Source organism: Saccostrea cucullata, unplaced genomic scaffold, assembly GCF_032062105.1.
Source record: "Saccostrea cucullata isolate Sc308-1 unplaced genomic scaffold, CSIRO_AGI_Scuc_v1 ctg162, whole genome shotgun sequence".
Lineage (NCBI taxonomy): Eukaryota > Metazoa > Mollusca > Bivalvia > Ostreida > Ostreidae > Saccostrea > Saccostrea cuccullata.
In genome coordinates this window covers 279515-351603 of record NW_026930272.1, presented here as the reverse complement: position 1 = coordinate 351603, position 72089 = coordinate 279515, and the positions used below count along the sequence as shown (strand labels likewise).

The 72089-nt window shown below is 32.4% G+C and overlaps 4 protein-coding genes and 1 pseudogene across 8 annotated transcripts in view; 4 read left to right on the top strand and 1 right to left on the bottom strand.

Annotated features, from left to right (window-relative positions):
- The window catches only part of LOC134283525 (receptor-type tyrosine-protein phosphatase kappa-like), a 36194-nt gene extending 489 nt beyond the window's left edge, over nucleotides 1–35705 (top strand). The window contains exons 1-18 of one of the 2 annotated variants that reach the window (XM_062766040.1): nucleotides 15382–15484; nucleotides 15938–16029; nucleotides 18496–18576; nucleotides 19325–19420; nucleotides 19590–19685; nucleotides 21799–21942; nucleotides 22090–22227; nucleotides 22430–22550; nucleotides 23823–24040; nucleotides 24417–24431; nucleotides 28898–28951; nucleotides 29476–29644; nucleotides 29885–30030; nucleotides 30153–30443; nucleotides 30533–30744; nucleotides 30827–31006; nucleotides 32223–34778; nucleotides 34960–35705. In XM_062766040.1, the coding sequence (XP_062622024.1) occupies nucleotides 15966–16029; nucleotides 18496–18576; nucleotides 19325–19420; nucleotides 19590–19685; nucleotides 21799–21942; nucleotides 22090–22227; nucleotides 22430–22550; nucleotides 23823–24040; nucleotides 24417–24431; nucleotides 28898–28951; nucleotides 29476–29644; nucleotides 29885–30030; nucleotides 30153–30443; nucleotides 30533–30744; nucleotides 30827–31006; nucleotides 32223–34778; nucleotides 34960–35121 (4743 nt within the window). In that variant the 5' untranslated portion in view covers nucleotides 15382–15484; nucleotides 15938–15965 and the 3' untranslated portion in view covers nucleotides 35122–35705. Of the gene's footprint in view, nucleotides 1–15381; nucleotides 15485–15937; nucleotides 16030–18495; nucleotides 18577–19324; nucleotides 19421–19589; nucleotides 19686–21798; nucleotides 21943–22089; nucleotides 22228–22429; nucleotides 22551–23822; nucleotides 24041–24416; nucleotides 24432–28897; nucleotides 28952–29475; nucleotides 29645–29884; nucleotides 30031–30152; nucleotides 30444–30532; nucleotides 30745–30826; nucleotides 31007–32222; nucleotides 34779–34959 lie in introns of those variants that run through there. The other variant, XM_062766039.1, reaches the window with a different exon arrangement.
- Nucleotides 3570–4843, top strand: LOC134283499 (trichohyalin-like; annotated as a pseudogene).
- Nucleotides 7413–14576, bottom strand: LOC134283523 (deleted in malignant brain tumors 1 protein-like). Its single transcript, XM_062766037.1, has 9 exons — nucleotides 14261–14576; nucleotides 13758–13908; nucleotides 12672–12922; nucleotides 10758–10926; nucleotides 9800–10011; nucleotides 9401–9594; nucleotides 8780–9171; nucleotides 8171–8502; nucleotides 7413–8055 (listed from the first exon to the last, which is right to left on the bottom strand). The coding sequence occupies exons 1-9, from the start codon at nucleotides 14322–14324 to the stop codon at nucleotides 7526–7528; spliced, it is 2295 nt and encodes a 764-aa protein (XP_062622021.1). The 5' UTR covers nucleotides 14325–14576; the 3' UTR covers nucleotides 7413–7525.
- Nucleotides 35706–49185: 13480 nt separating the features above from the next.
- On the top strand, nucleotides 49186–51765 carry LOC134283498 (cannabinoid receptor 1-like). The gene is made up of 2 exons (XM_062765951.1): nucleotides 49186–49577; nucleotides 50929–51765. The coding sequence occupies exons 1-2, from the start codon at nucleotides 49201–49203 to the stop codon at nucleotides 51131–51133; spliced, it is 582 nt and encodes a 193-aa protein (XP_062621935.1). The 5' UTR covers nucleotides 49186–49200; the 3' UTR covers nucleotides 51134–51765.
- Nucleotides 51766–55953: 4188 nt separating this feature from the next.
- LOC134283522 (probable serine/threonine-protein kinase tsuA) lies at nucleotides 55954–71002 on the top strand. Of its 4 annotated transcripts, none has more exons than XM_062766033.1 (6): nucleotides 55954–56123; nucleotides 64444–64554; nucleotides 65398–66858; nucleotides 70003–70059; nucleotides 70298–70333; nucleotides 70469–71002. In XM_062766033.1, the coding sequence occupies exons 2-5, from the start codon at nucleotides 64500–64502 to the stop codon at nucleotides 70303–70305; spliced, it is 1581 nt and encodes a 526-aa protein (XP_062622017.1). In that variant the 5' UTR covers nucleotides 55954–56123; nucleotides 64444–64499; the 3' UTR covers nucleotides 70306–70333; nucleotides 70469–71002. The 4 variants fall into 4 exon arrangements, with proteins under 4 accessions (XP_062622017.1, XP_062622018.1, XP_062622020.1 ...); XM_062766034.1 differs by lacking the exon at nucleotides 55954–56123 and adding an exon at nucleotides 62287–62383; XM_062766036.1 differs by lacking the exon at nucleotides 55954–56123 and adding an exon at nucleotides 63405–63424.
- The last annotated feature ends 1087 nt before the right edge of the window (nucleotides 71003–72089 follow it).

Below are 72089 nucleotides of genomic sequence, written 5' to 3'. Positions count from 1 at the left end.
TGAATTTAAAAAAAAATAAACAAAACGAATATGCTTACATATTTGATGGATTTGTTGAGACATATTTAACGAATTCAAATCGTTTATACATTTCTGAGGAGGGAGGTACTGAGTGTAATTCGGAGTGAGATACCTTGTGTTATTATACTATGGGTTCAAAATTTATTTCCGAAACAAGTGCCTGTGCTCTAAAAACAGAGGTGGGATTAGGTGCTATGGAGGAGTGAGCATCCAATGACGATCAAACAGATCTGCTAATGCTCCTTGTCATGATCGACAAATGTATGCATTTCAGTATATTTGCATAGCTCTCTCCCACTATGAACATGTAGTCATCAACTGCATTCATAGGACTATATTTACATTCGCTGTGTTTTTCTAATAAGCCAACAGTGAAATTGATTTGAAAATCATTTTCGTGTATACTCACACGTAGAAATATACATGTAGAAACGTGCGTTACCGTGACGTCACAAAAGGGCTACAGCGACGTTAGTAAAAGTTTAACAATATAGGTCAGCGAGAAATTCAAATATTGAGTATATTTTCGGTGCTTCTAAACATGTAAAATGTAAATATAAGGAATGTTTTTAAGTTTAGTGTGAATTATTGCTGTGAGAATCACACAGACTTGCACGTAGGCATATTTTTCATGAAGCGCTAGCGCGCTTCATGAAATATGCCTACGTGACAAATCTGTGTGATTCACACACCAATAACTCACACAAAACTTAAAAACATTCCTTGAATAGACGCAACTGCTCCTTCTATGAATGCATTTTTTTTTTATCTTTTATTGATAATAATCATTATATACATTTCATATGTTTAAAAACAGTCATGACAGAGATACTGCTCTAATCACACAAGCTCTACTATATTTTTATGAAGTGTTGAGAAGTATATATATGAAATATTTCGTAAGAGGAATGAATATAAGTTTTTAATAATATTCTTTGAAAAAAAAAAAATTCAGAATATTTAAAATTGCTGATTCATATCTTTAAAAATTCAATTTTGGTCAATGTATTGAATTGTATAATAAAACTTTTTAAAATTATAGAGAACTGCCATTTTTTTATTTATTCGTATCATGCATATTTGTACAAAGAACGATAACTCTTCACACTTGGGTAATAACATTCAGAATAACTACTACATATCTATTTCAAGAATGATTTCAGCTATTAAAGATAAATAGAGAAAAAAAAAATGATATATAAGCATTCTGGAGTAATATTCATTAAAAAACCATTCTTATTTTTCATAATAGTGTTAAATTATTGATTTTTGTCAGAGGTTTTTAATAACGTTGATCGATGACGTCACAACTGCATCAAAACAAAAATTAATGACGGCGCTGCTTGTATCCAGATAACTGTGTTTGAGAGGGAAATACTTTATAAATTGTTTGTAATTTATAAGAGAAAAGGAGCATTGATCAGGTGTACTGATTTTAAAGCCGTATGTTTTTCTTTATTGAAGGCAAGAAGCCGCGTCCTAATGTAAGTCAGAATTTCCTCTGATATTCTTGAGAAAAAAAATCAAAGAATGCAAATATAAGTAATATAAAACAACGATTATTCAGTGAACATGGCATTATGAATAGCAATAGCTCTGCTGGCATATTTTCCATGATGCGCATCATGGAATATGCCAGCAGAGCAATTGCTATTCATAACGCCATGTTCACTGAATAACGTTGTTTATTTCTTAAATGAAAGTAATCGCCTAATAATTTGTGTGTAAGTATATTTAAGGTCAAGATCTAGGAAATGAAAGGTGCCTACAGATTTATCAAACTTGAGAAATAAATTCCTCTATTGATGCTTTACAAATTTAGCTTGGTCAAATAAGGTGTTACGGGGTATAATTTGTAGGAAATGTATCCAGATTGCCTACAGTCTCTCAGAAAACGGTAATTAGTATGTTTAAAACAATACCAAATTTAATATATGTATCCGGTTTACTTTTCATATGATTTCAAATTGAATGACATGAAAATATCCTATTTTCTACATAATTCTGCTAAAGCCGTAAAGTACGGGAAAAAGAAAGTTGAAATTGATTATGACGTCATAATAGATCTAGCACCAAAGAATTAATCTCAAGTGATTTACTAGATCTTGACCTTAAGGTCAAGATCTAATAATTCCAATCTTCATTTTATCTATTGATTTCCTGTGTTTTGATTGGACGAGAACACGTTCCAGAAAATTTTTACACATCGATAAATTCTTTCAATCAGAACTACTTTCTTGACTGTTGTAAAAAACAATGAAAACAGATACTTCTAGTCCGTTTTAGCTAAATTATGATTACAAGAAACTTATAAAAAATGAATAAATGAATGAAAAGGAGATAAACAGGACTGACAGACGGGAATATTATGTTTATGTCATTGTCGGATCACGAGTGTGAAATACTTTGAAACCGCTGATCATGCTGTCATTTTCTCGACGTTCCATATCAACTCTTTTGTTATCGTAATGCGATAGGGAGAAGAAACATACCTCAGACTCTTGCCTTTTCAGCATCAAGTCATATATTTACATCCTACAGATCCCATATTCTCCCTAAATCTTTGAACGAACCAGAGCAAATCAAGGACGTCGTCGGTCTTCAACTTTCGTCATGACGTCAACATGGCGAAGTCAAGGACGAATTAGGCCTATTTTGGAGAATTAATTCGCGTATTTACGATATTTGTTGACTTAAACAACATTCAATGAGTTTTTATAAATTTAATTTATAGATTGTTTTGACAAATAAAGTTGGATTTTATCAATATTCATCTTGTATACGTTTCTTTGCGGCATAAAGTATTCCTACGCCGTACAAAATAACGGATTGTATGGCGGCCTCAAAGGGAAATAACTTTAATAATTTAAAAAAATCGTAATTGGAATTATAAGAATTAAACGTTCTTTTTTCAGAATTTATCGATGTGTAAACTCTGCCTTTTTACTCACAAACTTAACATAAAAGTGCTTCGCACTTTTATTCAGTTTGTGAGCAAAAAGGCAGAGTTTACACATCGATAAATTCTGAAAAAAGAACGTTTAATCCTATAGTAAATAGAGAGGTTTAGCAAACCAACGTGTACGCGTACTTGTACGTGTAGCAGGGGATTCCCCCCGGAAGTCTGTGTATTACGTCATCATTCTTGTTAATGACGAATTTCTACACGTTTATCGAAACGTGTAAATCACCGAGTACACGTAAGTACAAACTTGTAGCTGATATTTCTTTATTTGATGTTTGTTTGAAAGAAAGATAACGAATTTTGAAAAATAGATGATATAATGCGGATGTTGGTAGAAAAAAAAACATATGTTCTCATTGAAAAAAGTATCTTATTGATTGTCAAATACACACTATCTTGTCTGTCACAACATACATATATGAATCAAGTTTATGACAAGTTCATGATACACGATATACGTTCACAAATCATCTTTTATAATTCATACAGAGACGGTTTGGTCGAAGGGGGGGGGTGCATGGCAGGGTTGTTGAAATACACAGTAATAAAAAAGTATCACTGTATTATTTTTCAGTTTCCTAACATGTCTGAGCGTAAGAAGCAAATAAGATTTTCCAAGAAGGATGATTTGTTACTTCTGAGAGAAGTTTTGGCAAAAAACCCGTTTAAAGATCGAGCTAAGTGGACTGAGGTCAGCGATGCTATTAGCAGGGGTGGATTCACGGTAGATGGCCGGAGAGTCCGAGAGAGAACCAACCTGCTGTTGGAACACCATAGAAAAAATGATGCAGAAAGCAAAAAAAAGTATAAAAACTATCGCATATTCCCAATCTGATTTTTTTCTTACTTTGCATATATACTAAATGTATATGGCTTGTGTATGGCTGGTATATTTAATACATCTAACCATATAATTTTACTAGTATAATAATCTTAGATATATTACAATGCTGCATGTTGAAAAAAAATATATCCATTATCAAGATTCTAGTCATAATCAGTGCGGTGACTTTTAAATGTTTAAAGAGGGGGGGGGGTACTAAAAAGTCAAAAGGGGTTTGGAAAAATTTAAGAATTACATATTACGTTCAAGCAGAATTTTGAACAATGTTTTTTTTTTAAAATGCAATGAATTACATTGAAGCAGATCTATGACTAGAGTTCAAATATTTATTGATTTTAAATTATATATTACATGTAAGACTATAAACCTACATGATTTTTAGATTCAGAAAAGTATCATATATTTTTTTTTAACTTAGATCAGGAGTTTCTGAAGAATATGACGAAAAAACAACATTATTAGACGACATATTGGAATTAAAAGAGGAGGAAGAGAGAATAAAAGAAAGTGAGAAAGAGAAGAAGTCTGCCGATGATCGAAAAGGAAAAGACATACGAAAACGTGCTCTTGAAAATTTAAGCAAAGGTAGGCTTTAAAAACGCTATTTTTATAATTTGTTGTAAATATTCAATTTGTGTTTATTAAGATTAAATTTAAAAAAGCATTCAAAGCGCTTAAATTTTTCCCTTGATTTTAGTGAGAGAATTGATTTTAAATTTATACATGTAAATCTATTTGGTATTTGATCCATTTAGACGAAGATCAAGGTGACCAAACTCCCAAAAAAATTTTACGAAATTTTACAACTAATATTATGGAGTATCTGCAGACAAAATCTAACCAAGAAAGCGAATATAAGAAAGAGGAACTTAAACTGAGAGGAGAAGAACTTAAACTTCAGAGGGAAAGATTTGAATTAGAAAGAGAAGAAAGAAGGGAAAGAGTGGAGACTGAAAAAAAAGGAAAAGGCTCTAATGTTGCAGCTTCTCCAGAAAGCTTTGAATCAAAAATAATTTTTGTGTATTGCAAATTTCAAATTTTAATCAATAAATATCAAAATTGAAAAACAAGATAAATAAATATCAATAAAACTTAAATCATATCCTAAGTTTGTTTTGTACATTTTTCTTTACTCTGCGTCTTAAATTTGAATGAAAATATTTCAGAACAGTCAACGATGTAAATATTCTTCAAGGGAGGGTGGATGCAGCCCGAAAAACGACCCAGTTTCGCTCCCATACAAACATGTATGACAACTGGTTAGTAAGACAGCGACTTTATAGTATTTTCCAACAGGCTGAAGATAGAGTTTGTGGTTTTTCTTGTAATCAAGAAAAGCGAACAGGCTCAACAGTTTCCCAAATCCCCACTCCACACTAATTCTTACAGCTGACATGCGCCTGTTAAAACGCGCTTGGTTAGCAGAGAGAAAGGCACCTTTGAAGGGTGGTACAATGAATGGCGTTAAGGGATATGCTGGATCCCCATAAACACAATAGGCCTCATTGTTGGGCGTTGTCATATTCCTCTGCATTTCGATTTCCACACCACTCTCTCTCAGCAAACCGGCATCGTGTCGCCTCCCTTCCACTGGGCCATAAAAATGCGCAATTATTCCATTAGGGGCCATGATACTTTGGAATTTCAAGCCATGTACTCGTTTATGGCCATTGTAAACAATTCTCTGGTTGTGCGCTGGACGACATATTGGTCGAACGGTACCATCGATGAAACCCCAGCAGTTTTCCAGAGGAGCATTTTTATCCCGAATAGCGGTAGCCATGGCTTGAAGCTCACCATGTGACAACCAGGGTCTGTCCAGTGTATCGAGAAGAAAGGCATAATTGTCGTATATGAAGTCAAGTGCTGTGTTAAATATGTTTGAAAGACACAAACATGCTCATATTTTGTTCTACCAAATAGCGGGGATAAGTCCTCGAGACGATTAGGATATGCAAGACGCCTAATTACAACGGATAACCCCTCCATTCCACTGCACGCTGTGCGATTCGCACACCGAAAAACCTCTGGGACTTCCATTACACGTCTGATCTCATTTAATCCAGCTTTATCAAAGCGAAATAAATGCTTACATTGTTGGTCTGAAATTCATATTTACTGGATTTTGTTTCCAGAAGTAATAAGTCATCATCTTCCGTAATTGCGGCCAACATCTTTAAATTTAGTGCCATTTTCGAAAGATTGTAAAATCAAAGCTTATAAGCTAACAAATGTTTATTATTATCCAATGAAAAAAACTTTTACATTCAAAAAATTACAGGAACACGTACACGTTTTAATTGCTAAACAACAAAAGTAATAACAACTTGTACGTGTAACTCTAACTTGTAATTCACACGTACAAGTACGCGTACACGTTGGTTTGCTAAACCTCTCTAATGTCTTCAGACCCACATTTTGCTACTATATCCATTATGACGTCATAATCACTTTCAACTTTCTTTTTCTCGTACTTTACGGCTCTAATAGAAATAGGTAGAAAATACGGTATTTTCTACGAATTCAATTTGAATTTACATGAAAAGTAGTCCCGATACCTATATTAGATTTGACATTATTTTAAAGAAGAGGCCATGAACTTACAAATTACCATTTTCTAAGAGACTGTAGGCAATCTGGATACATTTTCTTTTGTTGGATATGAAAAAACTCCCATATTTGTGGAGCTTTCCTCAATTTTTCATTGGAAATGACAGTTTTAAATATGATTTTTCATCGAGTTTACTTACAAATTATGCCCCGAAACACCTTATTTGACCAAGCTATAGTTATGAAGCATCATCAAAGGAATTTATTTCTTTAATTTCATAAATCTGTAGGCACCTTTCATTTACTAGATCTTGACCTTAACGAATGTTTTTCAGTTAAGGAATGAAGCTTATTTCAACTTATGTTATCCGATATAACATAACTTGGGGCAGTTTACGCTTTATAAACCGCGAAGCGTAAACTGCCTCAAGTTTTGTTATATCGGATAACATAAGTTGAAATAAGCTTCATTCCTTATAATTTAATTTCAGGGTAGACAATAAGACAATATTTCCTCCGGAAAAAGGCTTAAAATTGAGCATTATTTTAAAAGTAACGTCAAGCGGAGTAATACGTTTTTGACGTAACTCATTGTGACGTAGGGAAGTTATGTTATACAAAATGGATAAAATCAAATGACGTGTAACAACTAAAATTAAATTAATTTTGCAAACTCACACTTAACTTAAAATCATTCCTAATATTACATTTTAAATGTTTGGAAGCAGCTAAAATATACTCAATATTTGAATTTCTCGCTGCCCTATATCGTTACATTTTTACTAACGTCGTTGCAACCTCAATGTGACGTCACGTTAACGCACGTTTCTCTGTGTATATTTCTACGCGTGAGTATACACGAAAATGGTATTTAAATCAATTTCACAGTTGGCTTAGTAGAAAAACACAGCGAATGTAAAAATATATTAATGATACCAACATTTAATCATTATCGAGGGGGAAAAACACCAGACCGTTTACAATACCATACGTGCAAACCAAAAACAATGTCATATATATGTACCATTACAGTCAACAACTGCACATTTTATTACAAACAAAAAAAAATCCATAAATTAAATATGATCAAACAAAATGCAACATAAATAAATAATATCTGAAATGCCGGTATCAAACATAATAATTTACAAAAGAAGTAATGAGCTTAGTAAAATCAATTGATAGCAAACAAAATTAAAAAAGTTAAAACGCTTCTGGCAAGAGCTAGAAAGTTTATTGCTATTACCCGCTAAACCCGAAGATACTGGATAATCAGAAAACTTGTTTTTATTCACAATAGGTTTTGCTTTCTGAGTTGTTGGTGCAACTGTCACTTTCGAGATTTTTACTGAAGTGGCATAATTTGGCTTTGGTTTCGTGGTAGCTATTGGTTTCTGTGTAGTTGTTGGTGTCTGAGTTGATTTTGGTGTTGTATTAGGCGTTGGTTTTGACGTTGCTTTCTGTGTTGTTTTTGATGTTGCTTTCTGTGTAGACTTGGGTGTTGCTGTTGTCGTTGTTGTCTTTGCTGCTTTAGTTGTCCGTGCTAGTGTTGTTGGGCTGCTTCCTGCTGACTTTGTTGTCTGTGTTGTTTTGTGAGCTGTTTGTGTTGTCGGTTGAGCTTTTGATGACGTAGGCGGCTTCAAGCTACTCGTCGTAACCGGTGTTGTTATCGGACCTAAATGATAAAGTGAATATTACATAAAACAATTTTTTTTTTGCAAAGTTTGTACTTTAGAAGTAAAGCAAGAGATCTTCAACAAGTATTCAAATGATTCTACAAATAAACTTACCGGCCGTAACATTCCACTGCCTGATAATCGAGTTGTCATAATCTTTCCTATGAAAACTCATAGCTGGACTGTAGATGTTGTAGATATGCCTCGAGTAGGTCGGCCTCGTTATGGCTTCTCGTCGTCTGCGCCCCGCTGGAGCAGCAGTTGTGGCGGTCGCTGTGGAATTACAACTTCTGTCACATTCGGCGTCTTTTTCCGTCAACAAACACACGAAAGCCTTACAATGTAGAAACACTTCATCGAAATTGACAAACTTAAATGTTTGGTAGCGATATCCAAAAGACGTCGAATTTAATGGAAAGAACCCAAGTGTTGGATCAAATTGACACCTGGAAAGCATAAAGTTTTATATAAATGATAGATAATAGTTGATAGGTTTCAATTCATTATATAATTCGCAATCGCCATAGGATAAGACTTTTAATTGGATGAAAATTAATGAATTCAACACCTTAAACTTCCATAAATGTACATCAATAATTGCTGGTCTTCGTAAAGAAATGATTTTTAGAAGCTAAGCACGTCTTGGTTGCATTTTTTTATTTTAGATTTTGCTTGCATAAAAAGTGAGTAATATATTTTTTTTTTAAAAAATTCTGTACTGACTTGTTCTCAAATAGTGGGTAATTTGTGGGATCCGTTTCAGAAGTAGTTGGTGTTGCCACACAATCTGGAACAACTAGCTTGAGGTTGGAATCCACGTTTTCTAAAGTGAGTGCTACATTGAGCCATTCTCCTAAAGTCAGATTCAATGGAAAGTCAGATACAGGATTGTTAAATGAGTTATTTTTAAAGAAATCCATTCTTATGTTGAAAGTTCCCGGGGCTTTTTGTGTTACACTTTCTGTTTGTGGAAGCATCCCTTGATCTGTATCCAAATCTCGTGGAAACTCGCACGAGACCTCCACTCGGTATGTATTCACTCTATAAACATTTCCCTCAGTTGATGTGTAGTCATAACGAATCACGTTGGTGTAAACAATGTGCGTTTCGTTTGTCTGAAATTGAATATGTATGGAAGTGTACAAAACAGAGTGTTGTACATTGCACTTTGTATTTTTAACTTCATTTTCATTAGAACTAAGATTTCATGGACACAAATATTAAGTATATAGAATTTAACAAGTATACACCATAAAGTTGAATTTGAGGTTTTCTTCATAGGAAAACCCGTATTTATTTGATCAGATGTATGTGACTAAGGATGATGTTTCTTGATGATGTTACCGTAACACGGGTTCCACACTCGTCGAATGGTATACTAATGGAAACAAAGTTTGCATCAGTTGATTTGACGAGATTACAGACACCAGTGGTTTGGTTGAAAATTGTAAGAAACTTTTCTTCCAAGTTCTTATCATTCTGAAGACTGAATAAAGCCTTGATCTGTCCATTAGCACATTCCAAGGTTGGAATTGGGGCTGTAATCATAAAAAATAACTTTTTAAAGAAAAGTTTCGAACACTCCTGACTTTTCATACTAAATGACTTTTAAAGCGATGAAACTTCGAACACTCTTGACTTTCTTTATCATCGTAGTTTAATATGAATTCAAACCAATGAAAGACAAAGAACAGGATAGAGAAACAATAAGATTTGTACATAGAAGAAGGACTATTTTCTTACGAATTGGCGGTGAATTGTCCAGTATTGTACAGGCTACGCTGGCATACTCATCTCGCCCGCTGCAATCAATGGCTGCCCCAGTCGTGGAGGTACAATCTCGTATACTGTTCTCGTTACCTTGGCATTCTACGTCATCCAAAGCGTATGTGGAGCTGACGTTCTGACGGACATAGTTAATTTCAATCGGAGAACCCGCTCGAGCGTCCACGGGACTGAAATTCAAAATAAGAAAGAAATACTTAAATATAGTCCGTTCCATGGTACAGGTACCAATATTATCAAAGTTTACATTACAACTGTATACCGACCACAGGTACATGTACTTGTGGACAGGACACACCCCCCATATATACTCCCATGGTCAAAATATCCTGGTCATACCCTGATATTATAAAATAGAGTATTTCAAAATACCCAGGTATGACTTTTTTAGTAAATCGTTAAATCTATGTTATTTTCTGGATTTTTCATACGGAATACGCTGTAAATAAGTACTAGAAACAAAATTCATGACAAAAAAAGAAAAAAAAATATTTTGACCAGGGGTGTTTATAGGGGGGGGGGGTCCTGTCCACAAGTACCTGTCATACCGACATGAATAAAAGCTTTCACGTAGGAAAGAACAATAGATCATTTCTTCACATCTATCCGCTTTGATAGCAAACCACAATTAAGATGGATTGAAAGTAGACTTTAAATTGTTATATATATACTACCCAAATATTTTTAATCAACATTTTGTATATTTATTGTTGATGATTCACTTGTGCAATCGTTTGTTTCATGAATATCAATTTTAAAAACTTTTTAAAAATACAATTGCATATCAATACGTTAATTTCAGTATTTTTCATTCAAAAACTTAAAAAAAAAAAATTAGAAAAAGAATACATATACACAAAAATAAATAAATAAAAAAATCAGAGAAATGTTTTTGAAATGTACTTAATATAATTACTCAAAACAAAGCATTCTGCATATGACCTGGGCGTCGGATCTGCCCCAGCGGTCGTCACAGATAGCATTCCATTGATTGTTCAGGTAAACCTCCACGAACCCGAGTCCTCGCTGGTCTGTGGGGCCCACAATTCGCACGTCCCAATTCTGAGGGGCGGTTGGAGCAGTAGCTGTAATGAAATATAATGGCTTAAATAGAAATCAATTTAAATGTTTTTACCGGCAATGCGTACAATTTATTTGTCAGAACTTTATTTTCGCGTTACGCCCGCGAAAATACCATTCTTGCGTATGATAGCATTCCTTAAGATTAAATAGAGCAATGACCATAACTTGTCTCGTTCGCTAATGAGGAATCATAGCTGCAGAACTGTAGCTCTCCGAAAAATACATATTGACAGACCGGAGAGCTACAGTGCCACCCATTGAAATAACTGGAAATTTTAGATGATCTCAATTTCAGGCCCAGAAGGGCTACTAACAACGGTTTAAAGGAATGTTTTGTTGTGGAAACAGTGGATGAATATGTTAGGAACAAACGGTTAGTAATATTTTGACTTTTTGAGGGACGGAGAAATAAATCAAGGAACAGCGCACTTTTTTGCGCGCAATAAATGTACAGTTTTTTCAATGGGTGGCACTGCAGCTCTCCGGTCTGTCAATATAATTATATTTTTCGGAGAGTTACAGTTCTGCAGCTAGAAGAATCAATGACTATATGGCGAAAAAAAAGTGTCGCGAAAATTTAGTGATCTACAGTATCATTATGTTGTCAGACATTTGCACCTGAAAGCAGCTTTTAATTTTCGCTTTTGATTTATTTTGGTTATTTTCAAGGCTGAATAACATTAAAATAATATTATACTATGTGCATGAATTATTTCATAATGTTTTGTATGTTTTTGACTTTGAAGTTCCCTACTGTACAGTTGTAAGGATTGTCACAGTGACTATTTTGCTGTTTTTGCTTTAGTGTTTTTTTTATTTGCTTTTTTGTTTTACTTGAGGCAAGTTGTTGACCTTTTAAGTTTTTTTCTGTACAATTGTTGAGCTTATGTTTGATGTCATGTAAAGTTCTCTGTGTTGTGTTTAACTTATTGTACACTTGCTGTACAGTTGCTATAAAGATTGTGACTAGTCTGATTATCTTATTAGTTGCTGATTTTGTATCATTAATTGTACAGCTTTTGGATATGTACCTGTGATTTATTTGCTATACAATTGTTGTTTTTTAATTATATATTGATATAAATGACTTTCTTGCTGTACGATTGAGGGGTTTTTAATTTATTAACTTACTTTACATCCGCTGATTGGTGACATCTGCTGTACAGTTTTTGGACTTTGTTGGTGTACAGTTAATTTCTATAACTAACTGACTGTACAGTAGTTGGTTTTTTACTAACTGACTGTACAGTAGTTGGTTTTTGACTAACTGACTATACAATTGTTAGTTTGTAACTAACTAAGTGTACGGCTATTGGGTTTTTACTTCTTCAATTGTTAAGTTTGTGACCTACATGTACTAGCTGTACAGTTGTTAAGTTTGTGATTACTAGCTGTACAGTTGTTGGTTTGTGACGTAGTAGTTGTACAGTTGTTGGATTGTGACGTACTGGCTGTACAGCTGTTGGATTGTAACTTACTTGCTGTACAATTGTTGGTTTGTGACTGACTTGTCGTTAAGTCGTTGCAAGTTAGTGAGTTACATGTACTAGCCGTACAGTTTCTAGTTTGTGACTTACTAGCTGTACATTTGTTGTCGGTTTGTAACTTACTTGCGGTACAGTTGTTACTAGTTTGTGACTTACTTGCTGTAACATTGTTGCCAGTTTATAACTTACTTACTGTAGCATGTTTGCCATTGTTGGGTTTGTGACTTACTTGCTTTACGGTTGTTGGATTTTTTACTTACTTGCTGTACAGTTGTTAGGCTGGATGGTAGCAGGAGCGCGGGTCGTCGGTGACCCTGTTGGGGCTGCGGTCACACCTGAGGTACGGCAGTGGACCCCCACGTCCTCATTGTGACCACAGTTGGTGTTGCCCCATCCTGAAAACTGACACTGGTCTATAGATTGCTCTGTGCCGTCACAGTTTACGTCATCCATCCATATCCGGCCTGTTCCCGCGCCAAATGTCCCGTTAGTTATGGCTGTTCCTCCCTCACTTTAAAAATCATATTGAAAATTTGTATTTTATTTTATCCTTCAAATGTTGTTTTAATATAAGAAAAACTGAATCCTTTTTTGCTAATTTAGACAGCAAAATTAAAGCATCATATACCGGTATGCAGTTTTTAGGTACTTTCTCAAGTTATAATCATTTATTATCTATACTTAAAAAAATAGATTTTTATTGTGATCATTTACAATGTGTATAAGAAAAGATACATGACATATAGAAGACGTAATTGCCCTTATCATCTTTTTATTGTAAAGTACATACTATTATATGAAGGCGCTCATACTCAAAATCAATACTTGATATTAACCAAGATCAAACCATGAAGCTTTGTCATGGTTTGAACTTTTTGGTTGATATGTCATAGGGTTCCAAGAGTTAATAAATTGAATGTTAAGTTATCGATATATATAACCTTGGAATGCATAAGAGTTATATATTTTGATATATATTTAGACATAATGTACTTATATGTGTGTGTCCTATTTTTATTTTCCAAAATTTGCTTCTCCTCATAGAGCTCAATGCATTCTTCATAAATTATAAATTACTGCTCCGGTAATTATGTCTTTAAAAATTTCTTCCACCCATGGGGGGGGGGATTATAATTTGCCAGGCATGATAAACTGAGAGATTTGGAAACTTGTTTTGTGGAATGGAGTTTGTGTGATCCGAGGAAGGGGTGGAGAATTGGGTGGGGATAGGGAGGGTAGTATCATGAAAATACATGTAAAATATATAAAAAGTGAGAATTTTTTTCCTGAATATTTAGATCATTTATAATTCATAACATACAAAAAGAAAAAAAAACGATTCTTACTTGAATCCCTGCATCCTACATATAACCCCAGCGTCCGCCGTGTCAAACTGATCATCGCACACCGTCCCCCAGGTACCATTATAGAGCACCTCTACTCTACCCTGATTAGCTGTCGCCCCGGTACCACTGAATCGTACCGAAATACCCTGTCCTTTATATGTAAATAATATAAATAATTATATTAAAAAAATAGATTTGAATAATATATATAATAATAATATTTAATAATAATAATAACAGAGAGAGAGAGAGAGAGAGAGAGAGAGAGAGAGAGAGAGAGAGAGAGAGAGAGAGAGAGAGAGAGAGAGAGAGAGAGAGAGAGAGAGAGAGAGAGAGAGAGAGAGAGAGAGAGAGAGAGAACAATACAAAGTTCATATCGATCAAAAGATTAATTTTGTAATGTTGACCTGAAATGACAAAAATCAAACCAATTTTTTTATTTGTAAACAAATCATAGAACGTGTATATTCTTGTTTCCTGTATTTAGAAAATGAAATTCTTACCTGTAATCACGGGAAAAACAAGAACAAGCAAAATTAAAATCGTTCCTGGAGTCTTCATGGTCATGTGGTGACAAAATCATAAAGTCATTTGGACATCGATCGTTATTACTGAGTGCAATAAGGATGGTTAGGTCTACATTCTAAGACTGTCAACATTCACACATGCGCAGTTTATTAAACTGTAGCATTTCCAACTCCATTAAATATTTATTTTGAAGGATTTTAAATGTCCTTCTACATGTATAAAACTTCAAAATAATGTTATAAAATGTGAGATGAGTCAAAAAGGCGTCTACTTTCACATTCTAATACCTTAGTAACGGACATAAACAACATCGCGCGACATCCCGAACTTATTACCGAGCCCGATTTTAAATTGATAAAAAAAATTTGGCGACGAATCATTTTTAAGCATGACTATATAAATTTAGCTTTAACAAAATTTCTCTTTTTATATATAAATATTCACATAAATGTGTAATATTCTTGTAGAGTTTGACAATAGTTAAAATGAAAGTACGAGTCATCATCACTGACAAATAGATTTATTGTCTCCAAAAATGACTATGAATCAATGCAGTGTATTAATACCTGTGAAAAATAACAGCAATGACCATTTACAACTAAAAACACAACAATGAAAAAGCACTTCATAAAACGTTTAATTTAGTATTGAGGGAAAAATATATTATTAAAATGTTTTATTTTAAATGCGCACTTTCTATAATATACTCGCCAAATGGAAAAATATAAGCGTAATTTTTAATTGATTTCTGCTACAATGATCACAGTGGTCATGGCACTAGATATTATTTGTAATTCTGAATTTTCAGGTCGTGACTCTTCGATTCATTATCGTGCTATACCAAGATTGTCAATATCCTCAACATTGTCATTGATAACATCTTCAGATAAATTATTGATTAATCTTTAGTGAAATAATGACTGCATTCTGTGCTTTTCACACATGCGCAATGGAAATGTCAACCTTTAAATGCCCACAACACTGTAATCAATAAGTTACATAGTGGAAATATTTTCGGAGACGCAAAATTAGGAAGATTCACAAAGTCCGCAGGTAAGCACGCACCTCCGTAGCGTTGTAGATTTCCTTAGTAACGCATGTAAACAAAAGGTCGTGACAAAAATATGGCTGCCCCCGTGTGCACGTTAGAAAAAATATTTTTAAAATAATCAGTTGACTTGTTACGCAATGAAATAAAGGTAAGTGTTAGTTGTTTATTACGCAGACTATGTACTAAAGGGAAATTTTAAGTATCATCGATTTTTTTCACGGAAATGCAGCAAGAAGATGGAAAATGCATGTACAGAGTTTTAATACACATAGGTGAACAACCAAACGAGCATGTTGACACAAGTTTTCAGGCGAAAACTTGTTTACGTTCCTTGAGAAAACTTTATATTAAACCGTAAACATGGATTTTAAATCCGGCCAATTCACGCGCCAGTATTTGTGCACAGATATAGATATATAGACATTAATTTTTTCCATTTAGATTAGACGCAGAGAAAAAAAAAGATAAGAAATATACCCGTCATTAGTGCATTACTCATCAGACTGATTAAATGCCAATAATTTGAAGTGCGCAAATTAGGTTTTAAATATTTCTCGATTGTGTATAGTCCGGTATTTATACCTTATAATCTCTTTCTAAGGTCCAGTAGGTATGTCAAAGAAGAAGAAATGCCACATTCTGCCTTCCTTTTAACTTGCTTCATCATCCTAGTTGTTTTTCTGCCACATGCAGGTAATTTTTTTTTATTTTATTTCTATAAATGATCGCTTTCCTTCTTAAAGACGTTCGATCCTGATATTTAAAGTCTTAAACTTTTTTTGTCAAGTATATTTTTAGTTTCTACACACATAGCTTAATTAAAAATCAAATCAAAATATGGGGGTCAATATGCTTCTTTTGGAGCTACAGTACATTAAATATGACCTTTTTGCACTGAAATCTATGTCGTAATAAAAAATTACATCTTCAACGTTTTCCCTCTAATATTTTTATCCAAATAAAGCATGGAACAAAATAAACTATAAGTCTATTTTTAAAAAGACACTTTAAAATTGTGACAAAGAAAAAGTTTCAAACTGCTACGCATAATCAATTATTTGACCTTTCTGCACTCACAAAATGGGATTTTTCTTTAATTAAAAATTTGATAAGCAAGAAAATTATTTTAAGGTCTTAAACTTTTGCTGAATTTCAGAAGATAGGTCAAAGTTATCTTAAATATTCAGTAAAGAACATGAAAAGTGAGGGTATATGATGTAAATTTTTAGATATTACGAAAAGTTTGTCAATTTTCTTATAAAATTAGCTCAATTTTTTCCCGGACTTTCAGAATATATTTACTATATTTGTCACAATTCGTCGAAAGAATTCATGAGAAAAAATTTAATAGATATTTCAGAACACGCATAACACAATTCAATGCAAAAACAGCTTTGTGTGCAACCAGCACGGAAAAATAGGAATCTAAAATTAACAGTACTGTATAAAGTTCAAAAGGGATAAATTGATAATTTTCTTCTAAAAAACCTTCCGCCACAAAATATAGTCCCTGGCTGAACCCTACGTGAATGGAATTTAATTGCGGTTTTTTCAATGGATATAGTTTATTTTGCATTGTAGAATCTAAATTCAACGCCAAAACTTAAAAAACGATGCAGAATTTTAGAAATAAAGGTCTAGACCAAAATCGAATCAAAAGCACAGGATCGAACGTCCTTAATTCCAATTTTAATTTTTTTTTCAACTTAAAAATTGGGAAATGTTTAAAGTGGAAGAAGTTAATTTAAAGTACATTTAATAAGGAAATTTTAAAGTAGTAGATCAAAGTAGATAAAAAATGGAACCATACAAATCTAAATCTACTTTAAATTTGAAAAAAAGGAAGTTAGCTTTCTCATTTTCTTAATCCAGTTTATCCTGTTTGTGAAAACAAATGAGTTCGTATATTTCTTGCATATTGCGATCGACAAACAAAATAATGATGCCTTTTTAAAAAAAAAAATGAATAAATCAATTTGTGGGTTTCATCGTTGGTCATTTGATATGGACTCAACGAAAAGACATTTTTTTTCTTTAAAAAAATCTCATTCCCCAATTTTGATTGGTCCAAGCCCAAAATTAGTCGATTTTTAAAAATGTTTGGGTGCATTTTTCAGGCGTTATCGTTTTCACAGGAAGGGGTGTATGTAAAACAAAAAATCAAAATATTCATAGATTTTTGGCTTTTTATCATAATTCAACTCTAACAGTGAAATGTAAGCTGATTTACATTCTCCTCTTGTATGGATTGATTCAATTTGGTTTTTAAAACGTTTTTAATTTGTGAAATGAATGAATAATTAAAACACCAGGAAAATCACAGTGATTTAAAACCTCAATGAGAAAAGTTGAATAAAGAAAATTTATTTTCGATTTTTTTAGAAAACAAGTGGAAAAATCTGTATTTTATTATCACAATGTATAAATAATTTTAAATTATTAATTTTATTCAGTCAGATTTCAGTTTCCTCTAGTTCTCTTTAACTGTGTACAATGAACTCGAAAAAATTACATATCGTTTAAAAATATGTTAACAACCATTAGATTAATAACCTATTAATCACGTTATTTTTTTTATATCATTGTTTTAACCACGGAAAGAAAAAAAAAAGAATGATACAGTAAAATATTTGTCACTGAACCCTAGTTTCAGTTTATAATATTCAAAATGTGTAACTGAAAAACGAGATTCCTAATCTTCTGAGGATGACGTGTGCGGATCACAGTTCTAATTTTGATCAGCTGGGGATTCTTTAAAAATTATCAAACAATTACTACAGGCAGGTAGCATCGATCGGGGGGAGGGGTGGGCTTCTCTCCTCTACTTTTACAATTGAAATTGTTCGTTGAGACATTGAATGGCCGCTGCCCCCCCCCCCCAAAAACACTTTTTGTTGCAATATAGTCAAATAAGGGTAATGAAGTAGTGTATGAATAAAATTTGGTATTAAAAGATGTTTGACACCCCCCCCCTTCCAACCCCCAACCCCAAATAGGATTCAGGTTTAGAAATTTTTCCTTTTTTCCTTTCTTTCCTTGGAAAGCAACTTTATAATAAATGAGCTCATTATTTGTACCCCAAAGACGACGGAGTACACTGTATCTAAGACATTTAAGGTGATTTACATGTATTAATTAATATATGATTTTAATTTATAGCCTCGCAGACGTGTTTCCCCAGATGTCAAGCGTCGGAATATTGCGGAAACAGCACGGAGGGCGGAGGGCCCACCTGTCTAGGTGTGTATTCAATGTGTTTACTTACACCACAAAGCTCCGAGTAAATTCACTTATATTACCTGAATTATGAGGGGAGATTGACCAAAGTTATAAAAGTTTGTGTATTTGTGTTCACGGGGATAATACACCCAAATATGCACTGAAAATAGCCATAAAACGCCTGTTCCCTGTTTATGCACACGTTAGTCATCATAAAGTTGGTGAATTATTGAGAGGTTGTAAACATTTGAAGAGATGCCAACAAATTTTTATTCAAATAGATTTCAATAATGTATGTTCGAATGAGGATATAAAAAGAAGGAATATTTATAAGCGCGGTCGTCTTTTATTTTTTAAGTTAGTGAAAGTTTCGGTACAGATTATTCTTGTTGGATTTTTATTTTCGGTATGATTCAGTTTAATAAGCTTTTCTTGATTACATCTAATATAAAATTCAAAATAAAACAAACGTAAAAATTTCTTACAGTTTTTTGCAAAATAAAGAAACCTGATAAAACAGTGAAATTAATAATAAATAGAAGAAACAAAATCAGCATCAATTTAAAAAAAATGAAATTTAAAAAATCATTTAAAATCTCAAACAACCAAATTTTAAACTAATAGCTACAACAAATACAAACTAACAAATATAATTAATGTAACAATTATCTAACAAAATAATAAAAAAACAAACAAACAAAAATTGAATTTAAACAAAATTGTTAAACTTCAAAAATTGTAATCAAAATGAAGATGTTCTGTTTTCCAGCTTGTAATGTTGCTTGTAACGGATGTACGGGGCCCGGGCCAGACGCATGCGTCAATTGTGCTGACCAGTTCTTCAAAGCTGGCACAACATGCAGAGGTAGAAAAAAAAAATTATGTATAAATATTGTCAAGTAATTTTCATTACAACTTGTTTTATACAATCTACATAAAATAAAATGTTTTCTTGTGCATATTTTATATAACAATGCCTAAAGCATTAGAATTGATGTTTTTGTAACAAAATTATTTTTTTTTAATTTTACCAGGTTGCAATGTTGCTTGTGATCGATGTACAGGAGCTGGTCCTGAGAACTGCGACACGTGTGCAGCTGGATTTTATCCTGTAGCTGGGATATGTAGAGGTACACTTTTAAAGATAATCTTCTTTTCGAGAAAATTTAACTAATGCTCTAGACCTCCTTCCAAATATACCCATTTCATGTGAGCCATTGGGACTGTTGGACTTCAAAAAAATATATTATTAATGGTAAATTTATCATACGAGGGCTGTCCCAGAAAAACGCGAACATTTTCAATATCTCTCGTTTCACTAGGACTACAAAGTTAAAAATTGGCATACATCATGATGATATGCCTAAAAATTTCAAAGAAATATCTCTATAAATAAATATTTTTTCTCTCAATTACACGAATCTATCTTATCACCTGTCGGCGCAACATTGACGACGTCAAAACGTATCTCGTAGTGTTTGTGAATTTGTTCTGGAAAAACCGCCTCGAAAAAAGTCATTTAAGCATAAATTCGGCTCTGTTTTTTTATTTTGTTTTAGCTACCAAGTTATTTATCTTATATACTAATGTTAACAAATATTGCGGAGTTAATTCTTTTAATAACAATATCACAATTCCGATGGTCGAATTGTTTAACAGCGGTCTTTACGTAGGGCCTATGACGTTGACGTCCCGCTCTTCTTTTTTCAGTTCTTTATCTAAATGGTCTATTAATTCTCTTCTATCGGATAACCAGTCAAGTCAACCTCAAACCCCTTCAAATGGAGATAAACTTTTTTCGCATACTTATGCTTCTGCTTTTTCATCGTTAATATCCTTTTTCCTATGAAGAGGAGTCATATCCCGCTCAAAATAGTGTTGCTTGATAATTTGGTGCTCCACATTACCGCTTAATGTTACGATTTTTGACAATGTCTAATTAAAAGTGCATGGCACATATCGTCATATATTTGTCATTAATGATGTCAAATAAATGATTTTTTTAAACATGGTTACACCACATTATAGAGTATTTATGTAGTTAAATTCTTTGACATTAAATTGTCGTATAGATTGATAACAAAGAAACCTCCATTGACAATGCTATTTGTAAAAGTAAAAAAAATTGTCGTGCTCCGACCACCGATATTTAACATTCTTTAAATGCGGTTTTTATACGCATATGACATCACAGGCCTATAATACATTGTCAAAATATCAAAAAGATGATTTTCCAACAGCATGCAAAAAATTATTAGTTTTGGTTGAATAGTACATGTATTTAGAATATCCAAAAAGTTCGCGTTTTTCTGGGACAACCCTCGTACATGTACATTCGTTTGAAAAGATTTCAAATGATCCATCGAACGAGCATTCCGTTTAAAAAATAGATACGACTGCATTATTTAAATATTTCCATTTCTAATTTTTCTCTCTGTGATAACTCTTTGAAAGTTAGCGGAGTTAATTTCTTGATAATTCTATCGAAATGTAAATTAGGCAGGTCCATAGGTCAGGAGCTAAGGAGGCCTAATATGCATGCAAATCTCGTGTGCATCTGTCTCTGAGTCTGACGTTAAGGAGGCCAAATATGCATGAAAATCTCGTGCGGCTGCCGTTGTGCTTGACGTCAGTGGGCGAGGACTATTGAAATTGGGATGGGAATCCTCGTGTAATTTAAATCTATGTCTGCATTTTTAAAGTCTAAATCTACAATTTATTTCACAATGAAATGGAAATATAAGGAATCACTGTCTAGTTAGTATAGTATGCCAGGGACATCAACAATAGTGGGAAAAATGGGATAATTTATGCATAACGGGCTTCGCCCGTTATGCAAATTATTCCATGTTTCCCACTATATTGTTGATGCAGTGGCATACTATACTAACTATCACTGTCTAGTTAGTATAGTATGCCCCGGACATCAACAATAGTGGGAAACATGGGATAATTTATGCATAACGGGCTTCGCCCGTTATGCAAATTATCCCATGTTTCCCACTATATTGTTGATGCAGTGGCATACTATACTAACTAGACAGTGATTCCTTAAATATACCTATATGTAGTTTATTTTCCACATTTTCACTTCAAATACATCGTATTTAAATATTCCTTTAAATTTTCACTAAGTTATATGAATAATAAAGGAGCAATCAGTAACGATGAGTACACAACTACGAACTTCAAATTCAATATATGAAAAAAAATATATATAATTGCTTTATTTCATTTTAACAGGTTGTGAGGATGGAAAATTCGGAGTGAATTGTACGGGTACTTGTCATTGTTTAAAAGGAGTAGAAGACTGCAGAAAAACAGACGGATTCTGTAATTCCTTCATCTGTGAATGGGGCTGGTCAGGCGTGCCCTTCTGTCAAACGCGTATGTAAATTAGAGTTTAGTTTATCTAATGTAAAAATTGATTTTAATTCGCCACAAGCTAAGGCAAGAAGGAATCTGATTTATTTTGTTGATTGTTTTAAAAATATTAGCCCAAAAGTCATAATTTTTATTTTGTTACTTTTGAAGCCTGTAAACCAAATTTTTATGGTAAGAACTGCGTGTATGAATGTCACTGCCCCGTGAATGACACCTGTAGTAACATCAACGGACTCTGTTCTTCCGGAAAATGTCACCCGGAATACACCGGTTCCGGATGTCAGAAATGTAAGTCTACATCAGAATCATTTTAATCATTTTAATATCCAACTGAATTGGTATTATATTTTTGTGAAATGAAGTTCCTGCATCATTCATTGAGAAGTTTCATAGTTAAAAAAAATTAAACAGAAATTTCAAATGGATCAGAATCAAATTAAAGAATCGTAAAAATGTATATATCCTCTTGATATCCTCTGAATCTTTTCAGTGCGTCCGAAATTAAGAGACCCCCCTGAGATTAGTGACAATGTATGTGGCAATATGACCGTGACCTTCCACGAGTGGGTGAAGGACCTTGACATAGGGGATGGTCCCGTGGGAGAGTACAGGTATGTACGCTTCCAATGATAAAGTATTGAAATTCATTTAAAAAATTATTAGCTAATGTATAAACGTGAAATATTAACTAAAACTACAACATATTCGGATAGAATGCACTTTACCGGTACGGCCGCCATTTTGATTCTAGATCCGCGCGTGAGAGTGCGCGGCGTAAAAACTTAGCAACGTATCAACTATGATGGACGACGCCATTTTGTTGTGTAAGAAACTCTCGAAGCGATATCTAAATGGGTTTTCGCTTTTTTAAGCGGGGGTTTGGGGGCGGCAGCCCCCAATAAAAAATAAATAAAACAAACTTACCTTAGTCGTTAGATAAATCTGCGTTAAGACTCGGGGCCATACGTACGTGTCACTATACATGTAGAACCATTGTGTTTTTTTTTTTGATGAGTTGTAAATACGTTTTTATGGGTGATGATGGAGATAAACGTCAATTTTTAATTATAGCTACTATCCTAGTGCATTCTTGTTTTAGTAGAGATTTCCTTTATAACTGCATTCCATGTGGTCTCAATGATTGTAAAGTATCCAGTGTTTTGCAAATTGAAATAGATAAATTCTAGTTCGTAAATCCAGGATTTACTGCAGCTCTGTTTCCAGAAATCTAAGATCTGTCTCTTACGTTTCATTTTTCTTATACTGCCGATTGCTGTTTCTCGAAACAAGACCGTCCTCACTGCATGTTTACAAGTTTTGCCCCTCCACTTATTCAACATTTCCATAAACTATAATGATCACATTTATCGCTAAAATTTCCAAAAATTCTAGAATGTTGCAGTCAGTCAATTAAAAATATCCATTCATAGAAAACACAACACAAATCATCTTAAATAAGGTGCATGATGAATCACTGTTTACAATCAAATAGAGTGGAAGTCAAACTTTCTAGTTCACGTCACCTACCCTGACCAATCACAGCACTGAAATAAGTTACGTGCTAAACAACGTCACGACTTTGGAATGTGGCCGACAAAATGAAAGCCAAAGGTTTGTTTTGAAAGTGCTTTTAGTTTTAATTAATAACTTCGTTAATTAAACGAAGTTTATTAACATGAAAAATGACGAGGAATTCAAAAAAAAGGTTATTTTTGCATTTTATTGCCTTTTTAGCGAAATCGTCACGCTGACGCGTGACTCTCTTATAGAGAAAGAGCACGTGCTATTTCCATGTTATTTGGACGTACCGGTAAAGTGCAGTTGTCCCACATATTCAATGTTTCAAAATAACAATGCAGGTGATATTGAAATCATCGTTTCAGACTGGAAGTTCGTGAATTTAACTCTTCGGGTAGTTGGACTTTGGTAAAAAGTTACAGAAGTTTGCCTTCGGCCAGTATTTCGGAGACCTTTTCTGGCCTCGATGTGGATTCTCTGTATAGCTTCCGGGTCACCCTCGTTATGAGTGACGAAGATGGAAAATTAATGACAGACGTGGCTCCGGGGTTTCCGAGTCAGTTCTTCCCTACAACGTGTATAAGTAAGTTAACCGAAAAAATACGATGTTATTTTACAGAAAGGGACAAAAAAGGTTTCTAAATGTCTTTAAGGCTATTATGCGTCTCTTAAAACGTTGTTATTGTTCTTATTAATCAAAATCTGTTTTCATTACCTTTCAAAAATAGTTAAAGTTTTGTTTATCAAGAAATTCTCTGATATATGTAGAAGAGCTTGTGATTTGCTTTTCCTATAGAAAAAAGTTGCTCAAATGTAACCGATTTCCTTTAGAATTGAGAAAATTGGTAAACATCTTGTAGCCTGAATTTCATTTGAAACAAGGTTCCAGATTCGGCCGTCACAATACCTTTTATGTGAATTAAAAAGTATATAATTTCCTTTGGTCATTATTCACACAGTAGAAACTACCTCTGGTAAGTTATCCAAACACATATATACATGTACCTGTTATAAGCATGTATAGGAAGAACTTTGTACACGTCTGAAATATATATATCTACTAGTACAATGTATATAAATTGACAACATATACTAATTTATATACAATCTAATGTGACTTTCGACTCGCGGCTTATCTCTGCTTGACTAAAACACACTTTCTACATATTATGTCACAAAACTGTACTATACAATTACTTTATGATACATGTTCTCAAGAAACAGAATCAACAATTAAAGACGTACAACACACTGGGGGAGATAACTCTTGCGATTTCAATTGAACGTTTGACGTGACGTCAACTTTAACGTCCAAAATAAAGCGTCAAAATGACGAGTAAAACGATCCCGATGAATATCAATCATAAAACAAAAATGGGATATGGAGCTTGGCTGTGATTAGCGTACCATACTCAATCAATAAGTATTTTTTAAATTAACCCGATTAAACTATGTAAAAAGCGAGACATAAAATACCATCCCTTAATGTTTATTTCATTTCATTTTATATACAATAAATTGTATTCTTGATCAAAGCGCAGCATTTTTTTTATTCTGAAAATTTTATTTTACTTTGCCGAAATTCTCATTATGTACAATTGGCTATATAACATTCCGATTAATGGTCTTTATTACAATTTGTGCATTTACGATATAAATAATATTGTTTTTTTTTCTTCTTTAATTAAATAAAACAACAATAAACAAACAAAAAACTTTTTTACAATGTAAAATCGATGTTGTCCTCATACTCTTACTGATCAAAGAGGAACAACTCTGAAAATATAGGAGATGTTTATTTTCCTCCCTTTATTCACGGTTTTCCACAGAATCAGATACATTTACAGCAAGACCTGATACATCCCAGAATTGAATACTATAGACCTCCTATACGCAATGTAAGTATAGAATTGAAAAGAATTGTTCACTAGCTCCGAAATTATCTGCATTAATGAATATCCTATTGCAGCAAATCGTTTGACTTTCTAACACTGTCAACAATGCCGGTTCGCATTTCCTCGAATCAAAACAAAACGTAGCATATACCAGGTATAAGATTTTTAAAAAATATCAATGTGCAATTTGATATAAATTTAAATAGATGAAGAGTTTAATGTTTGATATTTTTGAAGTTAATGTGGACGAATACGGAATTTTCGTTTTAACTTTAGAAGCAACGACATTGAAAGAATGCGTAATATTATGAGGGGTGTACATCTATGCAAATGTCGATGTATCCCCACGGCCAAATACTGTCTCGTTTGAAATCATGACATGAAAGAAACTACAAATATTCCATTTATATCACAGGAGAGTTGAACATACACCATTTTTTAAATAAATAAAATTAAAGAAATAAAAATTAAAATTAACATATTCAAGTTCAACATAACTTGAATTCGTATCCAGGTTTCATGTGATATGGAATGCATAACGCATCCATATATGAACTAAACACTAAATTCTTTCAGTTTTTTTTTCCTGATACAAATAAAAACAGTAGTCAATATTTATTCTGCATTCATGAATTTAAAAGCTAATGCTTACCTCCGGGATTCAAATGACGAAATACTAGTATAGATCTATTTGCACTGTAAATGACGTTTCGTCAAACGCTAATGGTCTGCGACGCAAAAAAGGAAGGGATGGGGTGGTAGAGGTATTCAAAAGTTGCCTAAAAATCTACATTTAATACGCTTTACGTATGAGAACTTTTAAATTTCTAAGTTAATATATTTTTGAAGCAAAAGCAATATTCCAATTTGATTTTTAGCTCTACTGGTCAGAGACCAGAAGAGCTTATGCGATAGTAATGCGTCCGGCGTCCGTCCGTCTGTCTGTCTGTCTGTCTGTCCGTCTGTCTGTCCGTCTGTCTGTAAACAATTTTTCAAAACGCTACTCCTCCTACAATTTTAGTCTGATTTCAATATAACTTGGCACACAAGTAGACTACACTAAGATACATAGAATAGTGCATGGGTTTTTAATTTTGATGAACGGTGTTGCCATGGTTACTAAAAATAGAATTTTTTGTGAAATTCCTTTAAAACGCTACTCCTTCCACAGTTTTGGTCTGATTTCAATATAACTTGGCACACAAGTAGACTACACTAAGATACATAGAATAGTGCATCTGTTTTTGATTTCGATGAACGGTGTTGCCATGGTTACTAAAAATAGAATTTTCTGTGAAATTCCTTTAAAACGCTACTTCTTCCACAGTTTTGGTCTGATTTCAATATAACTTGGCACACAAGTAGACTACACTAAGATACATAAAATAGTGCATCGGTTTTTGATTTCGATGAACGGTGTTGCCATGGTTACTAAAAATAGAATTTTCTGTGAAATTCCTTTAAAACGCTACTCCTTCTACAGTTTTGGTCTGATTTCAATATAACTTGGCACACAAGTAGGCTACACTAAGATACATAGAATAGTGCATCGGTTTTTAATTTCGATGAACGGTGTTGCCATGGTTACTATAAATAGAATTTTCTGTGAAATTCCTTAAAAACGCTACTCCTTCTACAGTTCTAGTTTGATTTCAATATAACTTGGCACACAAGTAGACTACACTAAGATACATAGAATAATGCATCGGTTTTTAATTTCGATGAAGGATGTTGCCATGGTTACTAAAAATAGAATTTTCTGTGAAATTCCTTAAAAACGCTACTTCTTCTACAGTTTTGGTCTGATTTCAATATAACTTGGCACACAAGTAGACTATACTAAGATACATAGAATAGTGCATCGGTTTCTAATTTCGATGAAGGATGTTGCCATGGTTACTAAAAATAGAATTTTCTGTGAAATTCTTTAAAAACGCTATTCCTTCTACAGTTTTGGTCTGATTTCAGTATAACTTGGCACACAAGTAGACTACCCTAAGATACATAGAATAGTGCATCGGTTTCTAATTTCGATGAACGGTGTTGCCATGGTTACTAAAAATAGAATTTTCTGTGAAATTCCTATAAAACGCTACTCCTTCTACAGTTCTAGTTTGATTTCAAAATAAGTTGGCACACAAGTAGACTACACAAAGATACATAAAATAGTGCAATGGTTTTTGATAAGTACATACCAGTAGAGCTACAGTCTCGACAGAGACTTCTGGTTTAAAAATGTGTATTTGTAGATTCATAGTGATCGACCCCCGTCTGAAAGACGCGCGGGAACGTGATTTATTGAGAAAGGGGGAGGGGGTAATTTTCCGCTATTTAATCAAAACTGGTCGTACAAAAATTATACAAAAAATTATGAAGATTATTTTTACTACCAGCTACCTAAAGAAAGTTTTTTACCAAAATTAAACGACAGGTTTTTTCACAAAAAAATTTTGAATTTGAAAAATACACAATTTTCAAGGCTTAGATTATTCATAGTTTTTCAGTTTAAGGTCTTTAAAAATTGTTTTGATGATATTTATATCAAAAAGATGACTATGTTTTTGTGTGAAATGGTTTAAGGAATAAGTCAATGAAATTTCACATTTATATCTAACCTGGCTTTTTTGAAAATCAAGGTTTAAGAAGTTCATTGATTAAAAATTTTCTCTCCTTATAAACAGCTAAAGGGGGGTAACTTTTGGAATTTCCTTTCCAAAAACCACTCGAACGATTTTGTCCAAAATGTGCATACATGCAGTAGATATAGTCATGTACTAAATATACAAAAATAACGAAAATTAAACGACAGGATTTTTTTTGGGTAGGTGTGTTGTACATCCTTAAATAATAATAATTTTTCTTCTTCATCATATTGGTAAATACTTTTGTGCTATGAAAAGAAACTTACTTTCGTACCAAGTCCTGGAAAATGTCTGTATTTGGAATGACATTAATACAAAAATCTTTACTCTTCTTAAATAGGAGCCAGTGATTCATAACTGAAAACTGAAATAAAATTTTATTTTTAATTTGTAAAAAATAAATAAATAAATAAAAATAAATAAATGAACGAGTTGATTAACGAATTCAAAGTTAAAAAAAATAATTCAAAGTTTCTGTCGCAGAGAAGAAGAGAGCAGTGTTAAGAATCGGTTGGGTAATACCGGTACTATCTCACTTACCGCAATGCTTATAAAATTATTAAAGTTATTGTCAAATCCTTCTTGTTGAAGACTATAATCTCAGACATCTTTCTTTTCTTTGCAAATAATACCCTTCAGAACTTGCATACAGACTGGATCACTAAATAAAAACTTTTAAAAATCTTTTATACATATACATATATATGTATCATACTTAAGAGATGTTATTTTTTTTTTTACTGCTCTACACCCGACGGACGCTATACAATGGACAGATTCTGTATTTGAATGTTGAACTCACAAATATATTCACATTAAATAAAAAGACGTTTACAAATACTTATTTTTCTTCCAGTATTACAAAGTCTTACAACTGTGTTACATTTTTTGTTTATTTTTCAGTCCCTTCCACCACAACACTGAGGCCCCCGACACCTGCCCCCACACCTCCCCCAGGTGAGTTTTCTTTCCAAAAAAATATATTCTTTGTACATTTATTAATAACTTTTGGGTATGTCGATCATCCTTATTCAGTATAGAAAACACAGAAATAAATACACTTATATAAATAAAAATAATAATAAAAAAAAAAAAATCAAAGAACCAAACCAAAAAAAATAATTACAAAAAAAAACCAAAATATTAATTATAGTCATGATAAAACAAAGAAAAAAAGATAAAACATTAAAAAACCAAAGACAAAGTTATCCCTTAAAAGAGAGTAAAAATTTTATCTTAAAAATTTTGATAACTGAATAAAATGAGAAATAAAGATAAAAATTCAAATTATTAAATTGAGTTTTAGAACCGACAGCTTGTGTACATATTTTGATGAATAAATAAATGATCTACGGTTTATTTTTGTGGAAAAAATTAGCAAATATCGTCTACTATTTGAATAATTTTTAAAATACCTGTTAGTTTTGTTCAGTTCATTGATGCAAATAAGTTTGCTGTCAGTGATACTTGGCCTTTTACAGGATCATTATTCGAAAAGTTCGAAGTTATCTACAATTCGGTAAATAATGTCATTTCCGTAAACTGGGCTGGGAAAAACTTCAGTAACAACCTTGGTGACGTCACACTCACGTACGGGATAATCGGTATAGGAGACTGCAAGGACCTCAATTTGACTAATGAAATAACGAGGTAACTTAAACGAAAAATTGATAAATTCCACATTATGGATGTCATTGATCTTTTTAGATTGAATTTTCTCTCTTTCGTTTTTTTTCTCTCATAATTTTCTCAAAGAAACACCCATCGATGTAATTCAAATCAAAATTTGAGAGGTTCCACATTATAGATATTGATTTTTAGTTTGAGTTGTCTCTCTTTTGTAATTTTATTTTAAATTTCTCAAAGAAATATTTATCGAATATACTTTAGAACTGGTGGAATAGTAGGTGCGTTTACACTAAGTGGACTTTTGCCTAACCGACGCTACAATGTCAAAGCTGTCATAGAAGTGTTTGATTTTAACTCCACAGAAAATGATCGAACTATTTCTAGGAACATCACAACGCGAGATGAATGTAAGTAGACATTAAATCACTGTATTTGTAACAGATAATGTTAGAACTTCATTTTACTTCATTATTCCAAGTATCTACAAAGATTGACATGGCGTTAAAGATTTTACTATTTTGAAATTCAGTACCATGGGGAAGTATCCAAAACCCAAGAAAAACTAGCTTTAACGCCACCAGTCTGACGCTGGAGTGGGATCCTCCCGAGTGCGAACAACGAGGGGGTAAACTAGTGGGGTACCAGTATATCCTCCGTACTCTTGGAGGTGGACAGCTAGTGGACAATGGAACAGTTTTACGGCCTCGCGTGACCATAGGCGGTTTAACTCCCTATAGTAACTATACCTTCGCCGTGGCATATGAGAACAGTGTGGGGAGTGGACCCTCGATACAATTCCCAACCTTCACAGACGAAGCAGGTAGATAAAATGATAAAACAACTGTAAACGTACTTTTTTCGATTCATTTTATTGCAAAGTTTCCAGTTTTTCCTTTTAACACATTTTAGAACCTGCCGCACCAGTTATCACTACCATTACTCCGGGGGTGAACAACATTGAAGTCGCATACACAGTACCCCTCCCAAGTAACGGAATTATTCGAGAGTACGAAGTGTCATTCAGTACAACTTTCGACTTTAAGGACTTCACACACAAAACCAGTTCTGTTAACTCAGTTACCGTTAGTTCCCTCATCGCCTTCACAACCTACTACATAAAGGTTAGTTGTGTCTAAAATAAGCAGTAATGAAGAAAGAAAATCTTGAAAGTTATGATATGCAAATATTCTTTTTAACTCAAAGGTGCGTGCTAGAACTAAGCCGGGGTTATGGGGAAATTACAGTGATGTGAATCAGACTCAGACTAAACAGGCAATCCCCGGCCCTCCCACTAACCTGATTGTAAACCCTCTGAACGATACGTGTTTGAAAATAAGCTGGACTGCACCAAGCTTTCTTGGAGGAAAAATTAATAGCTACAAGGTATACCATGAGATCCATCTCTCTTGCATGCAAAAGGTCATTTTTTTAAAAAAAATAAATTTTTAATATACGAGGGTTGTTAGAAAAGTTCGCGGACACATTGAATTACAGAAAATCTATTGTGTACTGTGAAGTATGACCTATGTCTGAATAAATTCCTACATTTTGTTAATTGGTATGTAAAAAATCAGGTCCATATACTAAAATCTTGAAAATTTACAACGATTTTTAATATAAGGTCATGGGATTCACGGAGCAATCACTTGACGTAAGGCGACGTGACAACCAGATTTCAACCCGTTAAGCTTTGTCACAGTTCTAAAAAATTTTCAATTCTTCAGATTTTTCTGATCTTTTTTCTACTTTAAAATTGAATGTCTATATCAAGATAAGTTAATTTTCTACTATGATATCTTTTGTACTGATTTGGATATTACTGAGATCTTTAAAAAGTCTATGCAGTTAATCGATCAGGTATGGAAACTATGCAAAACCATATTGGCACAACGCAACGTCCATGGATGCGATAAGGGGGTATTGAAGTATCGATGGAGTTAATCCTTCAAAATATTAATCCTTCCATTTTTATAAAGCCCCAACCATTTGAAAACTTTTGTCCTTTGTATATGTAGGAAATTCCCGACAGCGATTTGAACATTTTAACTCTTTTTAGACATTTTCCTGTCTGCATACATAATTTTTACCTAGTGCAGTGCTCCATGACGTTCAATGACGTTCCGATTTTTGGCTGTGTTTTTACGCGTTGATCATTTATAAACGGCTATAAAACAGTCATATATCCTCCAATTTAGTTCAAAATTTCTCCAAGTAACGTTTCAAGAATATTTTAGCCGCAGGTAAAATATCATAATTTTTTTTGCGCTACAATTGTGCAATTTTTTATTTTAATAAAGTGTCTCTGTGATGTAAACGTGCCAAAATGTAGGATGCTCCGTGAAGCAAGTTTTATCAAAATTAAAAAGCTCTATATTTTTCAATTATCACCGGAGAGCACCAAATTCTTGTATATTTATTAGAAAAAAGGTTAAGAAAGTTTGACCGGTTTCGTGGAAATAATGCGCTCACAATAGAACTTGTCCGCGAACTTTTCTAACACCCCTCGTACTCATTAGATTATTTCCGCTATTTACTGTTTTGACGCAGTGTATATATGAAATTTCAGTTCATGAGTTTAGATTGTTTGCTGTTTCTCTAGATTGTCTGTTCAGCTTCTGACGGTAACACGATTGTTGATGAAAAGACCATAATAAAACCTATTGATGAGGGTACCTCTCATGAGCAGTGCGGTCTTTTGGTTTACACTCAGTATAAGATCGAGGTATCGGCCAGCACCACAGAAGGAACGGGTGATCCTGCGATAGGTTTTGCAAGAACCTACCAAGGAACGCCGGAGGAACCTCCGGCTCCAAGTCTGAAGAATACCACAGAATCAACTATTACTATTGAGATTTACCCATTTAAAATAGACACGGGGCCGCTCACAGCATATCTGATTAAGGTTGAAATGATATCCTCATCAGAGAGACGACGAAGGCAAAGTAACCGTGCTCCAGGATACACCACTGCAAAATTTAATGATTCTGAAATTAAAACGAGTCGTATTTTTGTTATTGGCGACAATAGAGATTATGGCGGGTTTAAAAATAAACCTTTAGAAAAGAATAAAGAGTACAAAATATACTACGAGATAGAAAGTACTGTTGGATCCAAAACGCTAACAAGCTATTCTCAAATGCCTACCTCAGCAACCACTAAATTAATCGTCACCACGGTTGCCCCTGTAGACCCGGTGATGGTTCCGGTGACGTCATCGGACAACACACCAGTGATTGTCGCCGTGGTAATTATTCTCCTGATCATCATAATAATCGCTGTAGTTTTCCTGATACTTTTCCTGCGCTCCAGGACCAATCGTTTTTCTCCACCACTGTACGATACGTTTGAAGACGAGAAGAAGGTGGAACTGACCGCTGTTGACGATTATAATGTACAAGAGCACTGGAACACCATCTATTCGCTGAGGGAGAGTCGGTACATTATTTCTGGTCGAGATCTTGTTCCAGATGATGGATACCATGGAACTATTCTCAACGGGAATATTCCAGGTAACATGACGGCTCATCCTGTTACTTTTCAACAAGAGTTCCACGAACTCCCTCACCAGCCATTGGCCTCATGGAATGACGCAGTACGAAGCAAAAACTCTAGAAAGAACAGATTTCGTCACTTGTTACCATACGACCATACAAGGGTAGTTCTTGACCCGGATGAAAACTCTAATGGTGATTTTATCAATGCTAATTTTATCAAAGGTTACAACAGGCCGCATGGCTACATTGCCGCTCAGAGTCCCTTTGACGAGGAGACCGTGCTTGACTTCTGGAGAATGTTGTTTCAGTACAATATCAAAGTAGTGGTTATGATCACGAATGTCATAGAAGATAAAATTGTGAAATGCTCCAAATACTGGCCAGACTCGGAATTGGGAAAGGTGAAATATGGTAGTTTCACCCTAGCACTTATTGATGAGAAAGAATATGCTGATTTTGTTATTAGGTCGGTTAAAATAAAAACGACACATGACGCCCATACAAAAGTCGTACATATCTTTGATTTTTGTTCTTGGCCCGACCATGGTGTGCCCGATGATACTATTCCTCTACTCGAATTTCGACATAAGGTTCGCGAGTACCATGGAAATGACAAGTCGCCTCTCGTGGTGCATTGTGGGACGGGAGTGAGTAGAACAGGAACTTTTATTGCAATTGATGCCTTAATAGAGCAATACGAGGCAGAGGGTATAATAAGCGTGTACTCATTTGTTAAAAGGATGCGAAAAGACAGAATAGCCATGGTGCGGACGGTTAAGCAGTATATTTTCATTTACGAGGCAATATTTGAAGCTCGTGTTGCAGGCGACACTCGAGCTGGCTATGATCTGAAAGAAAAATACCACACTCTAACAATGCGCAATCCGAAAACAAAACACTCATTTCTTAGGGACCAGTTCATATCTTTGCAATTGTTTACTCGAAAACCGACTCAAAAAGAGTGTTCAGACTCTCATATTCCAATGAATTATTCGAAAAATCGTTTTCCAGACGTTGTTCCTCCGAACAAACACAGACCCATCTTGAGAACTCCCGGTGGTCTAGATCGCACAAATTATATCAATGCTGTGTTCTTAGATAGTCATGAGCTGGATAATCATTTCATTGTGACACAATCTCCGCTACATACCACTGTAATAGACTTCTGGAAACTCGTATACGACCTTGGGGTCCAAACTATTGTAATGATGGAGGAGTTTACAAGCGATGATGATACTTCAGCGGAATATTGGCCAGAGGACAAGATCAAGAAATTCGAACCCTTTTTCGTGGACAACACAAACATTTGGCAGCAAGAAAACGTAACGATTCGTCACTTTAAACTCCACAGCATGTTGAAACCAAAATCAACTCCTCGTGACGTTCGACAGTTTCAATTCAATGCTTGGAGTGAAAACGATTTCATTCCTAAGTCAAAAACGATGCTCTTGGATCTCATTGACTTAGTGCGTAGTTGGCAAAGACAATCCAACGAGAACACGGCACCTATAGTAGTTCACTGCAAAGATGGTGCAACTCACAGTGGGCTTTTCTGTGCAGTGTGGACGATATGTGAAGCTATGGAAATGGACCATGACGTTGATGTGTATCATACTGTTAAGCACATGAAGAGGCGTAGGCCGCAGATCGTTGATACTCTGGTAAATACTTCAGAGACTTTTAAAATCATTGGAAACCCAATGATAATTTTCATTCAATTCTTTTGTTGTTTCTGATTTCTTTAATGTTGTCTGAAGTACATGATGTCTTCTTCCCAGTAAAGAAAAATTCAGTGTTTTCCAACTCTAAGTAAATCATATATTTTTTATTGTGATTTTGCAGGACCAGTACAGATTTTGCTACAAAGTACTGTGGGATTATATGAATCTGCGCATGCCAGGTGGAACTTTGACCAACATGATGAATCATACGAAACAAGACCGCTTATACAACGTTGGAAGTCTAAGTTTGGCTTCATATACATCACATTTAGAATATATGTAAAAAAAACTGTGGTCCAAACCATACTGTGCTATAACAGTTTCATGTGGCAGTTTACAAACGCATTTAACAATTTTCAAAATCATTCAAGCCAGTTTACATGTTGAGGTGCTGTTTTCCTATCTCTAACAAAACGTAGTGCTTCAGAATGTACAGGGATTCACACGATGTATTTGAATCATGGATATATTTTTTTCTTTCAATTTTCACTTTTGATTTTAAAGACAAAGAGATATGCAGTGATTTATGTCTGCCAAATGAGATGTGGGTTTTCTTTTCGTATTTTCTCTGAATTTTACCGACTCTTCAAAGCTCATGAATATTCATAAAATACATTTTTAGAATACACATATAAAAAACTTTTATAGCGCTTTTGAATTTATATCTAAATAGATGTATTTAAGCTGCAATAAAATTTATTCAGCTTTACAATAAATATGCACTTGATAGATTTCATAACTTGAAATAATGAATTTTTTTGTTTGCCTTGTGTGTGATATTTAATTAGTGTTGCCGTTAATTTATACATTGTATGATATTGCGAGACTGTGATAAATAAAAGCATGGGTATTTATTGTCAAATTCAATTTAAATGCATGTATTTATTTTGTTTTCATTTATTGTTTGGAGGATAGTGTATACAGAGGAATTTTCGCCCCCGTCTTATTTTCGCTCTGTTCAAAGTTTGGCGAATTTCAAACGGGGCGAATTCAGAGAACATTATTACATAACTTTTTAAATGGAACCATGACTGGGATAATTTAAAACGGGGCAAAATTGTTCGCAAGTGCAGAAGGGCGAAATAAAACGGAGGTAAAATATCCTGTATACAGTATTAATTTGTTTGATGTCATTTAGGTCATAATTAATGAACTATGCATTTACAATAAAAGCTATTTTAAAGAAAGATTAAAAGCCCGTACAACAATTTCAATGATGTGTACAAACAAATTTACTAATTTTGCATTCAAATTGAAGTTAGAAAACGAAAACTTTCAAAAAATTATAATCAAATGTTTGTATTCATTTTCTCTCTATCTGATATTCGTAAAAAAAATATGGTTTTGTGTTAAGGTCTGAATCTCTTATCCATTCGATCTGGACTTTATATGATTAAGCCATAATTAGGAAATATTTTGCTTTGATTGAAGCTAGTATAAAACAGATAAATAACGTCGAGTGGAATATAAGTTTTGCTGCTATTTTTCTGTCGTATATAGCTTGTTTAGAGTTCTGTGCTTAAAAAGTGAACCAGTTCGATATGAATAGAAACAGCAAAGTAATACTAACCATTTCCTTTTTACTGAGAAAAAGGTATATTATTTTTCACATTTGGCAATCCATATTTAATTGGAAACATAACTTGCTACTGCGATTTGAAAAACAGCAGATCCTTCAATTTTATATTGTAACCAAATGCCTTGAGTGAAAATTGAGCTCGTTTTTTGTTTATCTATGATTTCATTTCCTGGTATGTATTAATATTATGATCCATATTTGATTAAAAACTGCATAAATTAAAAAAAAAATCTATTGTCAAAACTGATATATGAAGGCACGACAAGTCTACTTTTAATGAGAAATTCTACTTTTTTGTTTAAATCAATGATACTTAGTATTTCCGATTTATGTCCTAATCTAAATATATGTTACAAATTTGATTTTTTACGGTAATCATTAAAGTGCTTTGAGGTGATTCCTATGTATTAAAAACTAGATTCGTTATATTCTTCACAAGACTGCATTTTTATGCATATTCAGGTTACATGGTAGGCTATCCAAAATAACATTTTAAACTCCCAAAAATATAATTTAAAAATACAAACATTTCATTAACTTGATAAATTCGGTATCGCACAAGTTGAATGAAACATATGGAGATAACAAAAAGTATTCTAGCTCAAAAATCAATAAAACAATACAAAATAGGAGCAGAGCAAACACGGACCTTCAAAACGTCAGAGGTGGGATCAGCTGCCATGGAGAAGTTAGCATCCCTTGCAGACCGGTCACACTGCTGTGTGCTCCTTGTCATGGTCGGGAAATGTATGAAAAGCGTCAGTCAACATTTGACTCAAAGATAATTTGTATTTGCTGACAAGGCCATTGTATCGACCATAGAACTTACGAAATTATGACTTTAAACGAGACTGGTGATAAACTTGTTTCAACACCTTGTTTGTCAATAATTTACCTCGTTTTAAAAATTGTTCATACGTAGAACATATTCTTGCGTGTCTAATCAATTGAAATACCGTATATACTCGCCTATAAGTCGGTTTTTTGGGAGTTAAATTTTTGACCAAAAGTCTATGTCCGACTTATAGGCGAGTCATAAAAAGGATTGGCATTTTTCTGGTCGGCGAAACGTAGTATTCTATAAACATGGTTATCGTTGAATAAAGTCGGATATATCATATCATTAGGTTTTATGTATTCTAAGATTAAACGTAAAGTACAAGTATTTATATACATATATTTAATACTTTTTTTATCTTAAGAATGCATTACATGTATTTATTTTTCTATGATTTAAAGTAAAATATCAACTAAATTTCTAAAAATATTGATTGAAATCAGGTTAAAAACATTAGAACATTTATTAGAAATTGTCATCTGATTCTGACAAAAAGTTGGTCCGTTATAGGCGGGTCTATCTAAATCCTAAAATAACCGAAAAAAATACAACCGACTTATAGGCGGAAGTGATTCTAGGCTTTATATACGGTATATAAATTTTGCACTTAAATATTGCTACATATGGGAAGTATAAAAAAATGGTCATCACGTTTATCAAAGAGCTTAGTTGTTAGATTAGTTTTAACGTCTTTTTCAAGTGAAATATCCAAATATGAAACAGATGTGTCAGACTCTATTGTATCTTTTATCTCAAACTCACCAATACCGTATCGACATAAGAATGGAAATTATCAGTCTTGATTGAAAAAACCTCGTCGAAAAGCCACAGTAAGTGTTTTCTTCTTTTCACGCATAAGATTTTGGACAAATTCTGCTTCATATGAAAACAAAAATAGGTCTGCAAATAACAGGGCAAAATTGGTATCCATAGGAATTCCGTTTGTTTGAAAATGGGACTTGTTTTCATTCTGTAATATATGTTTCAAAGGTTTTTTCCGATTTTTTTGGGCACCTATTCTACCCTGTATATAAATATATAAACCTAGTCCTAAAACAAAGCTTTAGGTCTCTGTCAACATATATTCTTTTCGACCTTCGAACCAGGAAAACTAGCTATAGCTATAGTGGACAAGTTGCGGTTAGCCTATAATTGGATAAAATATGGAGATAACGAACAGTAATGAAAAGTTCACTGAAACAATACAAATGTGGAGCAGAGCAAACACGGTTCTCTAAAAAAAATCAGAGGTGGTATCAGGTTTAACGATCGAAAAGTTAGTCATCACACATATTCATAAAGTTATGCTGATAGGTAACCGTAATGATCTCTTAATCAAATTTCAAAACATGAAACAGATGTGTGAGACTATGTGGTATTTTTAAGTTCATTAGGATTTATCGATATATAGATACGAAAAAAGACCAGTTAACGCCAGATTTGCTCTAAACTACGCTAATATAAATACCTAAACAATCTAAAAACTATTTTACACTTAATAAAGACGGCAAAATACATAACTTATTTAAAAATTAACATTGCCTTGTTAGTACATTAATGCCATATATTATAATTACAAAAAAAATTGTCAATAGTTGAATATTTAAATCAAATCTATTAATAAGGATGCAAGGCTGAAAAGGAAGTAGGAGCCAACAGAGCAAAATACATCCGTGTTCGTACTAGCTGCAGATCTGTAGCTCTCCGAAAAAAAAATTATTGATAGACCGGAGAGTAAACAACCCTGAAAAAACTTATTTTATTGCGAAAAAAAGCAGTTTCATCTCTTTTTTAAAACTTAATCTCAAAATATTTATGTGTTCCTAACATATGGTTACCACAACAAAACATTCCTCATAATTGTTGTTGATGGCCCTGATAATATTTTCGCTGATTTATTGATTTTGGTTTCAAAGATAATTCGGTCCAAATGCTTCGTTCAGATGTCAACTACGAATACTATGTAGGAAAGAGGAATTTTTTTAAATCTTCCATTTTTTGCAATTGAGGTAAGAATTTGGAAGAATTAATCAAGAACCGACACTTTTTTGTGCGCAATAAATTTAATTTTTTAAATTGTCGTGGATGTTTTCTTATGCTAATATATATATTGTAACAAAAGTCAGCATTTCGATACACTTTTACTGTATATAAATAAGGAATAATAAATGTCTACATGAGGATGTAAACAACCCTGATTTTTGGAAAAAGCAGTTTCATCGCTTTTTTCAATTATTACAATATTTATATTTCAGTGTGGTTACCACCTCATAACATCAAATATTGATAATATTTCGGTATTGATTTAGCTGAGAGTAAAGTAAAATTAGTGATTTAAGGAATCAAACATGGAGCACACGGCGGTTGGGACAGGTCTGCAGGGGATGGTGATTTCTCCATAGACTTGATCCCGCTTTTGATTTTTTGGAGGTCCGTGTTTGCTCCGCTCCTCTTTTGTAATGTTTACTGTGTATTGATCTTGAATACTTTTGGTTATCTCCACATTTATATATATAAAAGTATGATAATTAGGTATCTTTATAAATATAAACCAATAAACATTAGTATTTATTTGTAATTGTTAAAACAGAAAAAATGAAAGCGATGTAAAAAAAAAAAATAATCGAGAAAAAAACAAAGAATCCACGACAAAAACATTCACGACAATTCTGATGGCATTCTTTTTATATCATAGATAATTTATATTATTGTATCTATCTCCAGATAAAAAATTAAGTCGATGAAATAAAATTTCTTTGAAAATCATGGTTCACGTTATATTTCTCTGTTTCAAGTCTAGAAAATTGATATTCTTCATGCTACCCTTAATAAGGACAGCACAAAATACCTAATCAAGATGCTCAAACAGAAATAATAAACATCAAAAGTTTATCTGAGTAAGTTATATCATGAAGAATACGAAATAGTGCATTGAAAAATAGGTCCTATAACAGATGCTAGTTGATAAATGGCTTTTTCTCAAACACGAGTTCATCTTAATTTTCAAAAAAAGAAAACCCGCTCAAGAGACACGTAGATTGTTGGGGGAAAAGGGGGAACGAAATTTTAAGAAAAAGCACTGGTTGTGACCGAGAAAACAAATTTATTTCTTCTCCTATTCCATAAACACGAATTTGTACTTGGGGAATATTTTTTTTTCTCCGTGTCATTGTAATAAATTTTACCATAAACTTTACCACTTTATTATACCCCCGAAAAATTATATAGTACTTGGGAAACATTTTTTTTCCTTTAAAATATAACGAAACGAAGAAATACGAGGGTTGTCCGTAAAGTGTGTTTAATAAAAGTTGTGTCATTGGTATTTATTATTGGCATATTTCTAATCCTTTACTTAATGTGAATTGAATAATGTAGAAACTTATTCAATTTCAAATGTTTGATTACAATTATGGCTTCATAATTAGACTTGGAATGGAGACCCGGAGCACCACAAAATTTTAATTTAAAAAATATTTATAACTTTTTAAATTTCATTTGTATTTTTAAAAATTCTAGTGAAATCTGAAAGAATTTTACATTATGAGGTTGACAGAAGTTATCACGCCAAACCTGCAAAATTTGAACGTTCAAAGTTTCAAAATGTCTCAATCAGCGTTAGAACTTATTAAGAAAAATAAAAAAGAGACGTTTTCTGAATAGGTGGAGCAGTGAACAGTGATAAAATTTTGCGTTGACACCGGAAAAACACCTACAGAGACCAAAACATTCTGTAAACAATCGGAAAACATGTAAAAGAAGTCGTTCCGTATTTATGTGGCATATGTATTTTCGGACGGAATGAACAGTTTACAGGATGTGCCTGAAGGAAAACCATTATCACTTAAAAAACGAATCTGTATCATGCTATTTCAAATAAATCACACGGACAGTGGTTGGATGATTGCAGGATATGAATAAAATTTTAATGAAACCTGAACATTTTGTGCATATTTTTATGACTTTAAGAAATGTATTGAGTTAAAAACTCTGACTATGTGCCATTGTGCACCTCATTGTGTGTCTTTTTTGTACTTTTTAATTATTTGTGCTTTGTTTTTGTTGAAAACTTGCATATTTATTAAATGAAACATGAATTTAATGAAAATAACAGTTTCAAATATTTTGTCAATGTTTGTCCGTAATTATCAATGTTGTCCACGGACTTTACGGACAACCCTCGTAGTGCCATTGTGCACCTCATTTTTTACTTTTTGATCGGATGCATCTTTTGGGTTTCCCAGAGCAAAACATTGACACTGCCATTCTTTCTATAATATTGAATGGTACCCATTTCTAATCTGCAACTCTTCCTATACCACTAAATGAAACATATGGAGATAACGAACAGTATTCAAGATCAAAAGTCCACTAAACAATACAAAATAGGAGCAGAGCAAAGTCGGACCTCCAAAACATCAGAGGTTCCATGCAGGAGTGAGCATTCCCTGCCGACCGGTCACACCCGCCTTGTGCTCCTTGTCGTGACCGGGAAATAACGGGAAAATCTGTCCTCAATTCAGTGTATGAATAATGAACTAACAATTGGTATATAAAACGTCAGTCAGCATTTGACTCAATGATAAATTGTATTTGCTGACAAGGTCATTGTATCGACTATAGAACTTACAAAATGATGACTTTAAACGAGACCTCTGATATTCTTGTTTCATCAAGTTGTTTGTCAATGATATACTTCGTTTTAGAAATTGTTCATACATAGAGCATGCCCTTGCGAATCAAATCAACTGAGATATATAAACTCTATATGCAGATGATTAAGGTATATTGCTGCATAAGTAAGGGAAGTAAAAGCCATTACGTTTATCATAAAGCTTAGTTGTTAGAATACCATTTACACCTTTTTCAAGCAAAATATCCAAATATGAAACAGATGTGTTAGACTCTGTTGTATTTTTTACCTCAAGCTCACCAGGATATATCGTATCGACATAAGAATGGAAATTACCATTGTTATGGACAATAGGTCGTCGATATATCTAAATTATTTAAATATTGATTTAAAAAAGCCTCTAATTGTTTTCTTCTTTTCACGCATAAGATTTTGGACAAATTCTGCTTCATATGAATACAAAAATAGGTCTGCAAATAACGGGGTGCAATTGGTACGCATTAGAATTCGAATAGATTGTTGGAAGACCTGGTCTCCAAAACAACATTAGATATTATCAATCAGAAACTCTTTTTGATGTCAACTTCAGAGTACTAGTGTGTACAATCAGAATGTTTTTAACAAAATAATTTTGCAAATGACCAATGACGAGGTACATGTAAGTAGATTTACGAGTTCCATTTTTAATTTACTAAACAGTAGCGGTCGATGCTCTCAAAAAGCCTGGACATTAATTCATGAAAATTCGTTAAGCTGTTGAATTTGGTAAAATCTTGTAAATTTCAAATTGCCCAAAAGTTCCTTGGAATTAAAAGTATCCTCATCTGATTTACACCACTTCTTGAATACATGTATATTGTTACTCTTGAAGTCTCTCCTTCAGTACTGTTACATGTACATGTAATATCTTAGTAAGGAGTAAAGAAAGAGGCTTGGTTGAACATTTACTGGAAACTGATAGTTACATGTATCTTTGTTTGTAAGGATTTTATGAAGTTTCGAAATCTAGTATAGTAGTTGATATGGTAGTTCAAATTTATTTTGGTTCTTTGGATATTAGAAATATTCAAAAGTGACATGATTTTGAAGAATTTCTTCCTTAGAAAAGGAACTTTGAGTATGAGTTGGATTACCACTTGTAAAATTAAATCCAAGTTCTTCTGAAAGCCAATTTATATAATGAGCGTTACGAACGAAAACAATGTTGTTACATGTACCTGCTTTGTCAGCAGGGACCAGTACGTACTGATCATGAAATGTATCTCATAAAATTTAATCATACTTTCACAGAATTGATGACGAATTTTCCGTTATTTCCCCATCATGACAAAGAACATACGGCGGGTGTGATCGATCGGCAGGGGATGCTCACTCCGCCATTTCATATTATCCAATCTCTGATGTTTCGGAGGTCCTTGTTTTGATTTGCAACTATTTTGTATTGTTTACTAGACTTTTGAGCTTGAATATTATTGATCATCTCCATATATTGCATTAAAATCATATAGGAGGCGGGGTATCATTCAGTGAGCACTTCGCTCACCGTACCACTAGTTGTAGACGTTTTCAAAGTTATTTTGTTACTTTTTATGAGATTTTTCTAAAGTCAATATGAACTTTGATAATGAAATTTCTTTAAAAATTTATTTTAAGATTCATTTTCTATAAATATATAAATATTATGAATTTATTTATAAATTTCATTGCTAAAAGATAGGAAATATATGATTTTTTCCCCTAAAAATAGATTTTTGTGTCGAGTGCAGATATGCCTGATACCTATAATACACAGATCCAATGGTGTGACTCCAAGTGTATTGATAGTTATTCCCTGTGGTCTCTTATAATACATTAGTGAGAGATACCTATTGTTAATATCTTCATAGGTCGATCTGTTTTTGACGACTATTTCCTGTGGCTTTTTATAAGAATGGTATGGTGTACAAGTAAAATACCTTTACCAAGATCACGTTCTTCTGATAAACTAGTGCTAGTAAACTATGTTGTTTTCATGAAATATAATCCGTTTCTTTGCATACTTCCGGTTAATTGCCCAAGTTCAAAGTCAGTCCTTTTTGAAAAAGCTTTGACTTGAAAAAAGAAAGCATTTTGGAAAAGTATATTATCAAAGTGATCAAAAATACCAAGGTCACAGTCTACTTTCTATTCAATCGGGACAAATTAATGAAAAATGGAAAGGAATTCGGAGGTAGGAAAGAGCTGCTAGGCCTAGGAATGAAACCCTATTTCTACAAACAGTTTTTTAAAAATAATTTATTGCATTTTCCAAAAACCTTTTCTACAAAAAGAAACAAACTTTGAAACAGAGAGAGAGAGAGAGAGAGAGAGAGAGAGAGAGACGGGGTTATGAAAATAAATCTTTCAGGTCTCCAGTTTTCATCAAAAGATTTTCTTTCATTATTTTTATAATATTTTTGTAATTCATACATTGTCTACACTCAGTGCTGTTCTAAGTGAAGTAATAAGTTTATTCTAAATTAGACGTAAGTATTCCATTTCTCAACTGAATCCCTTTTCTTTTTAAAACTATTTTGCACCAAAAAATATAAAGCAAATAGTTAATGATTTTTAAAAATATGACCAGGTTTAACAATTCCATACTTATACAACACATAAATACAATGTAGGCTTTCTTTTTTGATAGAAGTTATTTTGAACATAAGCAGACATAAGGAAGTACGTAAAATAGATGAGAGACTATCCATGAAAACTGCAGTTGCATGTATCATTAAAAAGAACGCGGTATTGCCATTCTAAAAAAAATAGTAACATATATTTATATCATATGATTATCCTTATCCAACAATTAAGGTAAATGCATTAAAAAATCTTAATTATTTCTGATAACAATATCTGTAACTATAGAATATACGCACTCATATGTGACGACCTGCTTCGTAAACGTATACATGTGCTTGTAGAATACACTATATGTACCATAGGCATTGTCGTTTATTCATTTTCATTCTAAGCATGAACATTATTAACTTCATATTTAAAATTAATAAACAACAAAATGTACAAAAAATCTTTCTAACTGTCATATTGTTTCACAAATTCTGTATTTTTTCAGGTCAATTTCTATGATTCATCAAAATCAATCTGCAAAAAGACAAGGGAATTGAAAAAGATTAGGAAACTGTGTTGCATTCATCAAAGTCCCAATTCTTCTTCAGAAGATGGGTCATATTTCAATTAAAAACTCTTATTTTTCATTCAACAAAAATAAATATAAGTTTGCTCTTTTGCGTCTTACCGATTGTATTAACACAAGAAGTACCTAAGGAGTAGTAAAGTCCTATACATGCAGCTTGCTGTACATGTGTGAAGCAAAACTGTTTTTTTTTAATTCACTTTGAGGTATTTTCAGACTATTTGACAGAACCATATATGGAATACCAGGGTCGAACTAAAGTCCTCATGCTTATTACATTTACGCTGGTCCTTTATTTAATTAATTGAGCGAAATAGAAGCCAAATTGAAGACCTCTGGATAATGCACTGATTCTAGTTATACTGTGAATTTATTAAATTTCAGATATCTAGGCTAATATTATATATATAAATAAATACATGTACACGTTATTATTTTATGATAAAGCAAAAAATAAATTTCGTACATTGAAATCCTTCTTTAGTTGACCTCTTCTTACTCTTACAAAATGCATAATTAATTATAGTCAATTAAAACTGAGAAAGAAAGCATAGAAAATTAGATTAATCCATGCGGGATGCTTCTTTGCTGATTTCAAAAAGTTTGATATTAATATCATGGTATTTTCCATCGGATACCAAAGATTTTGATTTCTTTACATAGGAGTATGACTGGCAGAGCAAATAAGCTCTAATACATCAGAGGTCGGATAGGTAGCACGGAGAAATAAGCATCCCCTAACTGAATGGACACCGTATGCTTCTTGTCATCATGGTCAAATAGAAAAAATCTGAAGAAAAATCGTTGTATAAAATGTTTGAACAATTGATATGGAAAACGTCCATCATAATTCGACAAAACGATAAATTGTAGTTGCTGACAAGGTCATCGTATCGGCAAAAGAGCTTGCGAAATAATGAGTTTGGGCGAAACTGTTGATATCTTTGTTTCATCAATTTATTTGTCAATAGGTTGCATAGTTTTAAAAATTGTTCTTATATTGAGTTTGCTCTTGCGTATCGAATTAACTAGAAGACATAAACCTTATATACAGGTAATTAAAGTATATTGCTACACAAGTATGGGAAGATGACGATAGAAAAAAAATCATCACGGTCATTATTAATTATTGTTGAAAGATTACCATTAATGTCTCGTCCAAATATAAAACATATATCAGACTCCGTAGTATCTTTTACTTTTAGTTCACTTGAATATATCGACTTAAACCTTTAATTGAAACTAACTCTAATTGTGAATTGATAATATGTTTTCGGTATATTTACGTAAATGTTGAGTTGAAGGCAACAGCAAGTATTTTCATATTCTAATGTATAAACTTTTGAATAAATTCTGTTTCATATGAATACAAAAATGAGTGTTTGGTTGTAGGGAGACCTAGTCTCCATTAAACTACATAGCTATTGTCAATCAAGAACTCAAGCTTTTTTTGAAATGTTAATTTCAAAGAACTTGTCAAGTGTTTCATTCAGAATGTTTTTAACAAACAAATTTTTCAAATGACAAGGTTAGTAAACTATTTTTTATTGAAAAAGCAACTATCAAAGATGTCAAAAAGCCTTGACTTTAATTATAGTGGGGAATGACTCAGTTTTGTATAAATCGTTGAAAGGTTGTTATTTTGATATTGTTGAATTTGGTAAAATTTTTATGATTTCAAATTTTCAAAGAGCTCTTGGGGGTTTTTAAGTATCAACCTCTAATTTACATTACTTCTCGAATATATTGCCATACAATGCTACTGAAGACGTTACTCTTAAGAAATAAAATTCATAATAAAAAAATAATTGTTTCTATTTTCTTGGAGGGTCGATTTTATTTTGTTTTTATGTGGTATTAAGTAAGTTTGTTTGGTTCATTTTCGTGTTACTTCAATGTTTTCAAAAATTCTTCGAACATACATTTAAAAATACATGTACTTGTTTCAAATTCGCAAAATAATTAATTTTATCTCGCTAATTTATTAAGATTTATTACCATTGATAATTATTCATCGTATATTTTAAAAAAAAAAAAAAAAAAAGCTCATTTAGAGGAAAAGAAAAACATCATTCGATATTTTTGTCAAATAAACAAAATTTGTATTAGAATGAGAGAGTTCAATATCCACCGATATTAATTGTTAACCATATCTTTATTGTCTTAATATTAACATTTATGATTAACATTGGAGATCCCTTATCTTTGATGTGACTGATCAAAAAGTTTTTATTAAACAATATATACAATGTATAGATAGATATTTATAGAAAAGTAATCTAAGACTTACATGTAAAGATTTCATACTAACTTTTGAAATGAAATCATTAAACATAAAACAGTCAAAGATCTTTTTGGACAGTAAATACATATTTATTGTAACCAACACGTAGAAATCATAGTGAGAATCTTGAAGCTAACTTCAATCAAAATTTCATCAATTGGAACTACTAGTATTCGATGATTTTTCCGACAAGTTTAAGGGGTTTTTAGGAAAGATCCTGGATTTTGTGATTTGTCTGAATTATGTGATGAGTTTAAAACTTTTTTGTCTGTCAGGAGGAATCAGAACCCTAGTCATGCTTTGAACGCTACTTTTAATATCTGCTTCTAAAATTAGTTTCCATGATTGCAACTACAAAGCGATTTGCATGATATTTTATCTGCTTTTGTTTTTCAATTGTCAAACCACAGAACCAAAACCTATTTATGCTTTCTTATTAATTTTTCAAATTTATACAATTATTAATGTAATTGCCAATCATATATGTTAAAATACAAATTTAAATTATATCATCAGATCATATTTTTTTGTACTTCTTAATTTGCCTTGTTATATAGCCTATATAGGTTTTATATATGATTTTATGGCACCTCATACTAGCATTCATATCCGACAAATTTGGTGGAAACCTATTACAACATTTGAAATTTATTTGTCAAGAGTTCTTTTATTTACAATGACATGTGTAGGAGAATGTTGAAATATCTCGTTTCGGTGCTGTTCATAAATATAGAAAGAGAGAGATAATTCTTCCAATATTTTTCCTTTATATACATAATATGCTTACAAATTTATATGAATGATATGAATCAAATTGTGCCAGTAAATTTTAATTTGAGTAGCAACATTTAATGAATTATAAAAATAATACCACATTTATCAAATATGAAATACTGAAAAAAATATACAATTCTAAAGAATGGACAGGCATTTTTTTAAAATTGACTTGGTAATTCTAATATATTTTATTGATCAAATTAATTTCATTTCATTATTTCATTTATCAAATTAATAAAATGTGAAATAAAACAATCTCTATCTATAATTTTTTTTTGCATTTCATTGATATCTAATCGTTTAGATTTTTCTTTAGACAAATATACATGTACTCAAAACACTAAAGCTTCAGTTTAAAGAACTTTATAAAATGACCTATGCATCGCTACTTACATTTGATCACAATTTACACACCACACCCATAAACGCTCCCCTTCTTATCAAAAGATCCATATAGGTTTACCGCCTTTCAGATTTCTCAAGTTATCACGTGATACAATTTTCTGCGGTATAAATTTATTTCACAGCTGTGAAGTTGTCACTTGCTTAGTTCATGTAGCAAGCTTCATCTTTTAATGAGATCTTGTGCATGCCTCTGAGATTCCAGTGAAACGATTTTGTAAAAAAAAAATATTTTAGAATTAATGTTAATTTAATCGCTTCTTAATTTAAAAATGAATATCAATGAAGAAAATTCAACCGTACTTCCTTCCTCTTCGTCTAGCCAAGGAATTCCTACCATTCTAATTGTCTTCACCTCTCTTCAGATGCTCGTTTTTGTCGTAGCTTGCTTAGGGAACGGCATTGTTGGTATGGTTTTCAGCCGGTACATGAAGCCCATGTCTGCAACAACTAAGTTTATTCTTTGCCTGGCCGTGGCTGATTTTTGTGTGGGCATATCCTCAGGTTCTCAGATATTTTATCTGTTCTTTCGAGAACTGTCCAAAAACATGTACACTTGTCTATTACGATTTCAAATAGTATCCATGATGACTTTGGCTTCTCAACTTGCTGCCGGATTCACAACTTTTGATCGATACATTGCCATTTGTCATAATGTTCTGTACAGACGTATTATGACACCATCAGTTGTAAATTCATTGATTGCCAGTTTGTGGATATTCTCTTTCATTATAGCTGCTTTACCTTTCGTGTACTTTAATGACTGGGAGAAAGGTGTCCGATGCAGCTTTGCCTACCTTTTGCACGACTGGTTGTATCTCGTGTCTGGTGTCACTGAGTATTCCTGCATGGTTATCTCGGTCTTTCTGTATGGTCTGATTTTAAGGAAAGCTCGACAAGTGTACGCCAAATCCTTAAAGAAAGCAACGGAGGGTCCTGACAATGAACGCAACAGAAAAATTATAAAGAACATCCGCTCAGCTAAAGTGATGGGCTACGTCACTTTGGCTCTCATCGTGAGTTGGAGTCCTTACAAAGTGTATCAAATACGGTAAGAATATAATTTTGTTTTATTTTATATTTTGTCTTTTAAAATATTTCTTGGTCTTTTATAATATTGTTGATTTCTTTTAACCGAAATTTGTAGATACAGAAAAGATCATTTGTGATTGAATCGCAAAACAAAACAATCTAAGAAAAATTGAAAGACTCCATTTCACGTATAAAGATTGATGCTAACTGGCAGCAACTGCTGGAAATCGAATTTCAAAGATGACACTATTCATAATTTTGTTATCATCTTATCAAATTATGAATATCTTGCAATAATGCAATACTTTTTGTAGATGCTTCATATTTTTTTTAAAATCCAAATTAAGGGTCCTCCACACCATGTAACGTATATAGAGAAAAAAGATTTTTACTTCCGGTTTTATCTAATGTACGGATGGACGATTTGGCCTAGCACCGTTTGTAAACAATGAACACATGGCATGAACACGGAGTGACCGATGGAAAAAGATGTGGGTTTTTTTTTAAATAAAAGAACAAGAGACGTCTTGGATTATGTTACATAGTAATTCGTAAAAAATAGGTACCGGGTATGACGAGAAACGTTTAGGTTATTTATACTTTCAGGCTAATCAACCGAGTCTGTTTTGATAGTTGAAATTTCGGCACACTAATTTGTGCGTTTCAATAATACATTATCTCATTGTGTGTTTATAAATATTGATAAAATAGTGTTTGTTTCTAGCTTTCCTCTTTAACATCTGTCCAGTTCAGTGGCCACTAATTACGAAATATAGTGTGGTGTCGTATGCGGAGACTTGCCAAATTTTTTGAGTCCCGCGCAACAGGAAAGATAACTCCAAAAAGGAACTTTGATATACCAAAGATTTTGAAAATGTTTTATCTACATCAGTGCATTTAATTTTAATTCAATTTTTGATGTAATCTAATTCATTAATGTTTCTTCTCTACAAAATAGTCCTTATTGATTTTTCTCGAGATATACTTTAGAGAAAATGAGTTTTATGTACTTTTCATAAATAAGATAAATTTCTGTAAAAAATATGTTGATCGATTAAACTAAGTTTTATGGTTATTCTGTGACCCTAAAAATATACAAAAGGGTAAGACAAAACTTGTTGTGCTAGGTATGAAAACGCCTTGGGAAAAATTTCTTGAAACTTGTGAAATAATTATTTTAAAAAATCAGTATAAATTAAATTTTAATCCCTGGACAGTTTTTAAAGGTTGATATGCTTGTTAAAAGTAATGCTCAATAATATGAGAACATAAGCTTTGGGTGTGTGGAGGACCCTTAACTTTTCAGAAGAGAAAATTTCCTTTTTTTATTACTTATTTGTGTTCTAATCTTTCTTTTTTATGAATTCCAGATATGGTTTTGGTATAACCTCGGATTTTAGCTTCAACCTCTCTAGCTGGCTTGTGTTTCTTGGAATCTTCAACAGCGTGGTGAACCCTTTCATCTACGCCTACCAGCGACAAGACTTCAGAAAAGGATGCCAAAAATTGTTTGGTTGCTATGGACAGGAAAGGTTGTCCAATACATCAAACGGCGAAGAATCGAGTCGTTATTAACCCACTGATTTAAATTGATTACATTTGAGAATGAAATCCTTTGAACTAAAGTTCCGAAATCAACGAAAAAAAAATTAAATAAAATGATATGGTCTAAAAATACCTTAAGGACAGATTATACAAACAAAAAATGGATGCCTCCAGTTTGAACTAAAACGACCCCCTCACTCCTTTGCACGATCTCATAAACTCATGCAATGACTCTTTTAATATATGTAATTTTAAAAAGGACATGTATTGTGAATTCACTGAGTTTTATATTTACAATCGCTTTGTGCAATACATTCTATGTACATGTACTTCTGGTTGTTGCAGATGCATGTCTTCACTTTCATATTTAAATGACAGGGATATGACATTAATGTCTTGAGATGGATCCTAATTGGTTTTCGTAGTGCATATTCGCCGTGATATATCAATTGCGCAGTATGACACAAATTAACAAAGATCTTGATTTGTAATTCAATTTTATAGTTAACAGAAAATAAACATCAGTAGCAGACACAGGGTGATTCAGTTTCCTGTACCAATATATCATTTTAATCCGAAATGAGTGCGCAAAGGATTGTCGGTTATTCGTATTCTGTTGTCATATGTTGTCATTTTAGTCTCATTAAAGTGTACAAAGTCTAGTGTTTTTTGTTTTTTCATCAATTGATTATGTTCAGTTCATTCACTCGAAACCAGGTACGTAGTAGATAACATACTTACGGATAATAGAATGAGTTAACCATGCACATGTGAATAAAATTAAACCAGCAAGGGCACAGAAAGAGAACATGTGTTTTACAAATACAATTCTAGTAAATGTGCACGTTTTTTTTTATAGTTAAAACGTTAACATCTTGTGAAAACACATCTTCATTAGACATTCTAGTATTTGGCTTCAAAAGCTTCAAAAACTTCAAAAGTTTTGGTTCAAGAATTTTCCCACAAATTACCTAAAGCATTGCCTTCTAAATGAATTATATTGGCATCACGATCAGTATTCAGACTCAGAAGTTCTTTAAACAACACAAATTCGGAGCAGAGCAATCACAGACATTCAAAACATCAGAGGTGGGATCAGGTACATGTACCATGGAGGAGTGAGCATTCCCCGTCAGCTGGTTATATCCGCCTTGTACATTTACTACTTGTGATGATTAAGAAATAAAGAAACATTCATAAACAATTCAATGTGTGAATAATGACGGAACAATTAGTATGAAAAACATCAGTCAGCATTTGATTTTATGATGAATTGTATTTGCTAAGTCATTGTATCGACCATAGAACTAACGAAACGATGGATGGCTTTGAAAGAGACTGCTGATATTCTTGTTTCTGAATAAATCATCATCTTGTTTGTCAGTAACCAACATTTTAGAAATTTTTTTTCATATGTAGAGCATGCTCTTGCATATCGCATCAAACATGAGATACAAATTCCTTATGCAAGTCATGAAGGTATATTGCTCCATAAGTAAGGGAAGTTGACGATAGAAAAGTAGAAGTCTTCACCTTCATCATAAAGCTTGCTAGTTAGATTACCATTTATGGTTTTTTCAAGTAAAATATCCAAATATGAAACAAATTTGTCAAATTCTGTGGTATCTTTTATTAAAAGCTCATTTGGAAATACCATAACGTTATAATAATGGGAATAACCATTGTAAATTGACAATACGTCATCGATATATCCAACTAGTAAATGTCGAGTTGAAGGACACAGTAATGGTGTTTTCTTTTTTTCACGTATGAAATTTTGGACAACTTCTTCTTCATGTGAATACAAACCGGAATGTTTTTACAAAATGATTTTGCAAATGATCAGTGACAAAGAAAATACATTTACGAGTTCCATTTTTATCGAAAAAAAAAGCTGTCAATGAAATCAAAAATCCCGGAATTTATGATATTGCAGGAAATGGTTGTCGATAAAGTTGTAAGCTTTTATGTTGTTGATTGAGATAAATTTTTGTTATTTCAAATTTTCAAAAAGTTCCTTGGAATTTTTAAACATCCATATCTGATTAAGACCACTTCAGTATGTGGCTTACTGTTTTAATTGCAAATCACGTGTTTGAACATTTACCAATCGCAGGAAGCTTCATTGCTGAAGAGGCGCGAAGTTAAACAGATGGCAAATACTTCTGTCATTATTCTTCTTACAAGAAAATAGAACAATATAAAAATACAAAAAATGGGTAACCAACATAAGTTTTCAGAAAAAAAAAACATCCATGCACATCGACATGTTATCATAATTATATGTTTTACGTCTTTGTTGAGCTACAATAACCTATCAGACATTTGGCTTTTTCATCTTACTGTGTGATATTTGTAGACAAATAGTATCAATTGTATAAAGAACGAGGTAATCACAAGTTTAAATAAAATCTATATAGATTTTTTAATTAATTTTTCAATACAAATCGGAACTCTGACACAGGAATGTAAAAGCCATCCTTAACAGTGATTTGATCGTGGAAGCTATTGGTATCCCGTGTGTTGACTCAGGAGAAGAAAGGCGAGAGAACAAGAATATAAAGCCAGGGACCTTTGTAACAGGAAATTACAGTTTTATCTTTTTTCAGAGGAAGAAATGTCCAGAGAAAGAGACCATTTTCTGACTCCTTGTATTAGAGTTGGGAAGTGCTCTTTGGTTGTTTTGTTCTACATGTATAATTATGTGTTTTGTTCTACATGTAGGAAGATGTTTTACTGAAAAGTTGTAACCTTCCATTGTTTCAGATATCTGATCTTTGCGAATAAGAATTTGTTAATAGTGTAGTGTTAGTTTAATAACTTCTTGATATTTATATTTCCTAGTTCTGAGATAACTGAAGAAATGAAAAAAAAAATGCAGAAAGGACTTCTTCACACAGGCAAAGAATAAGATTGATATTTACAGAGAAAAATGCAAATTGGTGGCATCCGCCATTCTTTCAGCTATGAATTATCAAAAGTAATTTTTGCAAATAAGCCCCCTTCTAAAAGATCAGGAAAAAAACATAGACAGAGAAACAAGTGGGCTATGTTTTAAGAAGACAAAGGTTCATATTAAAATAAGAGAAGATGATAAATAAACCTGTCATATTTTTTCACACTTTTTTGTGTTAGTTGATACTTGTGTGAAAAGTTAAATGAGTTTAGAAGCTCAATATATCTTGCTCAACTTTTATTAATATAAATTTATTTTGTGAAATAATAAGAAACCAAGGAACTAAAATTTCTTAATAAACATGAAGTAGATTTATTTCCATTTTATTGATTAGAAGCGAGATAAATTATTTCTGACTAGTATGTCTGGAAAAGATGTGCTTGTATTGAATTAAATAATTAATCAGAAGTATACATGTAGTTGTCAAGAAGAGTTGAAGGCCTTGCGATACTCAAACACTTGTACGTACATTTTAGAGAATGCAGATTTTGAACGTTCAGACTATGATAAAGGTGCTCAATGCAAAGGCTTAAGTTTCTCAAATACAAGGTCAAAAGATACGAAATATTGGTAATTAAAGATGGAACATGTCTCAAAAATACACAAGTTAAATATACAAGACCTAGCATAAACCATTTTAAGTAATGACCAAGGATTAAAGTTTTTCAAAAGTAGGCGAAAGTCATAGGGTTAAAATTGATGGTAACCAAGGAATGGAATTTTAAAAAGAAATACACTAGTTAAATATGAAGACCTTATCACTACTTTTGCGTCAGTTATGACCAAGGTTCAAGTTTATAAAATATAGATCTATTCAAGAAGTCTTAACACAAAAATATACATGAAAAATGATTTTCAATTTAACTTCCTTTGAAAGAGAACAGTGGTGGATCAAAAAAAAATTTGTGTAATTTTTCCGCCGCTGACGCTTTTTTTCTAGGGGAAATCTAAATATCTAAAATAAGTTTGTTCTCCTGCATTAAAAGATGTCCACTTGTTAGGTTCGTTAATCAGTAATTATGTTACGTAAATAATTCAGTAATTAAATGTGTCTCTTAAATCACGGTAAAAAGTGTGTCTGTCGATGCTATTTTTGTCATTTGGTAGATCATAAATAATCATAATATAGATGACATCTTCTAGCCTTTAACATCTTTCTCATGTGAAATAGTACACCACTGTTACTTTTTTATTTCAAAGTTCATTACAAAGAGAGATAAAAGTTTGATATCCATATGAGCTTGAGAAACAAAATAATATTAAATTTGGTTTGATCACTTTGTTTCAATTTTTTGTAAAAGGCTAAACTAAGTGCATTTGGAAGCTCAAAATGTTTTCAAAAGTTCAAACATTTTTTTAAGTCAATTTTTTTGTCTATTTAAAATATAAATTATGTTAATTCCATGAATTTAGGAATATTTTATCTAAAATTATATGCGAGTTGAAGACATTGGGTTGTTCTTCTTTGTCTTCCTGGGGATTTCAAATTCCGGCAAAAGCATGATTGTCTTAGAGTTACAAAGACTGGACACTCTTCAGATAAAATATATCATTACTCAGATAAATAACATGACTAGTATACTTATGTTTTTAGTAATCATAACATACATGGTATGCACATAAAACACCAAAACTTCTTCACGTAGAATTCAATCAATCTTATCAATTGGTCCCTTGTCCGATTTATAGATGCTATAGATTTATAGATGCCTGTAATGGTTAATTCGACACAAGTTCTGCAGACAAGCCCGAAGCTTTGTTGCCCGAGGGAAACGTCAGACAAGACCAATTGTCGTACATAATATCACGCCATTACAACACCTTTCTGCAGTTCGCTGCATATTGATATTTGGTCTATTCCAGGGATTTTTTTACATGCTCAAACTCTATAGTTATGTTGTATTAATTACCAGGTTTTCTCGGTAAATGGAATTGGTTATATGAATCAAAAATGCGATTTACGTTCGGCGAAGCCAGAAGAGTCTTTAATAGTTGAATTGATTAATTAGGATATACGGATAATTAAGAACTGGAGAAGCGGATAAAAATTATGCAAGAATAAGGGTAAGATGTCAAATATCACGATCAAATTGTAAATTTTAATTTACCGCGTGCAGTAAATCTAAAATTTATAATATGACAACACTATCCTTACCAGTGCAACGTTATTATTATATGTGTTCACTTTTGTTGTCCTTTCATTTTGGGGATAAGAAAATGACGTTAGTTATATAATTTCATGTCAACCAATGAAGAACTGTTTTAGTTCCAACTGTTTATATAATTATAACCATTTTTCGACTTTACATTAGGCCATATAAAATTAATCTTTAGATTCTCATCCCCGCCCGCCCCTCTCAAAGTGTCCCGCCCCGATGTTTTTTATTTTGATTTTTGGGTGTTAATAAAGGTATTTTCATGTATTTTTATTCAGCAAGAATTTGGGTCAAAGTTTAAGAGTTATCTCCCGTCTGTATTAAAAGTCGCGTGTCGCTATTTATAGCAAAGGAGCCATGTGAAGAATGGAGAAAATCGGTTTAAATATGTAAGGAAAAGATAATTTGTCAGTATAGAGAAGACAGAGAAGAAAAAATAGCATAAACACATCTAGATACCATCACTGACAGGAGCAAGTATTTAGAGAGATTGTAACTAAGTAAAAATAGACGAGGAAAATGACACCTAGTCAAGTTATATATAACGATCTCCAGCTGTGTGTGATTTTGCTTTGAAAAAAAAAAACAACAATGTTGTCAACAGACTTTAGAGAAGGCCTAGATTTTTCAGTAGATTAATTATTAGAACATTTATATAGATTTTGCAAAATAAGAATTTTAAGTCACGCACACACAGTTTATCGGTATTCCCACCTCATTTTGTTCAGGGTGTGCCGTATAATGTTGTACTTGATAATTTGTTAATTAACAATAAATATTTAATTTTTAAAGCAAGAATTTTCTTTGAATATTTAAAAGAATATGAAAAGAATTAAATCTAATCATATTTGTATTAACATAATGAAAAAGAATGTGTACGAGGCATCCATGTTTTGTTGATCCTTATAATTTAATAATTGTAAAAAATAAAAAATAAAATCCGCCCACCCGCCCCAATTTTTTAGCAAATTAGGATGAGAATCTAAAGATTAATTTTACCTGGCCTTACGTATTACATCTCTTGAATTTAATCAAGTTTATAAATTTATAGTTCTTTTGTAGATAATACTCAAAGTTATGGAATTAAGTATATTTTTTTTCATTCAAATGTATAGACTGAATTGTCAACAACTTTAAAACAAATCTAGGTTACCAGAAAAAGTAACTCTTCCCTAAAGATTTATGTCTTTCCTGATTTAATAATCATCCAAAATAAATACCAGTTACCGAAAATAGCTGATATCATGTCCAACGGTCATCACATGCCAAATATTTGTTTCGCAAAATCAAAATAGTTTAGAAATATATTTCAGTTTTGAAAGCCCACCAACTCGTTTAAGATCAATGATGCGCCTACACAATTCGTGATAAATTAGCTTTGATGCAGAGTATTGAGTCATACTTTCGCGAACTCTAAGGTAATCTATTTTATATTCAGAAACTTTTATTTTATTCTTAATTTTACATACTGACACCGTTTCTTTTTATAAAAATGTGTAGAAAATGAAAAATTATCAAATTTTATTTGTAGATCTAATTTTAGCTTATAAAGTTCATCTTCTTATAGTTATCTTGTATGAAAATATAAACAAAAAATTTATTGCAAAGGAATCTTAGAAATCTTGTTTATATAAATAACGAGTAGAGTAAGAGTTTTCATGTATCAGTCTGTTGCAAAGTACTAGTACATATATATGGAAAATAAATGAAATATTTCGATAGTGATATGTAATAAAGGTTAAGAATTCATTGAAACAGTGCAAATTGGGAGCAAATCAAACACAAGGTCGGGATTCGGTGCCACGGAGACATAAGCATCCGCTGTCAATTATTATTTAACCGATCAATGCTGTGTGCTCCTTGTCATGATTACGGGAAACATAATAATCCGTAGACAATTTTGTGTATAAGCAATGGCTTAACTATAAGTATGAGAAAAAAAAACACTTCAATTTATGCCAGATTGTCTTTGCTGACAAGGTCATTGCATCGACCATTACCTTAATTCGCGAAATGAACATAGTTCATCTTCTTGCATACTGAATCAACACGAATATATACAGCAAAACTCGCTTAGTACGAACACGGATATTGCGAATTTACGGATATAGCGAAGTCATCTTGGATCCCCAACTATATAAATTTAATGAATTTCTTATACGGTTATAACGAATTACGGATATAGCGAAGTAATTTCATAGGTCCCTGTGACTTCGTTATAACCGAGTTTTGCTGTAAACTACATATGCAGGGGATAATGGTATGTTGCATGTGAAATAAGGGAAGTTGATAATTAAAAGTTATCATTACGTTTATTATTCAGCTTTGTTGTTAGGTGTAAGGTATATTTTTCTAGTAATATATCTAACTATGAATCAAATGTGTCAGAGTGCGTATTGTCTTTTATTTCGAGTTCAAAGGGTTACATATGTATATTGAATCAACGTAGAAATAGAAAGTTTAAATACTGTTAGTATTCTACTTATCAGAATGTTGAATAGCGTTCACTGCTTAAAAAAGTGTTATTTTCGTGTTTTTCAAATTAATCTTGCTTTGAATGAATAAATCATAAGTTTGCTAATAAGGGGGCTAAAATTCAATTTAGAAGGATTATCGGAAGACTAGAAGTTTACTTGATCTACAAAAAGAACATAGATATTGTCAATCAGAATCGAAACTCAGGCATCTTTTAAATATAAACTTTGTAGTACTTTCGTGTACAGTAAGAATGTTTTACCAATCAGTGATTCTGCAAACTACCAATAACAAAATGGGCCTATTTTACTTTAAGAGGTCCATTGTTATTGCAAAGAAGCTGTATATGATGTCAAAAGCCTTGACTTTAATTCATTGTGGGGAACGGTGGCTTAAAGTTTTTAAATTTTGTTCGTCTTGATGTACATGTTCTTGTATTTGATTTTTGAGGAATTTGTTAGTTAAAATTTTCTTGATTTCTTGAATCTTTAAGTATCCAAATCTGAATAACACCGCCTCATGCATACATTGTTGTACTCTGCTCTGGAGTTTCTCTTTCTCTACAGAAAGAGGCTTGGTGGACTAAACATTTACTGAAACCCACTGTATATCATTGTAAAGGCTAATTTTATGAAATTGATTAATCAATAACAAGATTAAGTAACAAGTTTCATGTAGAATTTTCCCTTACCAATCTACTTTATCTAGGCATCTTACTATCAATATATGCATTGATTTAGAAGGTAATAATAAGAAATCAGAATACAATACATGTATGTCCTAATGATGTGTATTAGCATATGCAATTTTTTTTATCACGTGCTACTTTTAAGGCCAGCATGACCATTGGCACTGTAAATTATAGAGCATTACTTCAACCGAATGTATATATATACACCTTAAGACAAAGAATGATTACGAAATGTATTTCCCAATAAGCAAGATCAACGTTCTTGGAATATTAAAGTACATTGGATGCGACAAAGTGATTTGTCACCTGAACTGTACTATACATTTTATCTCTTGAAAATTTTTCCGATAAAACTTTATATTCAATTAAATACTTGTTACCATTATCAATCTTTAATGTAGCTGTTATTTGTAAATATCAGAATGCATTTTTTCGATAGTTAAAGGTAAAGAAATATGTCTTCAAAATGCAGAGCACAGACAGAGAAAAAAAGTTCCAAATAAATCAATGCGTTTATGTTGTGAGTTTGGCTTTTGATATTGAATCTGGACAAGGACTCTTACTAGTCTTAGTTCACCATCGCAACATGTTGAAAACTTAAAGATCGATGGTATGATAATGCAATGGCGCGTTGACGATAAAACAATGGCGATATGACGATGACGCGATGGTGCACGTGGGTCAATGTGATGACGATGGTCTTATTAAACGATGGATCCATCGTCCTGGCTCCATAGTGCAATAACACCATCGCGTCTGCGCTCCATCACTTCCATATTAAGCATCGATCACTGGCACCATCGCTTCTGCGTCATCGCACCATATGTCGTCAACACTTTATCGCATTATCCAAACTACGATGGTGTGAAAGCGCGATTTTTTCAGTGAACCATACGACCTTATCCGGATTCGTTAATTTTTGGTTCTCAGTTGCAAAGTGTTTTTTATCATGTAAGATAGAGGAAAAAATAAAACATTATCCTGTGGCATGATTGTAAAATCAGAATAGAAAGTACATTTTTTTTTGTGAAAGTGCTGACCCCATTAAAATACTTTTTTGATTGATCGCTATTAATGAGCTGCACAGATAACTTGCAGTCATCAGTCAAAATGCAACAGAAGTGTTGTTATTATAATTGATGGTTTAAATGATGCCTTCTCGTATTATGTGCAAATCTTGAATGTAATATTACGTGAATTCATTGTATAAATGCTTGGTAAAATAGGTACATTTTGTAGTTCATGTGTTAACTCTGTGATTTGTTTAAAAAAAAAAAAAAAAAAACAACACATGAATCTGAATGGTGAATTATCTTCAAAATACACAACAATATAAACTGCGCCACAGTTTTCCAAGAGATATTTTTTTGGCTCTCGTAGTTTTATGAAAGGTGCAAAACGTTTAAGTATTCGGTGAAGCCAAAGGGGGCGTCTTTCTACAAGATACATGTAACAAGCAAATGTGAAGTGGATGTCCGTGTCTCAATACATTGAATTAGTTGTAATAAACAAAAGGTGCAAGACTTTTCCTGCTACAAAAACAACATGAACACAGATTGACAATCTCCAGAACCTTTTGTTGTTAGATGTTTATTTCGTAAAACAACAAGATCATGAATTCAGGTCCATGTACAGATTTGCGCTAGAATTTCTTTTTATTATTACATTTAACAAAACTATAGTTTGATAAACAGATGAATGATATTAATGTTCGATGTATTTTTTAATCACTTTCATTTTATATTTTTAAAAAAAACGCCTGAACATATCATAGAATTGGATGAATAAAATTATAAATACAAAATTGAAATTATTCATTGTCATTCGAACGATATAAAACAAACGTTATCATTTAGATTTTATGGATCATATGGGTAATTTAGGTGTCCTTTTCTTACCTGTCTCCTTAACGGCATCAATAGTACGTTGTCTGTAAAGTAATAAACATTGTTAACCTCTTGGAACCTACTGATTCAGAATTTACCTCGATCGGTTTAAAAAACTTAAACTGAGGCAAATTAATTTCAAAGGTCCTAACCACCTTGGTTTATCAAAATCACTCGAAATTAATCTTATCTTCAGAAACATTCTTCTTCACTCGTTAGCCTAGAGCAGTCAAGTCTTTATCTCCTGTTGAAGAGCGAGAAAATTTCTGAAAAGTATGGACTATTTTCTTGGTAAAGGGCCTAGGTTTCAATGTTTGGGTTAGTTCATCACAAAGTATTTATTTATTGAAAGAATATATGTCTTGAAATTTGTTTTCTTTACATTTATAAGCAATGATCCTTTAGCTAATATATGAAACTCCCCTCTCATAAAAATCAGCTTACCATTAAGTTTGGTGTGCCACTGATAATATATCAATGTAAGTATCGAATAAACATTCAGTACATGACTGTATTTTCATTCCGCACCTCATATTTGATATATTTATTTGTTATGAAGGTTCTAATCTTTTGTTGGACAAATGAGTTTGTTTACGAATAAAACAATGGGCGCCAAAGAAGAGTTGGGTCATATGAGTGATAATATTGAGATGAGGTACTCTCTCGGTACTTATACCATTGATGTCATCACATGTCATCAAGGCATTGTCTGTTTTAACCAAAAATGGGAAATTGAGTATTGATCGGCAATCACGCCATAAATAATCGATTTGTTCTTCCTAACCTATTGTCAGTATTGACATTCATTATATACCATGCCGAAATTCTACGCCATGCACCTTTATCTACAGGAGTTCACTTTTTATCAAGAGAACATCTATTATTTAGTTGTCAAAATTTTATTTTTCTCAAAACCACAAAATAGGATATACCTATGAACCTTTCTTGTCAGTTTGATAAATAGAGCGTTTTTCGGCGAAGAACAAGCGAGTTGTAACAACAGGATTTGCCCAATACTGTAAAATCATCCGAGTTTCCTGGAAACCCCATTTTTGAACTATTGACCCTTTTTGGACCGCAGCTAAATTTCCTTTTCTACAAAAAACCCTCTCAAAGGTACACGTATGTTTCATATAGATAAACTGATAAACAAAAGATTATATTTTCACCTGTAGGTGGGTTCTGTGCATTGGATGCATACCGTTCATTTCCGGATGAAATGAATCGAGGAGGGCATTGGACCAGTAATAATTGATGTCTTTAGGATGTCTTAAACTTGTCTCATTAACCAAGGATCCTGCCCTAACCTTGACGCCCATTGTGGCCACTCTAACCAAACACTATTCCGAACTTTTGACATGTGGATGCAGATTTCGATTAATCTAACGTATTGAATGGTGTAAAACAATATTGTAGTTTCGGATGATGTTTTACATAATTCAAGTTTATACAGCTCCTATTTTTTGACTTGGAATTATTTCAATACGGGAGTTTCGAGATTGTAACTCTCCTACGATAGAGGCGTGAAAAGTATCCATTTCAGCATCGAGGTGGGACAGGTTGTTTCTGTATTATGTATACAAACATGCATAAATAAATGAACGATATTTATGGTTTTTAAAATTTATTAAATGCTATAGAAAGATAATAATGTTAAGCAGTGATGCATTTGATGATTTTATCAAGCTCAACTATGCATATTTACAAATTAACTTCAAATATAGGGTACTAAAACGAAAGAAACACCGTAGTCCTTATTAAAAGTAACTGATTTTAAACAGTTTCTCTTAAAAAGTTAGTGGGTTTTTTGAAGTTATAATAAGGAAAAAATCAGTGTGTCATTTAGATTGCCGACGTGTGATGATCAGATGCATTTGTACCGTATTATTAAATATATGTTTATTGAAAAGTTATTCCACTGATATTTTCTTTTTTATTACGATTTCTTTGCTTTAAAAATTTACGCCTTTACATTAATTTGGTTATTCTCGAGTTGTAAATTACATCCTACAAGCATGTAGTTATGATAAACCAGTATATCGATGATGCAATGTATTCAATATATAAATAACTGTCCCAAAAAAAAATTCAAAACTTGCGTATTGTGTTCTGCTGGAGGTCTATAATATTTGGAACTTTTTATGCAGTGAGTTACAAGTATGTCTCAGCTGATATTTGATTTCAGTCAAATTGATTGTGAATTTGTTTTGGCAAAAGATTTTTGTAGACTTCACAAATAAAGTTTGTTATTATTACGGTTCATTAGTAGGTTGTTTTAAATTACTTTATTGATTATTACTTATTGTAAGCCAATATAAGCCATTAATTGTTTTCGAGATTCAATGAATGGTGAAACATATGATTTCATATACTAGTAAATATAAAAAAAAACTTCAAAACAGGATGACTTAAACTCTGACTATCAAGCAACTCTGTAGGATATTTAAAAATAGTTCATTTTCAAAAACATAAAAAAGGTATTGAATAATACAAATATAGAGAAAATGGAGTAATTAACTAATTCAAAATCGTATAGTATCATTAAAATCTATTTTTGTATTATTGGTAGTAGCGTTGTAACTTAAGTTCTTGATGACGTTCTGTTCATTATTCTCTAATTTATTTCTCATGTAAGTATTTTTGTCATATATTGACATACTATTAAGACTTTATCTTTATATGTAAGTGTATGTTTCTTTCTATCAGTTGTAGTTTAATATCAAAAAAGACACATAATGATTGTGAAATTTACATAATATATGACTTTATATGATAGAATATTAATTTTACAAAAACCGCAATTAATGACTCTTATTAATGCTAGATAATTAAGAAAACCTTCTTTTCCTACGTAAAGCATTAATAAAAACACATAAACGGATGTGGGTCTTTATAATGTATTTTTATTGTTTTCTTTGAGTTTTTAAACAACATAGTACACAGTACCTTATAAATAATAATATTTAGAAAATGGTTAAATTCTGATTTGTGCTTTCATTTTTTTACGTTCTGACAGCGTTTTGTTATATCTCCGTTGTAAAGGTAATTTCCGTCAATTTTTCTCCATGCTTGATTTCGTTCTTGACGACATACTTTGGATTTTAAATTACAGTGATGGTAACATTTGTTTGTTGAAACGACAGATTGTAATTTCCTGCTGTGCTTTCTATTTGCAGGGTTTACCTTTAAGACGATAGGTGCTAAGTTGTGTTCACTCCTTAATTAAGAGACAATGCATCTATTACCCTTGTGTCTGATTCTTTTAGAGGGTCTCCTTTATACGAATGGTAAGTGATTGTTTAAGTCTACTATATTGGTTGTTGTTTTCATTATGTTTATTTCAACTAAAAAAAATTATTGGATTGAGATAAGTTGCAAAACAAAGTAAAGCTAACAGAATGAGAAGGCATTTTAAAAAAAAAGTATTTATTTACCTTAATTACAAAAAAATTGAAATAGATAGATTGAGATGAAGAAAATTAAAGTGACCTTTCCGCTTGATCCAAAAAAATGGAAACACGAATTCCCATTAAAAGTATTCTATATTTGAAAAAAAAAGATGCATAAATGACTAAGAGGATGGTAAATGGTAACATGGTTTCAAAAGATCTGTAAGCAATTAATCATTTAATGAAACTAAATTGTTTATTGCAACCAAGATAACATTTAGCATTATTTAGCAAACGTAAGATTTATGATGTAATGTTTTGTAATAAGAAAGGTTAAAGGTTTTGCTCTTAAAAAATGAAGAAAATGGTAAACCATAGACTGTTTGATAATTGGTTAAAAATTTTGGTAATTAATAAAGATTTCTTTCTTTTTTCTCTCAAAATTCTTAAATATGAATTCGCTGACTTATTCAATTCTTAATGTGTTTCACCCAATGTTAAGCACCAATAAAACTGTCAAACAGAAATCAGAACATTGATTGTAACTCAGTGAATCATTGAATAATGTCCTAGACGAGGAAGTGCTATTTCAACATAATAGAGAACATTTGATCTTCTGCACATGAATTTTCCTATCGTTTTTGAATAAAAAAAATTGTCATAAATTTCCACGTCATTAAATCAAGAAAACAATGATTTTATAGACATAAGGGATAAAATATTATTTTCTTTGTTCTTTAGCGCAGTTCTTCCCTCAAAGAGATAGAAGATTTATGTTCAGAAACGATCCCTTCAGGAGGTTTGGTCCACCTCCGCCAGGGGCATTTCAAAGGTTTCCCCCTTTTCCTATGAGATCTGGTACACTGCGAAATGCAATCAACCAGCCTCGGCAGTTTTGGAATAATAATAGAAACGACAGGGCGATTCCTGGAAGACAGACGTCGGACAGAATCAATAATAATAATAATAACAGAAATACAGGTCCTTCCAACAATAGACAACCTAACGATTTAGTTAGACCTCCATTTGGTGCGGTGCAGCGAACCCCAAATTCAAATCCCCCAGACAACCGTTTACCAAATAATTTTGCACAGCAAAATCAAAATAGGTTTCTAAGACCAGTGAATAGAAACAGTCTGGATACATTGCAAAACGATTTTTCAAATTTTCAACAAATGAGAAACATTCCCCAGTTTCCAGTGGATTTATTTGCCCGAAGAAATCCACAGTCCCGTGTGTCAGGTATTTCCCCATTCAGTCAAACTCCGCCTTCATTTGGACAAAACAGGCCGGGTTCAACTCTTCCTGGTTCAACCGATAACTCGGCGGCATTATCTCGACAACAGCAGCAGCAGCAACAACAACAACAACAGCAGCAGCAACAACAACAACAACAACAACAACAAATGTTAGATTTACAACGTCAAAGATTACAGTTACAACAGTCTCTAATAAGGAGACAACAGGCATTAGAAGCGGCGCTTCAGCAACAGCAACAACAAGGACAAGCAGTTCAAAACACCCAAATAAATCAACAATCTGCATCACAGCCTGTTGTACCACCGGTGAATCTAACTCCGGTGCCCCCAGTCGTTAACCCGTGGCAAATTCCTCCTAACTCCTTACCGGTGTCATCTACAAACATCATTCGTTCACTTCCAGCTGCCCCAGGATCACCAAACACGAATGCAAATCCTGTATCACCTGGACTAGAAACAATCCAACCAGGAAGTGTTAATCTTGGTCCATCAACATCAGAGCATACTATTGATGGACATCTCACAAATCAGCAAGCTTTGGAGAGGTTTGGATCTCCACTTGCAACAGGAGGAGAAACTGGCACCTTAGCTAATGGTGAAACAATGCAACGAAACCCTGAAATTAGCCACACCCTTATCACTATTAAAGATGAAAATGGCAACGTTATTGCTGAAAGGTTATTCGAAGAAGGCACACAGGATGCAATAATTGAAGAATATATCACTCAAGTGTCTTCTAATTTTACAAACAAAGTGAATCAAGAGGCCAATGCTGGAGGACCATTTGCATCCACCGGAACCGGAAGTTCAGGAAACAATGCAGTCCCTTCAGAGCCCGTGGTTCCTGCAATTCCTCCAGTAGATCCTTTCAGTTCTACAGGAACCGGACAGGAACAGCCAAGTAGTGCAGCGGGAACGTCATCTGGGACTTCCCCAACAACCGGTAAGTAACATATACGTAAACTCGTGAAAGAATCAGTAAACGGTGATGTTCATTCTCTACATTACATTCTTGGCCTAATTATAACCTTCAAATAGATAGCTTAAGAAGGGCTATTCGTTATCTTGTTTTGTCTTTTTTTAAAGATATTTTTATTTTCGAGCTGTTCTTTGAATGATCTTTTGAATCGTTAAAGAATTGTTGTAAAAAAAAAGGCCTTACTGCTAAAATTTGGAAGCAAAAGACATAGTTGAGAATGAATCTAGATTAAGTCGATGTGGAAAAAAAATTCTAAAGATTACAAACCTATAAATGATTGAAATACCAGAAAAATATTCTTACCCGTTCACAACCAGTCGATATCATTAAATTGTTTAATTAATTGCAGGAATGACCCTCCATGAATCCTTTATATTAGGTATTTTAAGTTTACGGCGTACTATGATTCGTAAGAGAAAAAAAAATCTAAATTGAAACTTAAACATTGTGTTAAACTAAATAATAATAATAATAATAATAATAATAATAATAAAGTCATTATTGTCTAGAATTCGTTCTAAATTTATAATAATATACATATCACAAGAAAAAGAAAAGTAATCAATAAAAATGATTTACATGTATAATAAAATTGTTAATGAGCTCGTGATTTCTTTATTGTTTGCAATGCTACGCTGTAGGCAATTCAATCGAACTCGTGCCTTGATTGCAAATTAACAAATTTGTCTAAATAATAAAACGAATAACTTCATTGTTATCAATTCATGCATTTCTTTATCGAGCATATCACTGATCACTAATGGAATTGGAATGTTAATGATATAAGGTACATAATGAATCAAATCATCTAAAACGTGTATAAATGCAAAACGAATAGATGCATGTTTCTAGAATGTATTTCCTGATGCGTTGAGGGCATTTTGATGTCTTTGGAATAATTATCTGTATACTTTCTGATCTTTGTGCCATTTTATTTTTGTCGCAATGATTTACAACTATCTTCAGATCTTCCGATATTCTTGATTGATGTCCAGTGCACTGAAATTAAAATACACTTAGCTTTATATAATCAACCATAGTGAAAATCATGTGATAGGTAACATAGATGTAATCATTGTGTTCTAGAAAAAAACCTATTATTTCATTATTTTGAAATCAGGATTTTTTGGGAATGCATTTCAACAACAATGGAATCAGCGTAAGTCTGCATGAGCATGTTCATTAGTAGTTATTACAAATCCAGGTTACATAAACGTTTTACTTCAAGAAACGTTTAACCGGAAATACAAAGCAGTAGTAATCAAAGCTTGTCTTTTATGAAGAGCCTCAAAAGTCTGAAATTGACATTTTATTTTGAAATGAATTAGTTTTCCTTGAATTATTATGAATTTTTATACATGTCACATGAAATTTTAACATTTTTTTTATTCAGACTGTGTTTGTACATAAAAAATAACTGAAAAATATGTGAAACCCTTTCTGTTAGATTTTGAAACAATTTTAATTCCAGAGCGAGAATAACTTTTCTATAAAAAATCCAAATGTGTCAATGTGGTGAAATTCATCTGTATAACATAGCTCTAATTTTTTTGAGATATATGTACTGAGGAAACACGTACTTCCTTGTCAATTTTCACATATCAAGTTTAATTTAAATTCATTCGTATGATTTTTTGTTAAGAATCAATCAGTATATACAAGACTGGATATTTATTGTTGTCCTTAGTTGTTTTTGCAGTTTTCCCAGAACCTACCATGTTATCGATTCCCCAATTTCATGTTTGGGAAACAAAAGGATTGTAGCATTGTTTAATTAGTTTGGTTATAGTGTGGTTTTTCAAAGCAACTTTTTGCTACACCCTTTGTTATAGTAACTATTCGAAACGAAATACCCTCATATGAGAAAACTTACAAACGTATTTGTTTATATTCTATATACGAGGGTTGTCCCGTAAAATCGTGGACAAGTTGTCTAGTTTGAAAAATAATCATCACTGCGTTCTGAAATTTTCACCACTTTTTAGTTGATAAATTATAAATATACATAGCAAATTTCAAATAGATATATGCATAGTGTGATATTTTATATTATGTTTTCGCCCTACAATGATAACGTCAAAGTGTCTTTTTCATCTTTGCTAAACTTAAAGTAGGATAAGCCCCACTTAAATTTAGAAATTTTATTGATTTACATATGTGAGTATCTATAACCAGTAAAGAAACCAATGTGGCACACTCATGCGATCTTCTGAATATTTATTAGCAAGTTACAGACAGTATTCTTACCATCATTCAACTAAAAGAGAATCTCACATCGACGAAAACAGCGTCCTTTGCTATTACAAATGGCAGTACATCACGAAGACTTCACTAAGAAAACTTTCATTTCATTTATATACTAAAGATCTGTTTTTCATATTTTCTTTCTTCTGTATATCTCTTAAGGCGTCATAACAACATCCTAATCTATCTGAACTGCTCTCCGGTGCGCCGTAACGTCATAAAAAGTCGCCATATTACTTTCCCATTTCAAATGCTCGGGAAACTAAAAATTAACCTTTGAATTTTTTAAAAAGACGACAGAATTGATTAAAATGTGAATGGATAATTTTCATCCTAATCTTATGTATTGAAAACTTTTATTACGAATTAATTTTTATGTCTTCTCTAATTAACCTTATTTTTAAGTGCGCCGTAGGACTTTTGTGCACATTCAAGCAGAATAAAATCTTTATTTTTGAATATATATTATCAAAAACATTATGATTCACTTAAATATGATGAATAAACATTTACTGAAAATTTCAGCTTAGTGCGCCCATTACTTTTCGAGAAAAACGCTTTGTCCACGATTTTATGGGACAACCCTCGTAGTACGTTTACTTTGTAAAAAATGTGTGGCATTTCCAATCGGATATTTTTTAAAATAAGGATGAACTTTTTGAAAATTAATACCCCTCTTTAAAATGGTTTGATGTGATTATTATTGTGGGTTCAAAAGACCAGCTATGTTCTATAGTTTGATTTTAAGGGTATTTGACTTAGAATCGAAAAAAGAAACTAAAGGAGTTATGAATACATATGAAATTATAAGAATTGACAAAGAAAAATTTAGTGATTGAGTGTTGACTGTTTTTATATTATCAGGAACAGAGCTTCAGAACCTATTTGAGTCCTTCCTACAGAATCCTTCAGGATTTAGAGGTATTTTTCAGCAGTATTCATCACTTTCTGTGCTTGTTGTTTAATATTTACCTTACAATAAAGCTCACGACTTCTATTTATTCATTTTATTTACTTTCACATTTCTTTCTTTGAGATTTTTAGGCAGAGTTAAATTAATTCAAATGATTGTTTTAAGGACTTATTGAAATTTATAAAAAATTAAATATTTAGATAAAAAAGTCTGTTTGATTATCTATGTTTTATCTACCTTTTCCAGGTGTATAAGAAAGGCCTGGGGCGCAGAATTTAAATGGTAAGTTGTCATGATGAGGAAAACATCAAACTACAAAATAGTTTGAACATCAATCATCTGAATGTGTTGCTTGTCAACCAATACCTGCTTTGTTGGAACTTATTTCTATCTTTTCTCCCATGTTTTTCTTATCAGGTGGTGACAGGTTTCTTTGATTTTTCCTCCAAGAAGATGAAGTCTTAACAAAATAACGGAGTTTCGAATGCAGATGTATATAGTTTATTCTAATCTATGTCCATTCTGAATGGATAGCATATTAAGCAATATTAGTGAAAAAAATACACTCAAAGTGAAATAAAATTTAAATTTGATATTCATGTCTGCCCTTTTTAGCTGAAAAATCTGGCGACACAAACAGTTTTAGTGGTAATGTAAATGCATTTTCTCTTAAGATACTTCTGACTTATGTTTTAACACTAATACATTTATGTAGAAGGTCTTATTAAATAATTACATGAACGGGTTAAATTTTATGATACGACTCGAGACAGTGTTTTCAATGTCTTAAATCATACTCTTAATATCTATTTCCGATAAATTTCTCTATCAAGTCAAGTTAACATTTAGTCCTGACAAGAAGAATTTTTCTTCTTTTTTTATCTATTTATTATTGTTGTTTTCTGATATGTACATATGATTTGTGAATTAAATTGTTTTTAACGAACCCTTTTCAACTTGTTCAAGTGTTTTCGTTTTTAGAATTTGAAGTCTCAATAGTATTGTTACATACTAGCAAAAAACATGGAAATATGTTGTAAAAAAAATCTGTCTTGGCTTACTAAATATATAAAACTTTGGAAATGAATATTTGGTCTAGAGATACGCAAATTAGATAAAAACTAAATTAATAAAAAAGAGAAGTCTTTTTTTTATTAAATTAAATACTAAGTACCTTATCAGATCAAAAACAAGGTGTGTGGCAAATAGTATTGGTATTCTTTCCATATACATTTTAGAATTCAATAGCTTATCCAATTGTTTCAGGTTATGAGAAAGTAAAAACATATTGGAAAGATATTAAAATGCCATAATATATGTGTAACATATATATTATGAGTTGAAAACATAATTGGCTTATTGATATATATCTATGATAATAATATTTTTATGGTAGAAAGGAAATTCCCTATTCATACCTTAGAAAATGCTAATTGTTTCTAAAATATCATGCTATGTCACTTTTGTCTATTAAAAAGTGACATTTCTTTGACAGTCGCATAATTATAATTATATTTTATGTTTTGCTAATTAATATTGTGCAAAATTAAGGTCCAATTTGCAAGTTCATTGTTCTTCACTGCATTTTATTAGTGATTTTAAAAAGTTAAATTTGAAAATAATTCTACGGTAACTACTACATTTAATAATAAATTTACTCCATAGATGTGATATGTAGACATTTCACGCGATTAATATATTTCTTAGAAAAAGACAGCTGAATACCGGATGTTAGTTGTTTCCCTTTGAAATAACCAAAGAAGAAATGGCTTCATGTAAACTTTATCAAAAATTATATTATTTGATTAAATAAATCTGTATCTTTAGTTCTGTGTGCTCTTTATGTCTGCATTAAAATGACGAAAATATTTTATAAATGCGCATTGTTGCTTCACCCTTGATTTTTTAATTCACCTTTTATTCACTAAATATTTCTTCAAAAATGAACTCCCTCCGTTAGATCAGTAATGAAAATTTGGAATGTGAACGATCCTCAGGACTTATGATTACAATATGATTTCAAGTATGACTGACGTTT

Bases quoted from the DNA above. Each gene is read 5' to 3' on its own strand.
- LOC134283523 (XM_062766037.1), bottom strand. From the start codon at position 14,324: ATGACCATGAAGACTCCAGGAACGATTTTAATTTTGCTTGTTCTTGTT. The intron at 13,909-14,260 runs GTAAGAATTTCA...TTACATATAAAG, and splicing joins TGTTTTTCCCGTGATTACAG to GACAGGGTATTTCGGTACGA. The intron at 9,595-9,799 runs GTAAGAAAATAG...TTATGATTACAG, and splicing joins GGACAATTCACCGCCAATTC to CCCCAATTCCAACCTTGGAA.
- LOC134283498 (XM_062765951.1), top strand. From the start codon at position 49,201: ATGACACCATCAGTTGTAAATTCATTGATTGCCAGTTTGTGGATATTC. The intron at 49,578-50,928 runs GTAAGAATATAA...TATGAATTCCAG, and splicing joins TACAAAGTGTATCAAATACG to ATATGGTTTTGGTATAACCT.
- LOC134283522 (XM_062766033.1), top strand. From the start codon at position 64,500: ATGCATCTATTACCCTTGTGTCTGATTCTTTTAGAGGGTCTCCTTTAT. The intron at 64,555-65,397 runs GTAAGTGATTGT...TTTGTTCTTTAG, and splicing joins GGGTCTCCTTTATACGAATG to CGCAGTTCTTCCCTCAAAGA. The intron at 66,859-70,002 runs GTAAGTAACATA...TTATATTATCAG, and splicing joins TGGGACTTCCCCAACAACCG to GAACAGAGCTTCAGAACCTA.